The 66,900-nt window shown below is 38.2% G+C and overlaps 2 protein-coding genes, 1 long non-coding RNA gene and 1 pseudogene across 3 annotated transcripts; 2 read left to right on the plus strand and 2 right to left on the minus strand.

Moving 5' to 3' along the window:
• The first annotated feature begins 2,047 nt into the window (after positions 1 to 2,047).
• LOC136677819 (B-cell receptor CD22-like) lies at positions 2,048 to 6,283 on the plus strand. Its single transcript, XM_066655474.1, has 4 exons — positions 2,048 to 2,321; positions 3,535 to 3,774; positions 5,428 to 5,667; positions 6,246 to 6,283. Exons 1-4 carry the CDS (start codon positions 2,048 to 2,050, stop codon positions 6,281 to 6,283), a joined length of 792 nt encoding a protein of 263 aa, XP_066511571.1.
• Positions 6,284 to 7,088: 805 nt separating this feature from the next.
• On the plus strand, positions 7,089 to 9,071 carry LOC136686434 (uncharacterized). The gene is made up of 3 exons (XR_010800319.1): positions 7,089 to 7,198; positions 7,692 to 7,807; positions 7,927 to 9,071. It is a non-coding gene; the product is annotated as an uncharacterized lncRNA (long non-coding RNA).
• Positions 9,072 to 12,867: 3,796 nt separating this feature from the next.
• LOC136677824 (NACHT, LRR and PYD domains-containing protein 12-like) lies at positions 12,868 to 18,821 on the minus strand (annotated as a pseudogene).
• An 11,759-nt stretch (positions 18,822 to 30,580) lies between these two features.
• Positions 30,581 to 54,121, minus strand: LOC136677831 (trichohyalin-like). The gene is made up of 5 exons (XM_066655499.1): positions 53,388 to 54,121; positions 48,577 to 48,757; positions 42,762 to 42,890; positions 39,822 to 39,927; positions 30,581 to 35,076 (listed from the first exon to the last, which is right to left on the minus strand). The coding sequence occupies exons 1-5, from the start codon at positions 53,456 to 53,458 to the stop codon at positions 30,581 to 30,583; spliced, it is 4,983 nt and encodes a 1,660-aa protein (XP_066511596.1). The 5' UTR covers positions 53,459 to 54,121.
• Between the last annotated feature and the right edge of the window lie 12,779 nt (positions 54,122 to 66,900).

The following is a 66,900-nucleotide window of genomic DNA, read 5'->3' on the forward strand; positions in this document are numbered from 1 at the left end:
TAACTGTACATTGAAAATAGCAAACCATCTGTTTTCTTAGTAATGTGTCTTAACTAGAAATACTGTCATGAATATTTAGATGTATTGATAACTCTTTGACCAGCCTCTATTACTCTAAATTAAAAGTTTTTTCTTCATATGTTCATACAGTTAGCTCTGAAGACTTCGCTCAGAATGCCTCTGACTGCTGCTTTGCTGTTCTTGCTCTTCGTGGCAGGTGAGAACTGTTTATCCAAATTCATACTTAGTGAATTGACTTTAAAATATGCCCATTGAGGACAGAAAACAGAAATCTTATGTAATCTTTATTAAAGAGAACGCTCTGGAACAGCTGCACAAGCCTGAGGTCATAATGCTCAATGCTGAAAGTAGACTACAGAATAAAGCCCCTCCTTCCCCCTAGGTTTGGGCTTTTTGTGACATGATAAGCTCCATCCAGTAACGTTTGGGATGAGTGAGTGAGGTTTGTGATACAAAACTAAGCTTCCACAGTCAGTACCTCACCTCTCTAGTCATCTAATGGCTGAATGTCATCAAGGGAAAAGTCTTCAGAAGAGCAGATATTACTACAGCACAAAGACAAACCACATAATAATTCCCTTGATTACAAGAGATGTTGGAGGAGGAGATGCCCATGAACTTGACCAATTAATATATTTCTATGTGTTGTTACTGCTTCACTGCTGTATGTACTGGGCATACTAGTTTCAGAAACATAACTAGAGGTTTCCATTTATGGAAGCTTATTAGTCTTAAAATATAATGAAAAATATAAAGAAAACTGGCAAAAAAAAATCTTATTTTAACCAAAACATCACACTGTGGGTACTTTAACACTTTTTCATTCGAATTTGCCATCTTTGTACCATAATAGACTCAAAAAATGGCAGTGTTATTGATTGGAAATATATATATAACATTATCATTTTGAAACCATTATTGCGTAAAACCATACAATGTTCATCCAATTTGGGAAAAATAACTTTAATTTGATTGACAATGCACAATATGCCTCTGAATATGTATGCAACTGGAATTTGAGTACTTTTCCACCAATTCATCAGAATTTAAGTAGTAATATGGCAATATGAATGGGGAATTTATATTTAAATCCTTACAAACCTAAACCTAAACAAACCAGAGAGAACATATAGCAATTCCCTGGAGTCACAGACGTCCCCTTGAAAGTCTGTTTCTCGGTTAGTTCAATCACCAAAGCCTATTATATTTATTGAAAACAAAGAAAAAAATATATCAAAATAAATAATGTGACTAAGTACAAATTTAATGGAGAATAACTAAAAACCCATATATTTGATTTCAATAAATTAGTGTTGCCAAGAAAACCTCACAGATTAAATTGTCCAAAATAAGCTTCTTAAGGGCAAAAAAACATTACACTAGTGGATATGACTGATATTGATTTGGCAAACGAGTTAAAGTTGTTTTTCTAAGGGCTGCTAAATTTGAATTAAGGTCTGAATATGATTTCAAAGAGTACATTTTCTTTCTACAATAAATTGGAAGTGAATAACAGTCATAGTCTCATGGTCGATAACTTCAACAAATGGCATGATGACTTAAAGATTGTCTGAAGAAAAGCTTGCTTTTGTTTTGCAAATATCTCATGCATATAACATTACTGTTATAAATCTGAACAACGGTGAAAATCAAAATAATTAAAATTCAAATTTTAAAAATGTCAGTCAAATTTAACCTTGAATTCTGCTAAATGTGTCCATTTTGAAAGCTTCAGTCTTTAACACAGAAGCATGGATGGAAAATCAATTCTATTTAGGATTATTTTAGTGAGTTTTACGTTTTTTAGCTTCATTTCTGTTTATTTATTTTTTATTTTTTTGCTGAAATGAAATCTCTTGGAAATGTGCTGAAGCAGAGGCTTTATTCGGCTCCTTTACTGAGAGAAACTAATATAATTTACCCATTTCTGTATTGTGTGTGTGTTGCAGGAGGTGTTGCTCAGAGTGAGTGGAGTGTAGAGTACATCCATAAATCTATCTGTGCTCTAAAGGGATCCAAAGTGACGATGGATTGCGCTTACACATATCCAAGTGGTCACTCAGTCCAAACAGCTTTCTGGACCAAAGAGTGGCCTGTAAATGGTGAAGAGCCTCCTGATCTGTTAAATGACCCAGAGTACAGAGACAGGGCTGATGACCTTGGCAATAAACATGGTGATTGTGAATTCAGACTGAAAAATGTGACACAAAAGGACCAGAGTAAATACTACTTCAGATTTATAACAGATCAGACTGGAGGAATGTTTCAAGATCCAGATGGAGTTGATCTCTCTGTCACAGGTAAGATCCATCAGCAGAAATAAGACACTGTACTTCATTCACTGGTGAACAGGATTCCTCCAGCAGTTCTGTAAGAGACCTACATCAGTCCTTCACACAACACCTGAGAAAAACACTGCTTGGAGCACAATTATATACTTTAAATCCAGAAACATTAATTTCCTTCATGTAAGGACCTGCTACAGTGGAAACAGGAGTAAAGATCTGTGTCAAACCAGAGTTAGGTAAGATGTTAACTGTATTTGTTAGAGCTGAGTAGTAGTACACTGAGGTTCGTCGAATTAATTTTGTTCTTTTTTGATATGAGATCGTGCTGACATTTACAATTAATAGCCCTGGGTGTAGGCAGCATGGTGGTGCAGCAGGTAGTGTCCCAGTCACACAGCTCCAGGGACCTGGAAGTTGTGGGTTCGATTCTTGCTTTGGGTGACTATCTGTGAGGAGTTTGGTGTGTTCTTCCTGTGTCTGTGTGGGTTACCTCCGGGTGCTCTGGTTTCCTCGCACAGTCCAAAACACACGTTGGTAGGTGGATTGGCAACTCTAACGTGTCTGTAGGTGTGAGTGAATGGGTGTCACACTGTGAGGGACTGGTGCCCCCTCCAGGGTCTGTTCTTGCCTTGCGCCCAGTGATTCCGGGTAGACTCCGGACCGCTATAAGTGGAAAAGTGTAAACCTCTTACACTGTGACACAAACATCTATTTTGTCTTATGTAATTCAAATGTTTTTAACGTTGACAACTGTTTCCTTGTTTAGTGTTCAGAAGCTGTGTTCATTCCTTTGATCATAACAGAATGCAGATGACCTACATTTGGGGTTTAATGTTGGCCAAATATGTTGTCTATATGTCTGTAATAATATGGCCCTAAACATATCAGATTTTCATTGCAGTTCTAAAGTGTAAAACCCCATAACATTACAGTTGGTCATTTATTAAATAAAATGATCTAAAATTACACATAGCATTGTGGCAAAAGTATGTGAAACTCTGGGATTAGCAGATAATCTGAAAGCCAAATCAGAGTCGTGTTTTCAGTCAGTGCCCTCCCAGTTTGTAAAAAATGTGATGCATGCTACATTTTTCCAAGTTTCAAATTTTTGGAAATTTTAATTTCTTTATCTAAATTCTGCCTAACCGTTCGAGCATATGTTTATGGAATCCATTGTTCAAACTTGCACTCATTTTGAGTAATTGTGTAAATGTTTCATTTGCAGATCTCCGGTTGGAGGTTCCTGAGACAGTGACAGAGGGAGATAATGTCACTCTCACATGTAAAACCTCCTGTCGTCTGACTAACCGTCCAAGATTCACCTGGTACAAAAATGGACAACGTTTATCCTCCAGAACTGACCAGCTCCACCTGCAGTCGGCCAGCAGGGAGGATAAGGGCAGATATCACTGTGGTGTACAGGGTCAGAGGCTTCAATCTCCTAAAGTCATTCTGAATGTCAGATGTAAGTATAGACAATTTTCTATGTGTATATTCATAAAAACAAGGCAAACCTAGTTCTGTGGGAGCAATAGGATTTATTGCTTTACAGCTTTACAGGAATTTTATTGAGGGTGAGAGCTGGATAACCATTGTGCTAATTATCACCTCTGTCACCATTGTAAAAGCTAGTCGTGAGACAACCCTGCCATTATACTTATTTCCAGCCTTTACTAGGCCTTAACATACTCCACTGTACTAAAGCACAACTGAATATCTTAAAATTACGCTTTAACCAGCCTTAACCAATCCTGTCTGAAACCTGAAAGAACTCAATTGCTGTCCAGAATAATGTATGTAGCACAGAACCAAAAGCAAAAACAGCCAAAGAACACCAAATGGAGACCTTTTCTCTCTGTCTTTGCTGTCTGTATCTGATGTCAACTCATATTTCTATGCTCTATACAACAGGGAAAAACTGAAATCACTCCTCTGCATACACATTTGGAAAATGCTCGTTTAAATACTTCTTTCCCAACTTTCATCTCCTGGATTTCTTCTTGATAAACAGGGTCTTAAAAATGCTGCTCCAGCACCCTCTTGGAAATCTTAAAATGTAATAACTTATTTATTGTACACACAGGTACAGTGGCAGAGATGGATAACGCTTATGCAATTAAACCCATCCCCTGCCCATCATATTCCATAAGTTTTTGTAGTAAAAAAACACTAATGCTGCATTTGCATAACAAATATACATTGATCCACCATAATTTTACGACTACCTCCTTGTTTCTAGCAGGTAAGATGTGGGTGGTGGATCATTCTCAGCGCTGCGGTGACACTGACATGGTGGTGGTGTGATAGTGTGTGTTGTGCTGGGGCGAGTGGATCAGACACAGCAGTGCTGCTGAAGTTTTAAACCCCTCAGTGTCACTGCTGTTCTGAGAACCAACCAAAAACATTCAGTCACTTTGTGTCATTGATGAAGGACTAGAGGAGACACTGTGCAGCGACAGATGAGCTACTGTCTCTGACTTTACATCTACAAGGTGGACCAACGAGGGAGGAGTGTCTCACAGAGTGGACAGTGAGTGGACGCTGTTTAGAAACTCCAGCAGCACTGCTGTGTCTGATCCAGCTGCTTTGTGGTGGCCTTATGGGGTTCCTGACCAATGAGGAACAGGGTGAAAGGGGGCAGACAAAGTATGCAGAGTAGCAGATGGACTACAATTTGTAATTGTTTAACCACAAACTCTACCTGTAGGGTAAATGGACCATGAGTGTAGAAACAAGGAGGTGGTCATAATGTCATTGTTGATTGGTGAAATTGTGTATTAAATTGCTACAAACCAGAAATGAGATTTGACATTTAAACCTGATACATGGCAGTAGAGTGACAAAAATAAAATACTGCTCACACAGAACAGAACATCTGAACTGAACTGAGTTTTAAGGAGTTTGGGGAAACCGTGAATTCTCAAGCTGGTTGATGTGTGCATAATGACTTTAAAGTTAACCTTTCACTGTTAACATTTAGTTTCTCTTACATTTGATCTCTCAGTGTTTTGTGTAAGTAATGTGCACCAGTACTTCTACTAATATCCCAGCTAAACCACACCGTCACTTAAGGACTGCTCAGATATTCCTAAAATTCACATACATTGTGTTTGTTTAGATCCTCCAAAGAGTGTTTCAGTATCCATCAATGAAACAGTGGAGGACAGTTCAGTGACTCTGACCTGCAGCAGTGATGCTAATCCACCTGTGCACAACTACACCTGGTTTAAAGAAGGTGAAACCTCACCTGTAGGATCTGGACACAGTTACAGTGCTCTACAGAGTGGATCCTACTACTGTGTGGCTCAGAATGAGTACGGAGCTCAGACAGCAGCTGCAGTGTCTGTCCGTGTAAAAGGTATTGAATGATTTTTATAAAATTAAGCCGAACAACAATTTCAGGCTGAATTAAAAACCAGTTTGATTGTTTTCAACATTTCAGTGCACACAGACTGGAAGAAATATCTAATCATTGGTGGGGGCACTGCTGGTGTGACAGCTGGATGTTTAGTTTTTGTTGTTATATTTTTTCAAAGGTAAGTCTATGATTAACCATTAATCTAAAAATTGTTTTTTTTCAAATAAGAATTGACATAGATCCTTTTATTTTAAATTTTGGTAGACAATAAAAACAGAAAATGCTATGGTCACTTAAATGTGAACTTTTTCATCTTTCTTTAATTTTCTAGAGAGATGATTCAGTAATCTTATTTGTCCTTAAGTATTATCCAATAATACTTAAAAAAAAATGTTTTCTGTCTTTAAACCTGTATGTTGTCCTAATCTTGAAGTTCCTATATATACATGTTTTACTGTCTTACTGTAAACTGAATATAATCTCACTAAATCTGCTAATTTTGATGAAAACTGCTACATTTAGTGCTACTAAATAAAGAACAATTCAGAAGCTGTTTTTTTTTGTTTTTTTTTTTTTAGCCGTGGCCCTAAAATCTGTCACAGCTGTCACACCCTAACCCTAACTCTAACACCATCCCACTCTGACTAGTTTACAGAACTATATTTAGAGTAGGGGTGGGCGATATGGTCCTTAAATAATATCACAACATTTCAGGGTACTTTGGCGATAACAATATTATTGTTGATATGAATAAAACACAAAAATAAATTTATTAATTTCAAATACAGACTATTACAACAAAATAAATGTTATACCAATATATATTATTATATTCAATATAGCCCCCTCCAGGGTGTATTCCCACCTTGCGCCCAATGATTCCAGGTAGGCTCTGGACCCACCGTGACCCTGAATTGGATAAGTGGTTACAGATAATGAATGAATGAATGAATGAATGAATGAATATTCAATATATTTTTTATATATGTTTATAATATTAAAGCCTTCTTGCATTTTGAAAATAACATAATGGTTTTTGTACATCTGATTCTTTACTGTACTTCACTGTGGTTAAACGACTCATGTAAAGAATGTATGGCATTTTATGGGTAACCGCATGACATCATTACATAAACAAGTCAGAATATCACTATTATCACAATATTGATTTTTAAAAATCATTTTAAAATTATGATGATATTATTGCGAACGATACGATAAGACACAACCCTAAATGAGAGTTTAGAAAGCGCTTCTATTTTATTTAGCTAGTCATGCTTCTGAAGAAATGAAAAATCAGATTTTACATCAACTTCCTTATTGAGTTCCTTGTTGCATTCTAGTATAACGAAAGTAATTAATGAAGTGAAGGCTAAACTGGTCAAAATCAACCGGGGGTGCATTATGGGGGTATTATGTTGCCAGGATATTATGTTGCCAATTTCTTCTTCTTCTTCCCTCTCTTTTCAGGAAAAAGAGACAAGAAGATTCTAAAAAACCAGAAGAACAGACAGAACCACAACCAATGACGGTGCTTTAATTATTGATCCCTATCAATTATGATTTGTTCTAAGTTATGTAGCACAGTGAATGGATGCCCTTTGCATTCCTTGAAATTTGTACTTGTTTATAAATTAGTGTATATTGTTTTACATGCAGTTCTTTTCAAGCTTCTATTAATTTTAACATGTACTCTTAGTCTAACAAATAGTTTAATGCATTATACTTATTTTGATATTCCCTTTAGATGATAAAGGGTTTCAATAGGCCCTTGTTGTTGTGAGTGTGCACAACCCTTTACTGTAAAAAATATGTCTAAGGAGATGTTTTCTATCTCAGAAATGTATCTAAGCCTCTGGTTTAACATACACTCCAGTGAAAAAACAAAATCACCCAAACTAATAAACCTCAGGAGTACTAATGTTCAGCTCTGATGCACAGGGAAAATATTTAGTATGAAGTGATATTTCACACAGCCACAGTGGATATTATACTAAATTTGATTATGTAAAATATGTAAATAGAGGGTGGAGACCGTCTATGAAGAAGTAAAACTACCTCAGGCTGATGAAAAGAGAGAGACGGCTGCAGGGACTCTCTATGATGAAGAGTTAATCCTTCCCCCTGAAGCTGCTAACATGTAAGGATCCAAGCTTGAACAGTTTTAAAGAACTTATTTTGTCCAGTCTAACAGACTAGTAAAATGTAAATATGTGTTACAATAAAGTGGATAATCTTGGAGTTAAATTGTTGTTGCAGGTCTGCAGACTCCACGAATGATGAAGGCTCAAAATCGATCTAATCTAATGAAGGCCAACGCAGACACCTTCAAAAGGATGCTTCTTTTTCTAAATGCGCAATCTGAAATTTGAATCAGAACATCCCATGAATACCCCATGAATAAGCCATGAATTTTTTTGTTTGTTTGTTTTTTACATAACCACCAAAAATTGTTTAATCAAACATTTAAATCTTTTGCTTGTAATCAACAAGTCCATGTATTTTTTTTAGTATTTAAAAGAGAACATAAAATCTCAAAATCTAAAATAGCCGTGTTTTGAATGAACATCCACAGCCTCCGCTGCACCCTCTAATGGACACCAGATGCAACTGCAACGCAAGGTACATCATGACGCCCACCACAGAACCTGTAATGTACTCCACTGCAGTTGATACACTGCCATGATTTTGACTTATTTAACTCCTGATATGTCTTGAAGCAAATAAATGCATGTGGCACAGCTGTGGCCTAATGGTTAGAGAAGCAGCCTTGGGTTTAATCACCACGACCAGCAGGATAATTGGAGGTGAGGTCACTGAAGGAACATGGCTGTCCTCCTTCCTCAATCCACTTGATGAGGAGCCCTTGAACAAGAAACCTAACCTTAAACTTGCTCCATGGGCAGTAAGGATAGCTGCCCGCAGCTCTAGTGTGCAATTTTGTGAACATGTATAATAATATTAATACGTTTTTTTTTTATAAATGATAATATACACCATATAAACAACACCACTGACATATTCACTGGAAACAAGGTCAAATACATGATTTTCAGTGGTGATCTTTAAAGGGAATATTTATGACTGTGGGGAAATGCAGTTCTAAGCAGCATAGTTTTTTAATGTGGAGGGGGAAAAAAACAACTGTTTGAATTACCACAGAAACTCGTTTGTAACTTGAGATGTTTAGTTTTGTAGCATTGTCGCTAATGCAGTTAGCTGTCTTCCAAATTTGGAGACATTTCCTTAAGTGATCTGAAACAGCAAAATGAAGTCAATATTACCCTTGTATGGAGCAGGAGCTTTCTACATTGTTTAAAAAAAAAAAAAAAAAAAAAAAAAAAAAAAAAAAAAAAAAAAGAGCAGCACATCAGACAAGCCAGTTTATTTGTCTACTCATTTACTGACACTGGGAGCTTTTTAAAAACATAAGACCGGTTTTGAGGACACACAGCGACTAGAGAGCATCAGATAGTGAGGAAATATCTTCAGAATTTTTTAAAAAGTGTTTTTGATTACAATTGTGAACTATGCCTTTAATAATAACTGTGGCTTGCTGATTTTAGCAAACAAATTTTGTTTTCCCTAATATGCAGAGAGTACACAGCTTTACCTAGTGATAGTAACCCATAATATCCACAGCGTGAGGTATTTCTATATGTTTCAAAAATTACAGCAGAAGTATTTGCAAAAAAACTATCATAACATTTTTAACAGTGCATTTAGATTGTAGTATTAAATAAATAAGTAAATATATAACCAAAAAAATAACATTTTTCCTTTAAAATAATAATAAATATTTTCTGACCTGTTTCATAAAAAAAACTCAAAGTCTTGTTTTTTAATACTTTTTAATTTATGAGGTATGCAGAGAAAAGAAATGCAAAAAAGGAAATTTTACATAATCATTTATCTATAAATAAATAAAACATAACTTTCTATCTCTGTTGAGTTATGAGAAAGATTAAAACAGAAACAGAAAACTGAATTTTTATCTACTATTTATAAACAAGGGCAATGTACTACTGATAATACTGTAATACTTATATTAAGTTATTTGTTGGAAAATATCTGCTCATGTTTGTCCTTATAAATAATAACATGTAGATTTGTGGGTTTTTGTTTTTTATGTTTACTTTAATATCAAGGGGAAAATGGTTTGCATAGTTGTGTGACAAAAATTTTGGTTTGGAATTTTATATATAATTTTATTTTATATTCTTGGTTATTAGTCTTCTATTTTTTCTTATCTATTTTGATCACCTTTGTTTTTCCAGCACTGGATGTTTCTGTAACTGTCTTAAAAAAATATGGAGATAGAAGACAGGGTTAAAAGGCGCTAATGTGGATCAAAAATTTCCAATATTATGAGTTTGATCTCTCAAATCTCTCAATGTCCTTTTTTTTTTTACTTTTTATTGTCTTGTCCATGTGTAGTTTTCAAATGTGCTTGCTGGAAAAATGTTTTAGATATTAAAGCTTTTGGCTATTGATTAGTGCCAGTGTCCTTGGGTTGTGCACTGAATTTTTGACTGTCTGTGTGGAGAGTGTTATGTTCTCCCTGTGTCTGTATGGGTTTTCACCCACATTCCAAATAACACATGTTTTGTAGGTTTATGGCTTTGTGTGACTGGTTGAAACTGGCCACAGGTGTGTTTTTGTGTGAAAGCTATTTCCTGATTTCCCTGCTGAAAAATCCAGCACAATTCTCCACTATTGCCCATGTATAAGAAATAATGCAGATTATTATGTTTTGTAATGTAATTTCAGTTTAAAACCACCAAAACGGCGCATTGGCCACATCACCATTAATAATCATCAACAACTGAAAAAACGATACTCTGAGACTTCACCAAAACATCATGAGGTTTCAATCAACCATTTAGGTTTTTTTAAATACTACATGGGCCTGAAATAATACATTTGGTAAATGGAAAACATTCATAGCATTTTTGAAGACATGAAACTTCTACAAGAACCATTTTACCCTTCAGGAACTGTGTGGCTGTGTCTCATTTCCTAATCCCTACATAGTGCACTTTGACAGTCAAAATTTTTTCAAGGCTTTTTCACACAAAGAGTGCACTACATGAATTTGTGTACATTTAATAAATCCCCAAGTTTGTCTTTGTTATATTATCATTCACCATGTGGACCCAGGAGTCAATGTTTTAAGACTCAGGTTGTGCACTACATAGGGAGTAGGGAGCAATTTAAAATGGAGTGATGATTGCGTGACAAGATTAAGCATTTTTCAAATTAACAAATACTTAAAAGTAGTTTAACCTGAAAGTGCTTATTTTTATTTATGTTTCTAAAAATTTTGCCCTCATATATATACATTTATTTTTGGTGTGTGTATAATGTCATGAACATTATGGACACCTATTTCAAAGACTTGTTTACTGATTGTTTTTAAAATAAATAACTGCATCAATACAGGGAATATTGTTGCCTTTTTCTGCTGGTTTAATTTTCCAATGTCTGCTTATTGTTTAGTATAACATTGTTAAAACCAAAATAATAAACGTGCCAAAATAAATACTAAAATATATATAAACATAGGCCCCCAAATATAAAGAAAATATGAAGAATTTTTTAAACATAAAATATACCAATTTCAATTCCAATAAACTATATAAACAATGAAGACAGACAGAAAAGAAGGTTATAAATGTACTTTATTTCACAACTGATGAGAAAACTAGACCAAAACCCAAGAATATTTAACTGTAAGAATAAAATTCACATTCTGCTGTTCTTTTTCAATAAAAATCATTTTTTTCAGATTGTATTCAGATGTAGCTGATCAGCTAAAGCATGTTTGGTCTTCAAAGTTTGTAACTTTAAAACATAGATAACATTGCTAATGCCCACCAATACACATCAAAATGTTTCTCAACTTGATGAAAACACATCTGGGTCTTAATTAAATTAGATTTCCTGTAAACTACAATATTGAACAAAACATAAACATGTAGCTAAATACAGAAGCAATCATCATACACAGTAAGTGCTGTTCTGACTACCAATGTAATGCACGTACCACCTTACTGTAGCATTAATGACTGAGTCAAGATACATTTATAGATTTTAACAAAATAGCACAAAGCACTTTTCATATTTGAAACAAATGTCAAAACACTTCATCTTTTAACTTCATTAAAAAATACATATAAAACAGCATATATATTGCAACAACTCAATTTAATTGGGTCATAAATTAAATGCTTTAAAAAAATTTTTTTGTCACTGTTTAAAACCCTCAAATGTCTGTTGAGAATCTAACTGAATCTGATGCATGCTTTAAACTAAGATTGCTACAGTTTAGGAACAGTTCACCTGGACAATACTTCACATACAAACACAGAACTGAAGGGTGATTAACTCGAGGCTAATTCAGAATCAGATTAGATGCAGGTGCACATATTCCAGGGCAGACATAGTAATAATTCTAGTATTCAAGTAAAGAAGTCTGGTGACCAGAGATGAGCATCTCAGTGCCAGGGCATACAAAAGTGCCCAATGGTGAGGTGAGGGGTTTATATCCCTCTAACCCACACTTGACATTGAACATGGTAATGCTAGGCTCATGTGCAGCTTCTCCAGAGGGCCCCATTTAATTAGCTTTTATTTATATGGAGGATATACAAACTGAACTGCTGGCACTGTGTCAGGCTTGTGGGGTGCGGACTGACTGAGGCGGATACACTTGCTAAAACACTGACTTTATTGAAACGCAGAGATAGACAGACTCGAATGATTAGATAGAATATCAAGACAGAAAGATACCTAGACAGAGACTTGAACAGAGAACTGAACAAGGAGAACTAAACAGAGAAATAAACAGATACAAAAAACCTAGACTGAATTAAAATACAAACAGACCTGAGACAAGGGAAGCGATAGGAACAAAGCAAGGGAACGAGCGACAGACAAGACAGACAGACAGACTGGAGTACAAACTAAAGTGGAAACTCAGAGAGAAACATGACTAAGTAAATGAACAGAGGAAACAACATGACCTGGGAGTGAAACGAATGACCGACAAACAGGAACTCGACAAGGGAACTTAAATACATGACACAAACAAGACACACCTGGACAGATAACGAGGAGGACGGACAAGGAGGCAGAACAAAGGCGGGGACTAGGGAAACAACAAACAGAGTCATGTGCTGAGAGCGAGCACATGGCCGGAAAAACAGACATGACGAGACGAGGGCGTGACACACTGAATGCAGTGTCGCACAAACCATTGGACACCTGGTGAGGTTACTGGATCGATGTTTACAAAGCAGATCCCTCATGACTTATTACATATTACAGAGAGAGACAGAGGAGCCGGGAGTCTCCAGTCCAAACCCTGCATAGAGGGGTTCAGTGAACGTTGTACAGAAGGTGTGCACGTGAGTCCGTTTGTGTTTGTCAGAGATACTGTAGAAGGAAAGAGTGCCAGCCTTCCAATCCAGAAGAACCCCTACTCTTTTAGAGAGGGGGAAACTGACTGTTAGGGACTTGTTATTGTGCCAAACCAAGCAATTGTTCTCAGACAAGTTCAGACTCCAGGACTTTTTTGAATGTCCAAACATGCAGTTAATTCTGGGTCCCTTCCTACTGATCCCTTTGTACGTCACTGCAATAACTGCACTTCGAATCCACTCAGCTTCCCAGTAACTGCGTCCATACAGAGCTTCTGCACATAACACCTGCTTCATGTGACTAAATCTCTGTTTATTTTCATGATACAACTGACTCTCTTCTACTAGTGTTATCTTCTTGTTGCCATCAGTAAGAGCAAGTTGCATGTTTGCTGTGTTTAAGTCCAATGTCAGATTACAGGCGTCTACATGGAGGAAAAAAAAAATATTTTAAAGAGAAGCCATTTTCAAGTCTAAATCTACTCAAATTACAAGTTACATCAACTGTAATATTTCAGCATAACTTTGAACTTGACCTTTCCTGCAATTACACAACTATATATTTGAGAAATTCAGATATTATATGCACTCTATGAACTGCATATTTTATCTTATTCATGAGCACATGAACATACATTTCTTTAGTCCTGCTGCAATCCTCAGCTGTCCTCCTTTGTCCATTCTAGAGAAAAACATAAACATGTACAAAATTACACTCATGCAAAGTAACAGTCGAGTTTAGTTATGGACTAAAATCTTTACATTTTCACATTTAATATTCATATTGAAATTTCACACATAGATTAATCAGTTTTGATATTAAATCTAGTTTCTCGTTCGCTCTCAATGTCACATTCTCATTCACTATGAACTTACTCGAGGATCTGCAGTTTATAGGCTGGATTTTTCGTCTTTGAGTAAAGTAGCTTCACTGCTTTTCCTGGGTGGTTGTAGCACAAATCCAGCTCCTTCAAATGATGAGGGTTTAAATCCAGAGCTGAATCAAGTGAAGAACAACCTTTCTCTGTAATACAACAGCCTGATAATCTGAACAGAGGGAAGAATTAAAAAGAGACATAAAAATTAAGAAAGGATCATGTATTCAAATATAACAACTGTACTATAATAAAACTCATCTATCTATTCCTCAGGGATCCTGAATTCAAATGGACAAATACAGTGTAATTTGCATGTATTCAGTTGGATTTTGGTTTCTTGGTTTCACTAAGGAAAATGTCTGCTTTATTTTTTCATTTCTCAATTTAAACGAGATATTCACAACTTAATGATTAAATTATACTGAGGGTATGAGGTTTCTCACAATCAAAAAACTATTTTTTAAATGACTACACAAACAATAATAATTATATTTCTGCACTTGAGAACACTGATTATTAGGGTACAGAGGTTATATGACATTAACATGAAATAGGTCTAGGATTTAAAAATGCTTATTACCTCAGTTTCTCCAGACTGCAGACGGAGCTCCCAAGCCCTTTAGACAGAAACCCCACTCCTGAATCTTGGAGGTCATTGTTACTCATGTCTAACTCTCTCAGGGTGGAGTGTGATGTTTTTAGAACTGAAGCAATGCATTTACATGATTTTTCAGTGAGAACACAGTCAGAGACTCTGTAATAAAACATAGGACAAGACAATATTTCATTTTACAATATCATTTTTCCAAGCTCTTTCAGTGTCAGAGAAACAACACAAATGGAAAGGGGAAATTGTTTTTGGATTTGGGCTCTAATGGCATGTGTACAGGTTAATGAAGGCACTGAAAAGGAAAAGTTCAGAATGTAGTAAAAGCTTGAAAAGACCATGTGTTTAAAAGAGATTTCACTCATCCGTCTAAAATGGGCTTTTAGAGCTCTTTAGAATGTTTCACATTTTATTCAGTTAACAGTTTGTCATGTTACCAAAAGGAACATTGTGTTGGGTAAGACTATGATTTGGTCACTAAGGGACTTTTCTCTTATTTTTGTGATAATGTGCTGCTCCTTTTGTACAGCTACTTACTGCAACATTAGTGATAATTCTAACACTTACAGTAAAAAATAGCCAGTTGTGAAATTACAATGAGCACCTAGATCAGCCTGACCCAGTGACATAAGACACATTAACTGACATTTCACCTTGACTCTTACCTAAGGACTTCCAGTTTATGTGAACCCTTGAGTCCAGCAGAAATCTGCTTTATTCCTGAATCTAGCAGGTCATTGCAGCTCAGATCCAGCTGCCTCAGGAGTGAATTTGCTGATTGCAAAACTCTGGCAATATGTTCACAGGAATCTCCTGTGAGTTTACAGCATGAGAGTCTGGAAAAAAATAAAAGTTCAGAAAGAAAGAACCCATTAATGGTAATAAATATTGAGATTTATGTAAAGAACCCCAAACTGAAACCTATTTAAGCATCCATCAGCCATGTAAACTATAGGGCAATATGAATGATCTTCCATGTTGTAAACTCCCAGCTGCCCCAAGTCTAGAGAAATTAGTAGCACATTGCTCTTGTTATTTAGGCTGAACCTTAATTTGTTACCATGGAATTAAAAGTAAAAAAAAATTACAGCTTTGTTTGTCATGATTATGTTCAATGTTTGTCTTTGTGTTTTGCAAAATGTTCTTGCTAAAACACAAGGAAAAGAAAAATACCCAGCCAATTAAACAGTAATAAGCAAGTGGAAGTACAACATTTAAAGCTCAGTTGACCTCACAACACAGCTTTCCCACATGCTGATGGAATCTTTAATTGTTGAAACATCTGAGTTTTTTTTTTCAGAGTTTTTACTGAGAGACTGACCTCAACATTTCCAGTTTACAGCAGTTGCCACTTAGACCAGCAGAGAGCAGCTTCACCCCTTCATCTTGCAGGTCATTATAACTCAGGTCCAGCACTTTCAGGGATGAGTGTGGAGAACGTAGAGCTGATGCCATAATTTTACACGATAATTTTGTGAGCTTACACCCAGAAAGACTGGAAATTAGACAAAGAAAATAGCGGCAATTTTAATATATTCCAAAAAGACATCTGGACAATTGCACAGAGATTACACACAAATTGGCTTATAATATAAGACAGGGACTGATGCAGGACTTTATCTTTTGAGATTTTTTTTTCAATTACATTTTCCAGGTTTCTTCAGTTGGATCTTAGTTAACAGGACAAAATTTGGCTCAGAAAACATCAGATCTGCCAGAGTGTTAGCTTGTATACTGCTCATTCTGTAATCTGACATGCATCCTACCCTCCTCTCATTGCCCGGAGTAGCAATGACAGAGGCTCTGTTCTCACTATTACAGCTCAGTGGAGCATCACAATGATTTTAAAGCTGTAATTTTAAGGAAAAAATATGACCTAGCGTTTCTTTAAGATTAGCATACATTTTATATACTTTAAAAATGAATGGACGATGGTTTGAAAACTTGGTATACAATACACCTCCTGAAAGTATCATCCAATAGGTAGATTCCAAGCCAATATATTAGAGAAATAGATTCATTCTTTATTCTTCTTCTGAGCATCAGAGCACTGCCATCACCAACACTTACCTTAGGATCTCTAGTTTACACTGTGAACACTTGAGCCCATCGTACAGCGGTTTCATTCCTGAATCCTGCAGGTTGTTATTGCTCAGGTCCAGCTCTCTCAGAGGGGAGATTGCTGATTGCATAGCTGAAGCCACACTTTCACAGAACTGTCCAGAGAGGTTACAGTCTGACAGGCTACAAAATAAAAAGGAATAGCAACTGAGACATTTGCATTTGGAGTTTATCAGCCCACTCTGTCAGGGTCATGAAAGGACCAGAAATAAACTTCTTACAATAAACTGTTAATGATCTAGCTGCTTTTGTAACTTGTAACACATCTCAGAATCAGATTCGCTTTATGTTGCTAAGGGTTTTACACACAAGAGGAACACGTGTTTTTGCCTACACAGGTTTATGATATGTAACATCTCAGACCAAACCAGTCGAGAACACAAATTAATGACAATATTAAAAGAAAAATAATGATCATTCTGTGTACTTGATCTGAATCAACAGACAGAGAACTCACATAGCCTTTCTGCAGTTTCTCACAGCTGGGATCAGTCTCCTGCGTCCCTCTTCTGACGTGTTGTATTTCTTGAGATCCAACTCATCCATCACCTCCTCTGACACTTGAAAGATGTAAGCCATTGCTGAACAGTGTGCAAGAGAAAGGGTTTTCAACTTTTTCTTGGAATTGAGGAAAGCTTGGATTTCTTGTTGGAGAGTGTTATCTTTCATTTCAATCAAGCAGTGTGAGAGATTGATCCACCTCTCAGGATTGACATTCTTCTTTTGCCCCCGCTTGAGGTTTTGTATTATCTTGGGAATGCACTCTGAACTGCTCTGTCTGTGTGTCAGTACACCATTAAGGAGTCTTTGACTGGACTCCAGAGTAAGGCCATGAAGGAAACGAAGGAAATGGTCTAGGTGTCCATTCTTACTCTTCAAGGCTTCGTCCATGGCCTTCTTCAAGAACACATCAAAGGGAATTTCTGCAGACACAGCCTTGGTTTTTGGGAGAAACATCTTTATTTCCTCCTTTCTCTTGCATATGTAGCAATAAAATACATAAAGAGCAGCAAAGAACTCTTGAAAGCTCAGATGCACAAAGCAGTAGACCTTTTCTTTGTAGAATGCCGATTCCACTTTAAATATTTCAGTGCAAAACCCAGAGTACACAGAAGCCTCTTGGACACCAATGCCACACTCTTCCAGATCTATTTCATAAAACATGTAATTGCTCTTAAGGAGTTGTTTGAAGGCCAACTCTGCAAGTTTCAGGATCACCTCTCTGTTGTGCTTCAAAAGTTTCCTTGCATCTTCTTGCTCTACCTCGTCAAACTTCTGGCTCTTGGTGTTTGTCTGGATGAGCAGAAAGTGCGAATACATTTCAGTCAGATTTGTGGGGATTTCTTCTTTGCAATTTTGGGTAAACCAAGGCTGGAGAGCAGTGACTGAAATCCAACAAAAAACTGGTATTTGGCACATGATATGAAGGCTCCTTGATGTCTTAATGTGTGAAATGATTTTGTTTGCATGATCCTTGTTTTTGATTTTCTTTCTGAAATATTCTTCCTTCTGGAGGTCACTGAATCCCTGAATTTCTGTCACACAGTCAATGTACTTGGTGGGCACCTGACTGGCTGCTGCTGGTCTTGAAGTTATCCAGATAAGAGCATCAGGGATTAGCTCCTTTTTGATGAGGTTTATAATCAGAGAATCCACCGTGGTTCTAGCATTAGCGTTTCTGACAGGTGCAGTTTGTCTAAAATTTAGTGAAATTCTACTTTCCTCAAGGCTATCAAAAATGAACAAGATTTTCTTGTCAGTATAAAGGTCTGAGGGGCAGTCCTCAAGTTCAGGATGTAAGTGAACTAAAAGTTGGTGTAGACTCCACTCTTTATCTTTAATCAGGTTCAGCTCACGAAATGGAAATACAAAAAGAAACATGATGTGATTATTGGCCTTATCCTCAGCCCAGTCCAGGATGAATTTCTGCACAGAAACTGTTTTTCCAATGCCAGCTACACCCTTTGTAAGAACAGTTTTTATGTTTTCATTACCAAAGATGTCATTGCAGTTGATTCCTTTCTGAGTGTTCAGAGCCACTGGATCATTATTTAAACCTTTGCCCTCCCCTTCTGCCACTGTGAGATTAGTGTAGATGTCATTCAGTGAAATCTTCTCAGTTTTCATAGTGGTCTGCTCAACTATGAATTTATTTTTATGTTTTAGCCAGTGTTTATGATTTGCCAGCACAGCCTGGAGAGGTTTCACTGTTTACAGAAAATGAGGAGAGAAAGGTACATTTAATGAACATTATTTAAGCATAAAAATCTGCTAATTAATCTGGTCAGCAAAGCATGCTTGTCAATGTAGGACCACGATCTTCTAAGAATGATGTTGGATGTAGACCATATTAGAAAGTTAACATGAAAAGACAAACATAACATTCAAATTTGTTGACTAAATCTCACTTGGAACACATTTATCTGCTATACGAATTCCTGGGTTTTTGGTACAATGACATTTTGTAACAGACACGACTCCAACTTGAAAAAAAATTCTAAATATCTACAATTTTTCACTAGAACTACAGCACTATTGTGACATTCACATGTGCTTATCTCATAATTACTGTCCAAAAGCACATGAAATCATAATAGTATACAATATAATTGGTAAATAATACTTTACTAATGCTTTAATCATTTAAAAATGTTCAACAACACAAAACTAAGCTTTGCACTGTGAAACATGAATTTATGTGTCACAAATATGAGCCAAATGATGACGTTTCTAGTGAAGTCTGTGAGGGGCATGAAAAAAGGGCAATGAAAATATTAAAATATATTAGGATATTCCAAATTACAAAGCAATTGTTATTGTAATTCTGCTAATGCATGGCTCTTTTAAAAAAATTCCACATTTTGTAGTTTCTCATTTATTAAAAAAATAATAAATAAATAGAGAATGCAAATACAGAGTGAAGATCCAAAAGTAGAGTGGGTGGGGCTAAATTTAAGCTAGCCTGCTGTCAGTAATATTTAGAACATTTGTTTATTTCATCAAGCAAAAACTTTACTTAGAATGGCTCAGAAGATGCTTAGCACCAGACATCTGTTCTTAACAGTATGAACTGACACAAATCATGTCAAGCATGTCTTACGAATATTAATAATACTCCATCCCTCAACATGAAATAAGGTAATAAATGTGTTAGTACCACATATCAACTGACTACTACAGTCTAAAAATATACCTGCAGTAGGTAGAAATGTTAAAACAATAGCTTATATATGTATAGCAAACATGTATTTTACATTTCTGAATGTTAAACCATTGGATCATTTAAGGAGATGAAATTATAACTTGTTTAAATTAAGAAATACAGTGGGTACGGAAAGAATTTTTCACTCATTGTTTCATGGCAACCATTTGCTAAAATTAAAAAAAGTTAATTTTATTTCTCCTTAATGTACACTCACCACCCAATCTTGACAGAAATAACAGAAATGCAGAAATTTTTGCAAATTTAGTAAAAAAGAAAAGCTAAAATTTCACATGATCATAAATATTCAGACCCTTTGCTGTGACACTCAAATTCTGCTGTGACAGAATTTTGGCAAGGCATAGATCTGGCCAAGGTTACAAAAGAATTTCTAGAGCACTCAAGGTTCTTAAGGGCACAGTGACCTCCATAATCCTTAAATGGAGGAAGTTTGGACGACCAGAACTCTTCCTAGACCTGGCCATCCAGCCAAACTGAGCAATCATGGGAGAAGAGCCTTGGTAAGAGAGGTAAAGAAGAACCCAAAGATCACTGTGGCTCAGCTCCAGGGATGCAGTAGGGAGATGGGAGGAAGTTCCACAAAGTCAACTATCACTGCAGCTCTCCACCAGTCTGGGCTTTATGGCAGGGTGGCCAGACCTATGAAAGCTCACATAGAGTTTGCCAAAAAAAACACATGAAGGACTCCCAGACTGAGAAATAAGATTCTCTGGTCTGATGAGATGAAGACTGAACTTTTTGGTGTTAATTCTAAGCGGTATGGGTGAATAAAAACAGGCACTGCTCATCACCTGCCCAATACAATCCCAACAGTGAAACATGGCGATGGCAGCATCATGTTATGGGGCTGTTTTTCAGCAGCAGGGACAGGACAACTGGTTGCCATTGAAGGAACGGTGAATGCAGCCACGTAGAGAGAGATCCTGGATGAAAAACTCCTCCAGAGTGCTCTGGACCTCAGACTGGGCTGAAGGTTCACCTTCCAAGACAATGACACTGAGCACACATCTAAAATAACAAAGGAGTGGCTTTGGAACAACCCTGTGACCATTCTTGACCTGCCCAGCCAGAGCCCTGACCTAAACCCAATTGAGCATCTCTGGAGAGACCTGAAAATGGCTGTCCACCAATCTTCACCATCCAACCTGATGGATCGAATGGCAGAGGATCCCCAAGTCCAGGTGTGAAAAACTTGCTGCATCATTCCCAAGAAGACTCATGGCTGTACTAGCTCAAAAGGGTGCTTCGACTCAATACTGAGCAAAGGGTCTGAATATGTCTGATCATGTGAAATTTCAGTTTTTCTTTTTTAATAAATTTGCAAAAATTTCTACATTTCTGTGTTTTTCTGTGAAGATGGGGTGGTGAGTGTACATTAATGAGAAATACAATTAACTTTTTTTCATTTTAGCAAATGGCTGCAATGAAACAAAGAGTGAAACATTTAAATGGGTCTGAATACTTTCCGTACCCACTGTATACTGTGTTACTTAAACTGAATCATTCATATGAATAAAGCAGCAATTTAATTAATAACACAGCCCTCGTACCTTCGTGTGACTTTGTTAATCTTTTCCTGCTGGAAGTCGACGAAACTTCTGATATTTCCTCAGCAGCATTCACATCTGTGGCCTGTGGAACGGACAGTCTCCTCCTCTTTGAAATGTTCTCACTGAGATCTGGATTCATACATTTTCTTTTTATCTCTTTTTCTACTCTACTTGCAATTTGATTCTGATTTATTTTCTTCAAGATCCTGAAAACAATGTCGAGTGCCTTACTCTCCTCGTAGAAAGCAACGAGTTTTGTTGCCAGTTGGGGTTTGGATATTTTTTGCATTTCTGCCTTTCGAATACGACTGTATCCCTCTGGTGGGGACTCAGTGAGGCAAAACTTGAATCTCTCAAGTTTGTCATCGTCTAAATCATCAAGGACGTTAAGAATGTACGCCGATGTTGTCATGATGAAAGGCTGAAACAATAGAGGTTCACTGGTTAATGTTCAGTAAAGGTACACAAAACAAGAGGAATGTGGACACTGCTGCTTTAAAAAGCATAATTCGTGAAACGCAAGTAATATTATATCGCTCTGTATTCACAACGATTTTTCCCCAAAGTCATAACACGGACACACGCCTATACACCTTTACCTTTCGGTTTCAGAATCCGTCCGTATTCAAATTTGTTTTGGCGGTTACATTCCGTTTATCTATTTTCTGCTCGATAATCAACACCACGATCCTTCAAACCTAGTCTAAGCCACAAAAAAAAATCTATTTTACCTGTTTTTCTCTCCACTGTGTTTCGACGCCGTTTAAAACAAGCGGGTGAACTTTTCGCGCGCCTGTGTGTGTGTGTGTGTGTATGAGTGTGTGTGTGTATGAGTGACAGCGAGGGCATTGTGGGAAATGTAGTTCAGAAACAAATTCATCACTGTTTCAACCTTCACATGATACACACCGGTGGTGGGTCGGGGTACGATTCGTCAGGTAAATGTAGGTCTGTTGTTTCTAGGGTAAAATATATTAATAGTATCCAAACGAAAACTACGCAAGTAGAATGTAATTAGAGGCTCAAAAATGTCCCAGTAACTTCCTCATTTCTAACCGACTGAAATTAAACACAAAAATGACGTAAATGTAAATGTCTAACAAGTCAGCAGTAGATTACTCTACTCCTTATAGGACTATTCAAGTAGAAGTCAACTCAACTGGGCCCATGTGGTGCTGGCTGGGTTAAGATGGGCACAGGCTGTAGTTGGCCACCCATGGGCTGTTAGTGGGAAGCAGGTGGGCTGCGTGTAACCGATAAATGTGGACAGTGGCAGAATTGGTTTGTCTTATTTTAGAGAGATGTTGTGATTCCAGATGGTGTTCCCAGGTTGTGAATCATGAAACTGTGTGGTCTGCTGAATGTTTGTAGCTGGTCAATGAAGGATACCACTTCAGCTTTGTCTATATAAGAGTGCCTCTGTCAAAAGCTGATTCCTTTGTAGTTTCCTCTCTAGGGTCCGGAGGCTTATTCTGATACTGTGTAAATGGTTTAAAACACAAAGTTCATGATCTGTGTCTTGATGACGGTCATCAAGGACTACTTCAGACACAGATTCACAAATCATGAAATCCAGGTCTTCTCTGTTTCTCTACCTACTACAATTCTAGACACCATCTCAAAATATCAAAATATTATTCCAACATAAAACAATATCTCAATATTAATAGTATCTCAAAATACTGAGACAGTAAAATGTTGAGTTAGTAACTTAAAAATAATGAGATAGTATTTTTAAAATATTGAGATAGTATCTGAAAATAATTAAATAGCTATTTATTCATTTATTTATTCATTCATTCATTATCCATCCATCCATTATCTGTAACCCTTATCCAGTTCAGGGTCACAGTGGGTCTAGAGCCTACCTGGAATCATTGGGCACAAGGCGGGAATACACCCTGGAGGGGGTGCCAGTCCTTCACAGGGCAACACACACACACACACATTCAAATAGCTATTTACTTAATAATGAAATGAATATATAGTTGCACAGTCACGCAGAGCGTGACTTGAACCCATGACTTCCAGGTCTCTTGAGCTGTGTGATAGCGACACTACCTGCTGTGCCACAAGGCTGCCCCAGACATGTTAAGTAAATGTAAATATCTAAAAGTAACAGCCTAAATAGAAGATTATTTTAGCCTACACATTAATAAAGGAAAACTCAAGTAGAAACAAACCCAGTCAAAACACATTAATGAGCCCAGAGGGTGGATTGGGTGGCTATGGATATGCAGGTGAACTGTTACATCAGTAAAATGTGGGCAGCCTCTTAACTCTCCGTATGTGACTCGCACAGGGCCCTATAGAGGGTTGTTTTACTCTAGAGATGATGTGTTTTCAGGTGAGCTGCCCTTATTGACCCCACATTTACCCCTATTACTGACCCTGGAAGACATCAACTTGTGGGGCCAACATTTACCATGGGTGTATGGGCTAATTAAAATGTACATTGATACTGTACTCCAGAACACAATAGAGAGAGAGAGAGAGAGAGAGAGAGAGAGAGAGAGAGAGAGAGAGAGAGAGAGAGAGAGAGAGAGAGAGAGAGAGAGAGAGAGAGAGAGAGAGATAGTGTCTGATAATGCCCTCTGCTGGAGCCGAAAAGTATTGCGTCACAGATATGGCGTTATTTTAATGAATCAAGATTTCCTCATTTTCTTTTCATGTCATGAAGCAGTCATTATACTGACACATAAAGACCTAAATGTTACAGAGATTCTGTATTAAACTTATTTTAAACATGGCTGCCCCCATGTTGGGGACCACTCTATGGAGTATAAACCAGTTCATTCAGGGCCCACAAAGCAATTTGATTCTTCATATGAGATGCATTTCATGGCAAATTTGTAAAAATTAAAAAATCACTTGAATATGTGTAATATTACTTATTGCTTCTTAAATGATAAATACTGTTATCTTTTTTATTATTGTGTAATTCCACTGTTTTGAAAGTCATTGAGAGAGATTTGGTGTGAAATGCTTCGTTCTAGAAAAACATTCCCAGTCCAAATTATTCACTGTGTTGGTTTTGTCCTAAAGTTTTACACTTGATTTCCCAATCTATGAGCCTCAGGTCACATACAGACAGATCCAGAAATGTTTGAATAAGGACCGTTTTCATAACACAGCTTCTGTACCTCGCCACAGCAATGGATTTAAAACCAGCAAATCAAGGTTTCAAATAAATAAATAAATTTTGACTGATTGATTGATTTTTTTTTATCTCATTTTCTACTCTACTTCTGGTTTATTCTTCAAGATCTGGGCAACAACTTTCAGTGCATTTCTCTCCTTGTAGAAAGCAATGATTTCTGTTGCTAGTTCTAGTCTGCACTGCTGCCTTTGGTGGGATTGATTTGTTATTGTTCTCATTTTGTGTGTAGTTAGGTTTGTCACTGTTGCGTGTACATGAGCAACGTTTATGGTGTGTGTAACAGACTTATTGCAGACTAGTTTACTGAATGTGGGGATGCAGTGAATGTCCCAGATCATCATCATCATCATCATCATCATCTAAATCACCAAGGGCTTTAAGACTGAATGTTGAGTTTGTCATGTTGTAAGTCTGAAACAAAACAGAGGTTGATATTTTATTGAAATTAAATGATTTATGTCTTTGGAAGAAAAAATTACACAGATTAAAAGATACGTAAATTACTGACATGAGTGAAGCCAAACATTGTAAACATCCAGGGTTTAGCCCAAATGTCCAAAACCATGCTCCATTGTCATTATGTATTATCTGTTTATTTTGAGGGAAGTGAAAAAGGGAAGAAAAATGGAATTTGTTTTTCAAAATTTTATACTGTACAAAACAGAGCAAGAGAGTTAGGAGAGGCGAGGTGGAGGAAACTGGGAAGCCATCACTGATCTGTGTGCTTTGGCTGTTGAAAGCGGACATTTTTTATTCTTCAGCCAGAACAGTACAATACAACTGTAGTACTCAGCAGACACAGTAGATGGCAACCTCTCTATTAACCATTTAACAAATTACTGCTTCATAATTCCACACTCCCACTTAATTTTTTACAATGGTTGTAAGACACGAGGTAATGTTGAAATAATAAATTTAACTCAATCTGCACAAAAAACTAACTTATTATTCCTTTCCTGTTTATAGCTTTTGTTGTCTTGCTATATATATATATATATATATATATATATATATATATATATATATATATATATATATAAACGCACATTTTATAACAGAAGTAAATAGCAGGACATTCTATCGCAGATTTACATTGAAAAAGTCCAATCTCTCTCCTAAGATATGTAATGATAATGAATGTCTATGTGCTTGGTTCTTGAATGGTTCACTGGATTCTTTGCAATAGCTCCTTGATTGTCCTCCAGAATCACTGTAGGTGTTGTGACCATACCAAGATCACACAGTAATCTTCTCAGCCAGGCACCCTCTTGAGCTGTTTGACTGAGAGCAACATACTCAGCTTCTGCAGTTGAAAGTGCAACCGTTGCTTGTTTCTTGCTTAGCCAGCTCACTGCTCCTCCACTCGGTAGAAATATGTTGCCTGTTGTTGAACGCTGGTCATCCTGATCTCCAGCCCAGGCAGCATCAGATAAGCCAATCAGCTCTTTGTTTCATGCAGTCATACTTCAGAGCAAGGTTAACTGTGCCCTTTAAGTATCAAAAAATCCTTTTTACAGCAGTCAGTTGTGCAGTATTAGGGTTTGCATTGAACTTTGATACTGTACTCACTGCTTGTGCTATGTCTGGTCTTGGTGTCATCGCTGCATACAGTGTGAATTCTTTGTTCCAGCAATGAGGAGACTTCCAGCCCGTAGATTGCCTTTTTTAGTTTGCACACAAGGTGCTCCTGACCTCGTCTGATGTATCCCTCAGGTTGTTCCATGTAGACTTCTTCCTCCAAATGTCCATTTAAGAATGCAGTGACAACATCCATTTGATGTACATGTACATTTTTCTGGATGGCAAAGGATAATAGATGAAGGTTTCATCATAGGAAAAGGTTTCATCATAGTCAGCACCATACAGCTGTGAGTAACCCTTGGCAACAAGTCTGCACTTGTATCTCTCCACTTCCCCATCGCTTTGATGCTTGACTTTGAACACCCATCTTGACCCTACAGCCACTTTATCCTTTGGTAGTTTCACCAGATCCCAGGTCTCATTTTCTAGCAGTGACTCGTATTCCAAATCAGCCGCTTCTTACGATTCTTTTGCATTTGGACTCTTTAATGCTTCTTGCAGTGTGTTTGGTTCTGTGATGGAACACACATTGGCACAATGATCAATAGTCACCATATCTGGAAACTCGTCATATCCATATCTTTTTGGTGATTCTGCTTCCTCTTTTAACAGTCTCATCAAAAGTGACATCATCATCAGCTGTGTCCTTTTCTTCTGTGATGGTAGTCACCTCTCCCTCTTGACAGGAAGTGTCCACCTCACGTTTCCAGTCAAAGTCTCACTCACTAAAGATGACATCCTTTCAAATTAGAATTTTTGAAGAGAATTTCTCTTCTCTTCATCAAACAGGCGATAACCTTTTGCATTGTTTGCATATCCCACAGCTCCGGTTTCCTCCCACAGTCCAAAAACACATGTTGGTAGGTGGATTGGCGACTCAAAAGTGTCCGTAGGTGTGAGTGTGTGAATGAATGTGTGTGTGTCTGTGTTGCCCTGTCAAGGACTGGCGCCCCCTCCAGGGTGTATTCCTGCCTTGCGCCCAATGATTCCAGGTAGGCTCTGGACCCCCGCGACCCTAAATTGGATAAGCGGTTACAGATAATGGATGGATGGCATATCCCACAAACCTGAGCTTTACTGCTTTCTTATCTAGTTTTTGCCTTTCAGTATCTGGAACATGTGCATAAGCAACACAACCAAACACTCTCATGTGACTCACGTCAGGTTTGTTTTTCCATACCATCGTTGATAGGGTGTCTCTTGCTTCAGAACAGATGTGAGCATGTTTTGTATGTAGGCTGCTGTTGCTACTGCTTCAGCCCAGTACATCTTCGGTAGCTTAACATGCAACAACATGCTTGTAGCTGCTTCAACCAGTGTTCTGTTTTTTCTTTCTGCAACTCTGTTTTGTTGAGGTGTATGAGGTACAGACATCTCATGGTGAATACCTTGAGCCTTCAAATATTCTTGAAACTCACGTGAAATGTACTCCCCACCATTATCTGATCTTAGTCTTGCAACATTGTGTCCACACTCATTAGAGAATGTTTTCTCAAATTCCTTGAACTTGTTTAAGACTTTTTTGTTTCATGAAGTAAACCTTACAGCAGCGAGAGAAGTCATCAATGAAAGTTACAAAGTATTTTGCTCCACCTATTGACTCTGTTTGCATGGGTCCACAGATATCATTATGGATCAGTTGCAGTTTACGTTTGGAATGGATTTCTCCCACTGACTCGTCAGCTTGCCCTCCACACAGGCCTCGCAGAATGACAGCTCTTGTCTGCAGAGAATTTCACTCCATTCACCAGCCCTTCTAGTTCCTTTAACTTGGTAGAGTGACCCAAGCGCTGATGCCACAGATTAGCTGTTACTGATGCACTATAACAGACAGGTGAAGCTCCTTCAACATCCAATTGGTACAGCCCATCAGATCATTGTGTTCCCATTCCTTGAAGAGTTCCATCCTTGCCACGTATGTAGCAGCAAGTCTCTTTGAACTGCACTGTATTTCCTTTTCTTGTAGCAGCTCCCACTGAACTTTGGAACATACAACACATCATATATAGTGGCTCATTTAGCATTACTGACTTTGACGACCATGTTCAGTTTAACAATGCCAAAACCCTGAGCTTCAACAACTCTTCCATTACCCAGTTTTACAGTCTGTGGTTTTGAGAACTGCTGGTAGTCTTGAAGAATATCTTTATCACAAGTCATGTGTTTTGACGCTCCAGAATCGACCAACCACTCAACTTGTCTTGGTCCTTCAGTAAGATTTGAATTTTTAGCAACAATGGCATTTTCAGAGGAGTCTTCTTCATTTTCACAGATCACACTTTTGGCTTTGTGATTTTTGATTCTTTTATTCCAGCATGGACAGTTACGCTTTATATGTCTTTCTTTTCCACACTTGTAACATCTCCATGAGCTCTGTTTTTCAGCTCCCACTTGCTTTGAATCACCTTGCATTCCTCTGTGAACTCGTGTTGACATGCTCTTCATTTATTAATGCTTGCTGAACAACTTTCAGGGTTCAAAGGTCTGAGGTCTCTTTCAAGCATTGCTGCACTAAACTAAAGCTTTCTTAAATTGTTAATATAAACATAGAAATTATATCTCAGACAGGAATTTCTATTGCTTTGAGGTAACAGCTCTAACTTATTTGAACTTCTTGGCTTCTTGAATCTCTTTCAGTCCATTTCTGCAGCGCTGACATTCCAGGATCGATGTCCAATGGAAAACCTTTCTTCTAATCTCTTCTCTCTAATTCTTCTGCTTCATCTTCTTTTTCTACCCTTCTACCACAAAAATGCTTGAGCGCCAGCGGTTTCAAAACAGATGTGATGACCAACTCCCTCGCATTGTGTTAAAGGGCTCATTGATGCTGAGGTACTTAGGGAGGAGAATACATCCCCAGTTCAACTCTAATTGGAGGTTTCAAAGATCTTCCGGACCAGAACCTCCCTGAAGTGGTGGCTGATCGTTTACTACACTTTGACAAAAGAAATTCTTCCTGAATTTAATTGAATACACTTTATTTCTCTCCAAGGGGGCAAATCATGCTGGGCCCACAGACATTACAAAACTATAGACAACAGACACAAAGCAAATATTTAAATTACTAGAAAAAAAACAATCCAAACAAATAATGAAGATTCTCATACAGTAATCTAATGGCTTCAGGTACAAAGGCCATCGCACAGTCCGACACTGAGGACATCGGTACCTACGACCATGTGGCAACAGTTCAAAGGCAGGATTTAAGACATGCGATGGATCACTGATGATGAAACATCCTTATCTCAGAGTTGTGTGTCTATGCAGTGAAGCCAGTGATCTCGGTGGAAGACAAATGATTTTGGAACAAGTGGATATTAAATGCTGTAAATGATTTTTGTTTTTTAGACTCAAAACAGGATCCAACAAATTACAGAGAATGAAGCAACACTCTCAATAAAAGAGCAATAAAATTATAAACAGATGGTTTACAGAAAATGAGTTTCCTGAGAAGATATATAGACTGCTGGGTTTTCTTAAAAATAGCCTCTGTATTATCCTTAAATTTTAGATTGACCCCAGGTCACAAACTCTTGCAAAGCTGGACCATGATCTTTATCTGAACCAGAGAGCAAAGTACACAGAGCAGAATCATCAGCAAATTTTATAATGTGATGATTATTGTGACTACTCCTACAGTTGTCTGTATACACTAACGGACCTAGACAACACACACCCGTGAGGTGAACCAGTAGATGTGAATAAAATATTAGAGAGAGTTCCATTAACGCCAATTTAAAATAATTTACAAGTTTCTCATTTAGTAAACACAGCTTTAAAACACAGCTTTAACGTATTAAATGCAGAAGAGAAATCCACAAATGAGGAAGACTCAATATAATGCAGTATAAAAGACTGTATGTTTACACCATGTAACATCATTTAGACTAAGCATAACGTTATACACAATTCTTAACCTAATGGCATAGATGTAATATCTGGAATATAACAGACATCTGTCACTGAATGTGTATGTGTGTGTGTGTGTGTGTGTGTGTGTCGCCCTGTGAAGGACTGGTGTTCTTGCCTTGCACCCAATGTATCTGGTTAGGCTCTGGACCCACCACGACCCTGAACTGCATAAGGGTTACAGAATATGAATGAATGTATCTGAGCTTAAAGAAAACAAAATTTAATTTCTACTTTATACTTCAAGTTCTGTTCATCACTTAATTTAAGTGCCACCTCATTCGGCTTCCTTTCTGTTTCTTTACTGCATTTATGTTCCTCCACTTTTGTTCCTCCTCCTCATCAATGTTTCTGATTTCCTCTTTCATTTTGCTCATTAACTCTATCCTCTTGAGTTCCTCCTCTTTTCTGACCACTTCCTCCTTCTTATCAATGTTTCTGATTTCCTCCTCCTTCATTTTGCTCATAACTCACTCCTCTTGAGTTCCTCCTCTTTTCTGATCTCTTCCTCCTTCCTCTCAATGTTTCTGATTTCCTCCTCTTTCATTTTGCTCATTAACTCTATCCTTTTGAGTTCCTCCTCTTTTCTGATCTCTTCCTCCTTCCTCTCAATGTTTCTGATTTCCTCCTCTTTCCTTTTGCTCATTAACTCTATCCTTTTGAGTTCCTCCTCTTTTCTGATCTCTTCCTCCTTCCTCTCAATGTTTCTGATTTCCTCCTCTTTCATTTTGCTCATTAACTCTATCCTTTTGAGTTCCTCCTCTTTTCTGATCTCTTCCTCCTTCTTCTCAATGTTTCTGATTTCCTCCTCTTTCATTTTGCTCATTAACTCAATCCTCTTGAGTTCCTCCTCTTTTCTGATCTCTTCCTCCTTCCTCTCAATGTTTCTGATTTCCTCCTCTTTCATTTTGCTCATTAACTCTATCCTTTTGAGTTCCTCTTCTTTTCTGATCTCTTCCTCCTTCTTCTCAATGTTTCTGATTTCCTCCTCTTTCATTTCGCTCATTAACTCTATTCTCTTGAGTTCCTCCTCTTTTCTGATCTCTTCCTCCTTCCTCTCAATGTTTCTGATTTCCTCCTCTTTCATTTTGCTCATTAACTCTATCCTTTTGAGTTCCTCCTCTTTTCTGATCTCTTCCTCTTTCTCAATGTTTCTGATTTCCTCCTCTTTCATTTTGCTCATTAACTCTATTCTCTTGAATTCCTCCTCTTTTCTGATCTCTTCCTCCTTCCTCTCAATGTTTCTGATTTCCTCCTCTTTCATTTTGCTCATTAACTCTATCCTCTTGAGTTCCTCCTCTTTTCTGATCTCTTCCTCCTTCCTCTCAATGTTTCTGATTTCCTCCTCTTTCATTTTGCTCATTAACTCTATCCTTTTGAGTTCCTCTTCTTTTGTGATCTCTTCCTCCTTCCTCTCAATGTTTCTGATTTCCTCCTCTTTCATTTTGCTCATTAACTCTATTCTCTGGAGTTCCTCCTCTTTTCTGATCTCTTCCTCCTTCTTCTCAATGTTTCTGATTTCTTCCTCCTTCTTCTCAATGTTTCTGATTTCCTCCTCTTTCATTTTGCTCATTAACTCTATCCTTTTGAGTTCCTCCTCTTTTCTGATCTCTTCCTCTTTCTCAATGTTTCTGATTTCCTCCTCTTTCATTTTGCTCATTAACTCTATTCTCTTGAATTCCTCCTCTTTTCTGATCTCTTCCTCCTTCCTCTCAATGTTTCTGATTTCCTCCTCTTTCATTTTGCTCATTAACTCTATCCTCTTGAGTTCCTCCTCTTTTCTGATCTCTTCCTCCTTCCTCTCAATGTTTCTGATTTCCTCCTCTTTCATTTTGCTCATTAACTCTATCCTTTTGAGTTCCTCTTCTTTTGTGATCTCTTCCTCCTTCCTCTCAATGTTTCTGATTTCCTCCTCTTTCATTTTGCTCATTAACTCTATTCTCTTGAGTTCCTCCTCTTTTCTGATCTCTTCCTCCTTCCTCTCAATGTTTCTGATTTCCTCCTCTTTCATTTTGCTCATTAACTCTATCCTTTTGAGTTCCTCCTCTTTTCTGATCTCTTCCTCTTTCTCAATGTTTCTGATTTCCTCCTCTTTCATTTTGCTCAAGAACTCTATTCTCTTGAATTCCTCCTCTTTTCTGATCTCTTCCTCCTTCTTCTCAATGTTTCTGATTTCCTCCTCTTTCATTTTGCTCATTAACTCTATTCTCTGGAGTTCCTCCTCTTTTCTGATCTCTTCCTCCTTCTTCTCAATGTTTCTGATTTCTTCCTCCTTCTTCTCAATGTTTCTGATTTCCTCCTCTTTCATTTTGCTCATTAACTCTATTCTCTTGAGTTCCTCCTCTTTTCTGATCTCTTCCTCCTTCCTCTCAATGTTTCTGATTTCCTCCTCTTTCATTTTGCTCATTAACTCTATCCTTTTGAGTTCCTCCTCTTTTCTGATCTCTTCCTCCTTCTTCTCAATGTTTCTGATTTCCTCCTCTTTCATTTTGCTCATTAACTCTATTCTCTTGAGTTCCTCCTCTTTTCTGATCTCTTCCTCCTTCTCAATGTTTCTGATTTCCTCCTCTTTCATTTTGCTCATTAACTCTATTCTCTTGAATTCCTCCTCTTTTCTGATCTCTTCCTCCTTCTTCTCAATGTTTCTGATTTCCTCCTCTTTCATTTTGCTCATTAACTCTATTCTCTTGAGTTCCTCCTCTTTTCTGATCTCTTCCTCCTTCCTCTCAATGTTTCTGATTTCCTCCTCTTTCATTTCACTCATTAACTCTATTCTCTTGAGTTCCTCCTCTTTTCTGATCTCTTCCTCCTTCTCAATGTTTCTGATTTCCTCCTCTTTCATTTTGCTCATTAACTCTATTCTCTTGAATTCCTCCTCTTTTCTGATCTCTTCCTCCTTCTTCTCAATGTTTCTGATTTCCTCCTCTTTCATTTTGCTCATTAACTCTATTCTCTTGAGTTCCTCCTCTTTTCTGATCTCTTCCTCCTTCTCAATGTTTCTGATTTCCTCCTCTTTCATTTTGCTCATTAACTCTATTCTCTTGAATTCCTCCTCTTTTCTGATCTCTTCCTCCTTCTTCTCAATGTTTCTGATTTCCTCCTCTTTCATTTTGCTCATTAACTCTATTCTCTTGAGTTCCTCCTCTTTTCTGATCTCTTCCTCCTTCCTCTCAATGTTTCTGATTTCCTCCTCTTTCATTTTGCTCATTAACTCTATTCTCTTGAGTTCCTCCTCTTTTCTGATTTCTTCCTCCTTCCTCTCAATGTTTCTGATTTCCTCCTCTTTCATTTTGCTCATTAACTCAATCCTCTTGAGTTCCTCCTCTTTTCTGATCTCTTCCTCCTTCCTCTCAATGTTTCTGATTTCATCCTCTTTCATTTTGCTCATTAACTCTATCCTCTTGAGTTCCTCCTCTTTTCTGATCTCTTCCTCCTTCCTCTCAATGTTTCTGATTTCCTCCTCTTTCATTTTGCTCATTAACTCTATCCTTTTGAGTTCCTCCTCTTTTCTGATCTCTTCCTCCTTCTTCTCAATGTTTCTGATTTCCTCCTCTTTCATTTCACTCATTAACTCTATTCTCTTGAGTTCCTCCTCTTTTCTGATCTCTTCCTCCTTCTCAATGTTTCTGATTTCCTCCTCTTTCATTTTGCTCATTAACTCTATTCTCTTGAATTCCTCCTCTTTTCTGATCTCTTCCTCCTTCTTCTCAATGTTTCTGATTTCCTCCTCTTTCATTTTGCTCATTAACTCTATTCTCTTGAGTTCCTCCTCTTTTCTGATCTCTTCCTCCTTCTTCTCAGTGTTTCTGATTTCCTCCTCTTTCATTTTGCTCATTAACTCTATCCTTTTGAGTTCCTCCTCTTTTCTGATCTCTTCCTCCTTCTTCTCAATGTTTCTGATTTCCTCCTCTTTCATTTTGCTCATTAACTCTATCCTCTTGAGTTCCTCCTCTTTTCTGATCTCTTCCTCCTTCCTCTCAATGTTTCTAATTTCCTCTTTCATTTTGCTCATTAACTCTATCCTCTTGAGTTCCTCCACTTTTCTGATCTCTTCCTCCTTCTTCTCAATGTTTCTGATTTCCTCCTCTTTCATTTTGCTGATTAACTCTATTCTCTTGAGTTCTTCCTCTTCTCTGATCTCTTCCTCTTTCTTCTCAATGTTTATGATTTCCTCCTCTTTCATTTTCCTCATTAAATCTCTCCTCTTGAGTTCCTCCTCTTCTCTGATCTGTCTTTCTATCTCAGCTCTTACTGAACTTTCGTTTGTTTTGATGTGTTTATTCTCTAAGGTTTTCTTCCTCTCCTCTTCTTCTCGTGTGTTTCTCTGAACCCTCTGATGTACCTCTTGTGTGTAAATGTAGTCCAAAGGCTGGAATAAAATTTCATTTATCTTTTCGAACAATGTGGTAACTTGAACACAATCGTTTTTCTGATTGTTGTTGAAGACGTGATATCTACCTCCATAGGTGTCGACAACGCCCTGGAGCTTATCACTGTTACTGATATATTTCTCAATGGTTTTCCTCCCCAGCAGATCTCCACCAGTGAAGAGTATCATGGTGCGCTGCTGAGCGTCTTCTCCAAACTTTTCCTGAATCCATTTGACAGCATTCATTTCTTCCTGTGTGAATGCTCTCAGTCTGATCACCAGCAGGAACACATGAGGACGAAGAGCAGGATCGAGGATACATTCAGGTGCACTGTGAGTTGTTTGGCCTGATGTGAACCATGTGTCCATTACCCCAGGAGTATCGATTACAGTGATGTTCTGTCCAAAAACCAATTTGTTCCTCCTCTCACAGTGTGCTGTCACTGAAGATGGAGACGCCTCCGCTCTGAAAATGTTCTCACCCAGGATTGTGTTTCCAGACGTACTCTTCCCAGCTCCAGTTTTACCCACCAGCATCACTCTCAGCTCATGGGGATGTATAGAGCATGATGGTCCTTCTGTCGATGGTCCTACAAAACAGAATCAGATTCAGACATTTACATTACCTCTGAATTCACAAATCTGATCAGGATTTACAGCTTGATATTTGATCAGTGGCTGATGTTTCTTGTTGGTGTTTTGCAGGTTTAATAAATTAATTCCATTATAAACCACTGCAATGTTGCTGTAAACTTGATAGAATGAACATTGGTGCTGGCTTTTTTTTCGTTATTGGTGAATAATTTCATTTTTAACATTTGTCTGGAAAATGATATTAATGTAAAACATATTTTTCATTTTGACAAACTGTTGTTGCAAGTCATAACATTTAAGAGTGAGGTACTGCAGAGTCTTAAACACTTAAAAACAAATTTTATGTAACTGAATGTTTTAGGCTGTTTCCTGTCTGTATGCCATGATTTTGCCTAATCTAGTTCCATGAGGATCCGCACGCTCGTCAGCTCTGCTGATATTTTAAAGGAGGCCATGGTCTACAGATCAGGCCAAAGTGAGGAAAGCAGAGAAAAGGAAAGTTATATTCAAATACACAGACTTGATGTTGGAGAGCAGTAGAAAAACCTCAGTGATGAGAAGCAGCAGCAGGGTGTGATCAGGATGAAGTTTAACAGCACATTTAAACTCTGAGGATAGTGTTAAGTTTCACACAGTAACAGGTTAAAGTCAAGCTGAAAATAAAATTTAAGATTTTTATCTTGATGTTTCATATCTGTCGATACAGAGTAGAATTCATAGTTTATATTATTTCAAATACAACATTCTTGCTTCTTCATCGTCTTTACTCAAAGTGTTGTCAACAAGAGCCTGTGGGTGTGGAAACTTTACACTAACCATGGAACACTAACAGTATCACATCATATTTTCTGGCATCAACTCTTACTCTGACCAATCAGTGAGAACACTGAACTAGCTCATTATCAGTACAGTGAATAACTCTGTTCGATTTGTTACTGTGTTTTTCAAACCTGATAAATACAGTAATGAAGTTTTATATGGGTTTTGGGAAACCTGGATAGTTACGGAACAGAAAAATTTTAAAATCCAGTACCGAATTTGCCTTGAAAAAACTCTAAAGTCCTACTTAAAAGTGATGGTATCACAAAGGTGCAAAGGAGTGGTATCTCAGTTAGCTTTTGCCTGGGCAGTATTGTAAACTATCATTCATAATCTGAGCTACTGAACATTGCAAGTTGTAGGCTATGCATGGTTAATGGTGCCTTCAAAACAGGGTTTCTCACTGTTGACTGGAACTTAACTGATCTGCTCTCCAGCTTGTACTGGTTACTCTGTCCTGCAAGGAGAGAAGACTATTCCAGGGCATATGAAGCCTCTGATGTTAAGTTCCCTCTCAAATATTGGTTAGAGAGTGTTTCTGTGTCTGAAACGGCTTTGGATATTTTGTCCTATCTTGAAAAATAAGTGAAAATGAGTTTAAAGAGTGGAGCATTGAGATGGTTAAGGTAATGACTAAAGATCCATTGCTAACAATCAAAATGAGCTTTATCTTTTCTGTAGCAAAACAAGTATCTCCTAATGATGCACTAGTGATACTGTGGCAGTGCAGAGTGGGAGAGGGCCAAGAGAGTTCCCAGCATGCCTTGCAGCCACCCGTTTTGGTTGGTTTGGGATGATTTCTGGTTAATTTCAGGGTTTATGTGTTGTGTTTGTGTCTTTTGTGGGTCGGGGACTTTTTATGTGTAGTGGCTTGATATGTGGCAGTTTGTTTTGGTCATCAGAGCTCACCCTTGTAGTTGGAGCAGTGGTGGATTTTGGTCTTTCAAGGAGGGGAAGCTCAATTTCGGCCTACATCATAAAATGTGTCGGTTTATTTATACGTAAATTCTACCCTCCGTTCCTTTTCAAGAAAATGATCTGTGACCCTGTCGTACCAACAAGGCGTCTTTCCAGGGACTTGACTAGTGTCCTCTCAATGGCCAGCAGAGCTAGGCTGCTTAAACGGCCTTGGCCCATGTGAAGTGTGTCCGCCTGTGAGTGCTTTGTGATGGTGGAGGGGCTCAGCAGCACCCGCTGGACAGAAACTGCGATAGAAGTCAGAAAGAGTGATAGAAGTCAGTCTCCAAACACAAGCAGCTACAAAAACCCACCAGAAATAGAAGCTCGATTTGTCACTAGTCGTTTTTAACAAAGAAAATGCTGCTAAGTGTCTGGTTCAACACAGAACAGAATGAAAATGTAATGCTCCCATGGATCTTTACACCAAAGGGTCGCTGATTCGCTCATTTCGCTGTCAATCAAAAAGGGATTCAGCCTCAGACAGATCATCCAATCATCATGCAGAAGCTGAGCGTCCGGGCCAGCCGAGGCCAGCCCACTGCCCCATAGACCCCCAGAGACGCTGAGCGTCCGATGGGCGGGACAAAGCCCAGCATTTATCCAATGACTCGTCTCGTTTCGCTGCACTTCGCCGCTTCGATATTGAACTCTGTGGACGCTCAGTGTCCACACTGTTTAAATCACTGTGAACTGATTCTGAACAAATGTTGAGCGCTTTGTAGTGAATATTTATTCAATGACATGTACACACAACAGCATATATTTGATCACTTGTTTTTTGACATTTTAGGGGAAGCTGAGCTTCCCTTGCAGTCTTAGAGCAATCGCCTCTGAGTTGGAGGGCTTGAGATACTGGGCTTGTGGCGAGGGTTATGCTGGGTCCGTCAAATATCAAGCATAAATTTGCTGTTGGTTCTGATAATGGTGGCCCTTTATGGGTCTAATAAAAGTTGCCTAAAAGCAATAATGGCTCAGTCTCCTTATTATCTATCTCCGAGAACAGCTTCTGTGTGACAGTATGCATCGTACACAGAGAGGTCAAATACAGCAATTTATTAAGCCACAGGTCATAAAATAATACTCAACTTTGACAAAGCTAATGAAGATTATTTTCTCTAAAAAAGTGAGGTGTGAAGAGAGTAGATTTTGGCTTTGTTGCAGAGGATGTTTTGAAGTAAATATCACAAAATGGGGGAATTAATGAACTGAGGGAGCTGCAGTTTTATAACAGAAAGTAAAAACTTTGACTGCCATTTTAAGAAAGCTCCTTGGGAAAGCACCAATCAAGTACACACTTTGTGCATGTATGCCTTATACCTGTGTCTCGTGGCCTCTAATGTGAAGTAAAAAGGTAACATGTAGAAGATGGTAAAGATTCTAGTTGATAACAAAAATTGAATCCAGTTAAATGTGATGTTCTACAGCAGTTTGATTAGTTCATTGACATGATAGCAACCCTTCTAATTTCTGACACTTTCAATTCAGTGACAGAGTGAATACTCGGTTTCATTGCCATATGGCTGAGAGCTCCAGATACTCAGAAATACAGTCCATATGACGTGGCCTGTTGCTTCTTTCACATGTAAGGGGAGGATTTTCTGTCAGAGCTTGAGGTTGAGAATGTACATTCATTTACACCTGGTCACTTCCTGCGACTAGACTCTGGATTGCATCATGAGGTTTTAGCCACATGAATTTACACTTGGTAGTCAAATGTGTCTTCAGTTAGTCTGACTGTAACTGTTATGTGCTAACCTCTCCCTCTCTCTCTCTCTCTCTCTCTCTCTATGTGTGTGTGTGTGTGTGTTTTACACTGAAATCACTGTGCCTAGGAGGCAGATATTTTGATGCTGACTAACTAGTGCAGTGTTGGTTTCTTATGAGGAAAAAAAATGTAACCCAAGCCTTTCATACAGGAAGTCAAGTTTTGAAAACAAACACATATGTAGTAATGGTGTCTTTCACACCACGTTTTACTACTAAATGTGGAGGTTAAAGAAGAATGTAACCTCTATAAGTGAGGGGCAACACACAGAAGCAGTGCCCCAAACTCCTGCTGCAGTGTCCTGCTGCCAAAACACTGCTGTAAGAGAGAGAGAGAGAGAGAGAGAGAAAGAGAGAGAGAGAGAGAACCTGAAATGTGACCTCAGATATACTACAGGGTTTGGGTTTTACTTGGCGTAGATTTGGTTGTCGAATGTGTCTTGGGGAGAAGAATGCTTTTACACTGATACAAAATGTGGTTCAAATGCTTCTCTGACCTCCTCCTGAAGAGGTTTGAGTGATCCCATTTGTATCTGTTTTAAATGTCTCTTGGGTGAATTTAAACTTGTATTTTTATGTGACTTGGCCTTATCCAGATACAATCCTGATACTACCTTTGTTAGCACAGCACATTGTTTTTGACCATATTCACTCTGTTCTCAAAATACACACCAGCAAAGGAACTGAAAAGACCTGTTTTGTCTCTACATCAGGACAACTTTACATGGCTCATCTGGAAGAAGAATATTATTTTAGTTGTATTTTAGAAAATTAAAAAGTGCTTTTAATGACAAAAAGAAATTTAAAGGAAATAATGTCTAGAGATAGATGTGACTGCCTTGATAAAATCAGAAGATGAATTTGCTGAGAAGGCTGAGACAGAAGGACAGGTTACATTGCCAAATCAAACAGCATGAGAAGGACAGCAGTAGAAAGAGAGTGAACTGAGGAGCAGGAGAGGGAGTCTAAATAAAAGCAGGACAATACAAGTGCACTACAATTGATGTCACTATTGGCAACTTTTTGATATTTTACCTTCTGTAGCCCTTTGTAGCTTTATGTTGATAATACACACTTTCCTCTCTGTCATTTACTGTCAGTAATCTAAAAATAACTGATGTCTTACAGTTTGAGGGGTCAAGTGTCAAGACTCCAGAGAATTTGATAACTTATTGTTTAGTGTCAGACCTGTGTTTACCTCTGAATGCTGAAGAGATGATAAACGGCACATCCACTTTCACAGCCACTGCCACAAACACTGCCAGCAAAGACAACATCCCAAAGAAAACTATGTTGTTTTTCTGCTAGAAACAGGAAAAAGAGATTTTAAAGAAACAAAAAGAAACAACCAAGAGCAATCTATCAGAAGAAATTGTGCTAGAATTATAAAAAAATTAATTACACAAATATAATAATTCATAAAATGATGAAATACATTTATTAAGTTTATATTTTTATTATTTAATAAATAAATTAAATTATTAAATTTATACAAGTTCATGTATAATTAAAATAATTTATTCCATGTACATATTTTAATAATGACTAAAGGAGTTATAAATTTGTTTAACCAAAGGCTTTAATTCAGAAGTGAATTCAATTAAATTGTCACGCTCTAGTCCTGTCATGTCTGTTTTCCCGGCCATGTGCTCGCTCTCAGCACATGGCTCTTTGTTGTTGCTCTAGTCCCGCCTTTGTTCCGCCTTCTCGTCTGTGTCTCATTTGTTACCCTGCCCCCTCGTTATCTGTCTCAGGTGCGTCTCGTCTGTGTTTTGTATTTAAGTCCCCTTCCTTCACTTCCTCTTGTCGGTCATTCGTTCTTTGTACTGTGTCAAGTCGGTCATGTTATCTAGTCTGTCTGTTTCTGCAGTTTCTCCGTTATTGTTTTCCACGTTGTCGTTTCATTTTCTCTGTCGTTGTTTCATTCTTTAGTCTGTCTGTCCCGTTTGCCCTGTTTAGCTCCCTGTGTCTAGTTTAGCCTGCTTGGCTCCCCGTTTGTTGTCTTTCTGTTAAAGTCTATTTGTTTTGTTATATTTCTTTAATAAAAGTACAGTGTTTTAGCGAGTGCGTCCGCCTCCGTCAGTCTGCCCCGTGGTTCCTGACATAAATATTTTACTGTTGTAATGTAATTAATTTATTTCATATTTAATTCTGATTTTGTCGTTTTAGGTCACTGTGAATTCTCTCAAAGTTGTTTGATTCTTCTGTTCTCTGTCTATGTATCACTGGTCTATAACCAGGGGATTGTTTCTGGAACAATTGAGGGTGATAACTAAAGGTGGGAGAGCGTGAACAAAGGAGTGACCTATAACATCTCTGTAAACTTTTCCATCTCTAATTTCAAGTAAATCTGACTTTGTCTCTTCACATGCATGGCTCTGTCTAATTTATTCTCAACAACCTCTACAAACACCTCAATCCAACACTACACTGTTAAAAAGATACATGTTTGAACATATTTCTTTTTAAATGCCCCAGTGTTCTTTTTACAAACTTTTGTCATTTATAGAATGAAGCACAGAGCATTTAGTAAATTTGTAAAAGCTTTTTTGAGATGTTCGTTCTAGCTACAGTGGCTAAACGATGACTGGTCAGTCAGTATTTAAAGCAGAGCTAAGCAGCAACTTTTATTTCTTTCCTTTTATTGTTCAAACCCGACTTGTTTTTCTATGATAGAGTATCTGAGCTTTTAAATATACACAAGTCAGCAGCACTACGAAGCCAAAACTGGATGTTTTTCTGCTTTTGATACTTTTTAAAGTAGTGTGATTGCTCTAGGAACCAGGACTGTTCCAACAACCAGGACAGTTTCATCAGGCTACAGTAGAAGAAACTTGTGAAATGCCTCATCATTTTGTTCAACACATGTGCTGTCAGAATTGTTATGGACTTTTACAGAGAATGTCAGCTTTGGAAAGGGATTTTCGGAACCTGCTATCAGAGTTTAAGGACTGGCATTTCAGAGCTGTGCGAGGAGCAAAAGTTAGTGGGAGAACGGGCAGCAGACAGTGGAGGGACACAGATACAGACCAGAGGATTGTGTGGATGGCAACACTGCCGTGAGTACAGCTAGAGATGGGCAATGGGTACAGATTGAAGCTAGACCCAAACGTCGTGCTTTGTATAGATCTGTAGTCTTGTCTTCTACTTGTCACAACTTTCTGCAGCTGAACAAAGATAAAACTGAGATTATACTAATTGGGAACAGCAATGAGAGGCAAAGATTGGTGGTGTATCTGGACTGAAGAGCTCTCAAATCTAAAGAACTGGCTTGCAACCTTGGTGTATTATTAGGCTCAGATCTCAGTTTTACTCTCATATTAAAGCAGTTACAAGATCAGCATTTTACCATCTTAAGAACATCAGTAAGTTTAGAGATTTTCTGACTAAACCAGACCTGGAGAAACGTATTCATGCTTTTATTTCTAGCAGGATTGATTACTGTAATGGTCTCTTAGCTGGACTTCCAAAAAAGACCATTAAACAGCTTCAGCTGATTCAAAATGCAGCTGCCAGAGTTCTCACTTGGAGCAAAAGAATAGATCACATCACCCCCCCATCCTCAAAGAAGCAGCATTTAGCTCCGGCACCGCTCTTAAATGGAACCAGCCGACTGGGAATATTAGAAGAATCTTGACATTAGAATTTTAAATCAGGTCTTAAAACATTCCTGTTTGAGCAGCTACAGCTCCGTCTAAAATACTCTGCACATTTTTTTCAGTAATGGCACTTTAGTTATTTTCTTTTATTGTATCATTTTAAATTAAAAAAATGTTTAATCATTTTTAATCACTTTACTCTTTTCATGTAATTGTTTTATTGGACTTTTATTATTTTTATTGTGGCTTTTAATTAAACTTTTTTTTTTCTGTAAAGCACTTTAAATTGCTTTTATATAAAAGGTGCTCTATAAATAAACTTGCCTTGCCTTAACAAAGTGTAATACTGATTTTAAGTGCTTTGTTGTTATGATCTGCTTCTATCCATCCATCCATCCATTATCTGTAACCGCTTATCCAATTCAGGGTCGCGGTGGGTCCAGAGCCTACCTGGAATCATTGGGCGCAAGGCGGGAATACACCCTGGAGGGGGCACCAGTCCTTCACAGGGCAACACAGACACACACATTCACACCTACTTTCAGCTGTACTTTCAGACAATGCATTGCTTCTTCCATCTTCATCCTCTTCTTTTCTTCCTCTTGTACGATTTCTCTGACCCTGGATTCTGCTTTCCTCTTCTCATTCTCAGCCTCCTGCTTCATCTCCTGGAGAAACACATTCATGAGTTGTGTCTACATATACACTCTTCAACACTGAAACTGTAACAACAAGATGGGAAGGTCATAGAATTATTGAAACCACAGGACTGACAGACATGTTAGTGATAAGCAAATGATAAAAAAAGGAAAGACAAAACATCTTGAGTTATTAGTTTTGGGTATGAGTGCCAAGCACAGAAACACACACACACACTACACGCCTTGGCACGTTATCAATGAGGTTATTAATGGTTGTTTGAGGAATGTTCTTGCACACTGAATGTATTTGGGCACGAAAATAATCAAGATACCCTGCTGGCATCTCTCTTTGCCATTGCCAACAGATGATGTCCCAAATGTGCTTAATAGGACACAAGTCTGGAGACGCTGCAGGCCGTGGTAGCATGTTTAGGCCATGCAGGCCGTATAGACTGTCATTCTACACAACTTGGTCTAGGTTTTGACGTTTCATGTGGCTAAAACACTGTGTATGTAGATTTTATGCCTCTCCGCATGCCACAGACTGGAGAAAGGTACTTGAATATTTGATCATTTGCAGACCTTAGTGACATCTGCTGCTTTCTAGATTTGCATAACTTTGGGAGTTGTCCTTTTTGATGCTCCTGTTTCAATGTCGAGAGAGTGAGAGACATGGACAAATTTGTTAGTACCCTTTTCATCTCACTGAAAATATGCTTTATTCATATTCATATTTATTCTGGACTGAGAATATTATGTTTATGTAGAAGGATTTTTTATTTGGCCTACGCCAAGACATTCTTAGAACCTCAAAATTTCAATATTTCTCCTCGCACAGGAATTAATTACTCTTATTCTTTTTTTCTCTACACCTGTTCCAACAAACAAAGTACTGAATGAAATGGTGAGGATGATCCAATTCTTTATCTATTTTACAAAGCCTTCTACTGTGGGACATTTAAGGACTTACTCTTCCTCTCTCTTATGTTTTCTATTTGATGAATATAATGTGTGAATACAAATCTTTTTTTCCCCAGCTTTATCACTGGATCTAAATAAACCTATTTAAGTTATGGTGTCTCCATCTGCATATAGTCAAAGTGACCAGCTAGAACATTTACTTCAGTTATCTGTTTAATAATCTGTTTAATAAGATTTGTTAGAATCTTTTTTTTTTTTCATTTGTTTTCTTTATTTCTCAACCAAAGTTCCATGTTAGAACAAATCAAGGGCTTGTAAACTTGTTAGACCACGTCTGGGATTAGTCCATAGATTAGAGATTATAGAACAATAGATGTTTGGCATTCACCCAGGAAGAATATGTACAGTGTCGCTAAACCTGCTGCTTTAAGCCTTAACGACTACAGCCAGATCAAGACGAAAACCACCGGTGTCTCCAAGGCCTGTGGATTGAGTATTCTGAGTGTTGATGTATATTTTACAAATGATATAATTTAATGCCCACAAATGAATAATTTGGTTCATTATATTAAGGGTTATAAATGCGAGTTGTATTCAACTATGAGTCTAAGCTTGTTTGGGGTGTATTGTTGAGATTCTTTGCTACTTTGAGGTGTGTGCAATTGGAAAATAAATAAGCGATTGTTGTGTTGCAATCAAATGCAGTGACAGTTCAGAAAGCACGGGACCAAGAAACCCTCAGAAAACTGAATCAAACACAACTGGTAGACAACAAGAAGAAAGAAAAGAAACCGGTTGTAGTTATACAAAGTCAGCCTTCAACTCAACCGGTACCACAATCTCAGCTGAATCAGACACAACCTCAAGTGAGGCAGTCCACGTCGGAAGTGCCAGTTACATTCTGGCCACAGCCAGTTTTTGGTCAGATGCAGACTTGGAGAGGAAGAGGTCGAGGAAATTTAGGTAGAGGAAGACCAGGAAGATTTAACCTGAACTTTCAGCAGTCCCCTGAAGTGTGCTATAATTGTGGACAGTTTGGTCACTTTGCATGTGAGTGCTTCAGACCTGTTGGGTCCTTTGATTCTGGATGAGCAAGATCACATAGCAAGAGCTGAAATTAAGAAAATTACAAAGAATTTGAAGGATTTAAGCATCATATTCATGTAAACAAATTGAGTATGTCATTAACAAGTGCACAATTTGCCTGGAAATTAATATTCAGAGGGGTCCTATGCATAATGTAGTTGTGGAATTTGAAAAAATAATAAAAACAGGTAGAAGGTAAATACTAATTGTTGTGGAAAATATTTTATTATTTAAGGCTGTCTAACTAAGTAGGAGCTCAATCTGTTGCAAAGTTTTTGTGTAGAGAAGTCATATGCAGGTGTAGACTTCCAGACCAAATATCCTCAGATAATCGGAAAGAGTTTGTGGATAAATCAGTAAAATTAATTTTGCAAAAACTGTGAATTAAACAGCGTTTGGGTGCATTATACCACCCAAAAAGCCAAGGGATTTGTGAAAAAATGAATGGTGTTTTGAAAAATCACACAGGTTTAAATTGGATAGCAGCACTTCAATTAGCATTAATGGTGTGTCGCTCAAGTGAGCTACGTGATTTGCATATGAATATCCACGTTATATCCACAATATCCATGTTTGAGACAAGCAAAGAAAAGAGGAGGTGCAGGAGAAGCTGGATGAGCAAAGGAGGAGTACATTGCAACCTGGAGACAAGGTGTTTGTGAAGGTGTTTAGAAGAAAATGGTATAACGAACACTTGGAAGGTCCTTTTGAAGTAGTTCGCAGTACTGGAACTGTGGTCCAGGTTAGAGGGTCTCCAACGTGGTATCATTTATCTCATTGTATTAAAGTGCCAAGAGATGAAATGCTTCTCTCAGAGGGAGAAGATGCTGCAGGTTCAGAATAGCCAAGAGAAAGTGTGGAAGAACATACAGAAAATAACAGGCATGAGACAAACGAGAGTCAAACTCCTGAAGAGGAGATTGTCCCAGGTTTGGATGATGTTGATGACATTTCTGACAATGCCAGAAATGACACAGCAGCTAAGAAACAGCAGGTCCCACACGAGTGGACAGCTAACCATCAAAAATTGCAGAGAGCAGAAATCCCACTTCAGTACAATTCAGACTTGGATCAAGAACGTAGTCCAAGACCAGAAAAAGGTTAGACCTAAACAGAATGAGGTCTAGAAGAACTTTTGGGGAATTCCACTTTTCCAGTCCTGAATATTACTGAAAGAGTAAACATTTCACAACTAACTACACTGGTGCCACAGATAATTACAAGAATGTCATCACCATTGAAAACTGAATTTAATGTTGAACTAGGTAAAACAGTTCACCTTCCCTGTAAATGTGGAAGATTTAATACGGGGAGTAATACTCCTCCTAATTAGAAAAATAGTCGAGGTGAAAAAGTGGTGTTAACAGGACCTGAAGTTGATCAATTACCTCTTGACCAGAGAAAATATATTTTATTTAATGCCTTTAGATGATTCAAAACTAGAGATGATTGTTCAATTCTTTTGCGTAATGTTACATGCGAGGACCAAGGAGAATATACTTGTACTTATTTAGAACCAGAGCTTAAATATATACCAATTCAAAATATGTGGAGAGAAGGTTATATAACTCGTACAGTGACAATTATGATAAAGAACTTGAGTCCTATTAAAGTTTACACAGTTACTAAAGGAGTTAAGGATCAAAATACTGTAACAGCCACTCTGAAAATTAATAAAACACATAAAAACCTAATCACATTAGCTCCAGAAATAACTAAGGGAAATAATACAATGAATCAAATTACTGCTTTACCTATGTCATCAAAGGAGTTGAATGCTTGGTTACTACAAAGATTTGGTCCAATGGGAACAATGTTAGCTCAAGTTTTTAGAGCAGCTCTTTTATCCTTGTCTATAAAGATTTGTTTTTGTACACTGTTGTTAACCTGTGCTAAGGCTATGATACTAAAATGGGTTGGAGTTGTGATGCCTGGAGATCAAGTGCAGATGCCATTATTAAGTGGAACTGACTCAGATGAACATGACAATGAAGTACTGGAAAATAACCTTATTCTTTTACTATTTAATTATATCATTATTTTATTCATTCATTCATTCATTCATTCATTCATTATCTGTAACCGCTTATCCAATTCAGGGTCGCGATGGGTCCAGAGCCTACCTGGAATCATTATTTTATTAATTTGTTAAATTGTTCATTAATAATTTAGTACAATGAATTGAAGAGTAAAATAATAATAATAATAATCATTTGTATTAATGTATTACAGATTTTCTCAGTTGCTTTGGTGCATTTTTCTGATCAGGATTAATATTATCATAACTGTTAGTTCAACCTCCACAAGATGATAAGCCACTACTCCAAAGTCCCTCAAAGCTGAATCCTATGATTCAATTGGCAAGCATATATGAACCAAGCAGGACATAGTGTGTACCATTTTGTTAATACAGTGACACAGAAATAAAAGGTCAGCATCGTGGAAGAGGGGTGAGGATGTGTGGAGGAAGGGGAAGGGGACAAATCAGGGGAAGAGGAAGAAAAGGCCAAGTACATAGGCAGATTCCTGATGAAATTAGGGCTACAGAAAACAGCGTCCTCACCCATATCCCACATCATGGTCCATGGTCCAACAAACAACATTTTCTGACATTTTTAGACACTCTTCACAGGGACATAATCCCTGAGAATGAGAGGGGTCTAAATGGAGACCATCTGAACAACTTTGTTGGGATAATGTGTGTTTTCACCACTCAGATTTGGTCAGACAGTGGTTTGCAGCACCTGAAAGGCTGCTGGTGGAATATCTCCCTCCCTACTTCCCATTCCTTAATGCAATAGAGGAGTTTTTCTCTGCCTGGAGGTGGAAGTTATATGACCAGCATTCACAGACCCAAATGGCCCTGTTAGTGGCCATGGATGCAGCATGTGATGACATCACAGCAGGATCCTGCAGAGGGTGGATTCACCACTCGAGTAGATACTTTCCTTGCTGCATTACCAGGGATGATACTCGCTGTGATGTTGATGCAAATATGTGGCCAGACAGACAGGAACGTCTGGATGTGCGAGAATGATTTACAGTACTTTGTATGTTCCTATTCAGTTCCAATATGTACTGCAATATTGTTTACAGTTATGCACAACTCTATCCAAAGGGAGTTTCTTATTTTTGTCGTAAATATGTTTGTACTTTGCTTTTGCACAGTACTGTGAACAAATTAGAATTTCAAAGAACATATGGAGTACAAATGTGAAACATACATATTGCGTCTTGTACACATTTACCTCACTAAATACGATAACTGTGTAACTTACCTGTAGACTTCAAATGGGTGTGTGCTAATAGTGTATAGTGCTGTCTTGAGAATTTTCAGGTAGTGTCACCATAATCTGAGTTTTTTGCACTGGAAAACACTTACAGAGTGAACTGTCATGATGAAAACATGACAAAGCCATTTGACTATCTTGTTCATAAACAATGGTGTCAGGAGTTTTTATTTTTATGACACAGGCACTTTCATTGATATGAATACTTGCTTTTGAGGAATGAATTATTCATTTTGAGCAAGTGACACGCTTTTGCAGGTTATCAACTAGGTTTTGCAGTTTGTACTAATTGTTTTGAGAAATTCACTTACTGTTGTGCAACTGTTAATAGTGATGTGAGAAATGCACCAAAGCAACTGAGAAAAACTGTAATACATTTTATGATAAACAGATCAGAATTCAGAGGCAGTACTCACTTGATCTGCTTTGTTGTTATAATCTATCTCTTCTTGTAATCTGTTGACCTTGCCAGCCATTTCTTCTTCCATCTTCTTCCTCTTCTGTTCCTCATCGTCTCTAATTTTTTTGGTCTCCTCATGGACCTTCTTATGAAACTCGTTTGCTAAATTATTCTTTCTTTCTTTGTCCTTTTTGCTCCTGAATGTCACAAAGCAAAGGCAAACGTCAATATTTCATTTCAAGATATATTAGTTGAATTATATGAAAGTATTTGAAAATAGGCATATATTCAAAAAACAAATAATCAAACAGTGAATAAGATCTCGTTTCTGTCGCTGGAGGTCAATGGATCAGCATGAATAAACTAATGAACCTCCAGGTTTAAATGTGGCTTTGGGTTTTCTGAGATTTAGAGCAGGTAACAGTGAATGAAAGAAGGTCTAAACATAACCTATATTACACAACTAAACCAAACAGTGAGATATTTTCTGCCCTCAGAAAATAATAGTAAATACATAACAACATGGAGCTAAATCACTGATGTAAATATTTGAATATGAATTTTTAATATTTGAATTATATTTATTTTAAATTTGTAGATTTGAATGAGATCTATCTGTAATCATATAATGGAAGTATATTTATCTATTTATTTATTTGAAACTTGAGTGGTGAAATATCCAAATTTCTACTTTGGAGTGAAGTTCTACAAAAGTAAATCTGCAAAAAAAAAAGGATAAAATAAAAAATATATTTAAAAAATGTTTGGTTAACTTTTTACTCTTTGTAGTTACTTGACACATATTTTCATTTGCATTTTGACAGTGTTTATGTTCATTGTTTTTGTTTATTTGGATTTTTCCAGTAAGTTGTTTTGCTTCTAGAAGCTCTCTGCTTCTGTTTTGTACTTTTGCTACTGGTTTTTGGAATACATTTCATGGGTGGGTGGGTTCTGAAGAGGTTGTTTACCTTGAATCTGAAATTGGTCAATGATTCTGGACTGACAGGTTCTTTGAAAAAACATCTGTGACCGAACCACACCCACCACTCCAGCTTTCGAGCATTTTCAAACACAGTTTTTTGAGCAAATATGATTCCAGCATTGCATTCCAAAAAGTGTGACTGGTAAAGATGTGTAATGCTACAAAAATTTGGTTACGTACCAATATTTCAATGACATTCATTCATTCATAGCCTGAAACACTTATTCAGTTCAGGGGGGCGGTGCATCCGGAGCCTACCAGAAATCATTGGACACAAGGTAGGAACACACCCTGGAGAGGTGCCAGTCCTTCACAGGGCAACACACACACACTTTTGAGTAGCCAATCCACCTACCAATGTGTGTGTGTGTTTTTTTTTTTGTTGTTTTTGTTTTTGTTTTTTGACTGTTGGAAAAAACCAGAGCACCCGGAAGAAACCCATGCGGACACAGGAGGACACTCTTTCAGTGACATGATTGGATTTAATTCAAAGAGGCAGAGGTTTTTAGAATTAAAGATGGGAAAGGGTAGACAATTCTGTGAAATTCTTTGTGGTCAAACAATGAACACAGTTCATCACTGCATTCACAAATGCAAGATAAAACTCACAAATACAAAAAAGAAACCAGATATAAACAGCATTACCAGATACATGTCCACATTCTCTAGGCCTGAGCTCATTTAAGATGGACTGAGGTGAAGTGTCCTGTAGTCTGACAAATGTCTGGCTGCTAAACTTGTCCAAATGTATCACCCATTGATATCATTTGACACATTGCTAAATGAAAAACTGTATAATAGAGTCCTGAGCTGTCGAGCAGCTGAAATCCTGCACTCTCAGAAAAAAGGTACAGTGTAGGTATATTATTGGTCACTAAAAGTACACACAGCATAAATGTACCTTTAAAAGTTACAGCAGTGGTGTTAAAGTCCAGTTGTGTTCCGTAAAAGGTAAACATAAGCTTTTATTACAGATGTTAAATAAAAAACAAACAAAAAAATAAACATAAGAGTCCTGGAAATAAAACGGGGCGTCACAACTTTAAAATCTACAGTACAGTTATGTTTCCTAACTAAAAGTACTGAATATGTGCCCTTGAGGGTAACACCACAGTGACAGGTTTTTTCTGAGAGTGTATAACAAGCAAGAATTTATTTTTAAAACCACAGTGAATGGTCTCCTCATTTTTAAAAATCTTACAGACTGCTTTTAAAACAAGAGGTGATGCAACACAGTGGTAAAAACTGCTGCTGTCATCAAATTAATCTATAAGACCACATGGTGACATATGTATCACAAACCCTTTATAAGGTCTGGAATGTTCCCTAAACACTTTTATTATTCACTTTTTTACTGAACATCCTGGATGCAGTCAAATGAGTGTTTATTTGTGTACACATGACCTAATTTACAGGATGATGATGTGCTTGGTCAGTGCTAAGAGGCCATAGGAATATTTATATGAAAAACATATGTTTGTTTTTAAAAAATGTTGGAACCATTTTAATAATTGGTCCCATTTCAAGAACAAAATGTTAGAATTCAATGCAGAGTAGTTACATGAATATGCTTTAATTTCTAATAAGAAATTTGACTTTTTGAGACTTTTGCACACATTTAGCCTGGTAATTATCAGTGATCTCTCTTCACTCTAAGTCACTTTTTTCATTCCCTTTCCCAAGAATCAGAATCCAGATAACGTTTTTGTGCCTCAAAGTCTGGATAAGGGAGCCATAAACTTCCCTCCTGGTCCCGTTTGTCTCCAGAGAATTTTAGGTGATGACAGGAACACAGACAATGATCATCCATTTATTCCCTATTTCCTCTGCATTTGAAAAACTAAAGAATCAAAAATTCCTTAATTTCCTTAAAAGTTCATCATATTGTAAACAATGTTGTAAAATTTAATTCCATTTGGACAATCAAAAATAGAATTATATTTAGTTTTTAAAAATAATTTTATTCATGAATCACTAACATCTTCACATCGCAGCTGTCTAGATATTGTGTATCCTTTTAAGAATTCTGTAAAACCTTGTTTTGTTTGAATAACATTACACTGTGTTAACATGTAATCTTATGTTGCATCCTAATTAAATGTAGACAAACGTAATCAAGTTAATCTAGGCTATCCTTAAACAATATGCTCATGTGAGAGATTCATATGTAATAAGATTGTGTAAGCAATTTTATTAGAGTCTTTACAAGTTTATGCAGGCAGTTCATAGTCAGTTTAGTGCTATGAAATGCAGTGCTGTGTGTGAAGAGAAAAGATATGAGCATGAAGGAGAAGAAAATAAATAAAAGGTGGGTGGTAAAGGAGTGAAAAGCAGAAATGGAATGAAGGAGAAATGGAGATTCACCCAACGATGAATCCAGTCAGGAAGTTCAGCAATAGAAATTCCAACAAAAAATTTATTTTTATTTCTATTAGCAAAATTAGAAAGCTATAGTATAATCCAGCAAAGCTAGTGGCCATGCTCAGTGCATGAAAGAGACCTCAGACCTCTGAAAACTGAAAGTGGTGAAACAAGAGCTTCAGGACCCAGCCTGTTGCCTAGGGAGACGTGCCTGTGTCTCGCCCAAGGAAGCAGATCCTGCAAAGGAGAAGGCCACAAGGCACAGCCTCACAATTATCACCTTCTGAGGCTGTGCCTCTAAGCCAAGGCCCAGGAGAGACGTGCATGGATGTTGCTCAACTATGGAAACAGATCAGCGATGGAGAAGACCCCCTTTTCCCTCAGGATTGTGTCCCAGATCAAAATCCAGGCAACAAAGAGGAATGATGAATGACCGATGCAGCGCTGCCATGAGGCCGCTTCTGCAAGAAGCTCCAGAAAACCCTAGTGTCCTCTGCTCGCATTGACTCCACTCTTCTTAATAAGATCATGGTTCAATTCTTTCATAGCTTATGAGGTTGGTGTTGAGTGTATTGCTGGGATAAACTATAATCTTTTTATAATTAAGGGTAGTTATCATAGAAAAGTTCCCTCATGTATTAATCTCCCTCCTACCTCATATAACGCTGTAGCCTTTATTATTACATGAATGTATAATCAATATTCATTATTATATATTGCGTTCTCCCCGTGTCCGCATGGGTTTCCTCCGGGTGCTCCTGTTTCCTCCCACAGTCCAAAAAACACACGTTGCAGGTGGATTGGCGACTTGAAAGTGTCCGTAGGTGTGTGTGTGTCTGTGTTGCCCTGTGAAGGACTGGCGTCCCCTCCAGGGTGTATGTCCGCCTTGCGCCCGATGTTTCCAGGTAGGCTCTGGACCCCCGCGACCCTAAATTGAATAAGCGGTTACAGATAATGGATGGATTATTATATATTACATTTAATAAACCAGTTGTGTGACAAAAGGCCTTGGTTATTTCTTTATGTGTGCACCTTTCTTGTATGGAATTCTTACTTTCTCATCAGATTTAATTTCGTTACTATATTATATGTAATTTCAATACTATATTATATGTAATGCCGCCCAACACGATGGCCTCCTTGTCCAAGCTGAACTTTGACAGGTAAAAACGCTACATATTATTTAATGGCTCCCAAATGTGAGGCTCAACCAAATTAATTAAATAATAATTAATTATAACTGACTCTCTTACAACAAGTTACAAAATGGTTGTTGTGATATTTATGTTACATTGGGATTTTAGCCCTAAAATAGTTACAGACTGTGGCAAGAAATGTGAAAAATGTGTTCCACGTTGTTTCTTTCGTCTGTTTTATTTTTCTCACAATTTGGCTTTATGGTGAACTGAGTCTGGTCTCCTATGGGTTAATAATGTGTAAATATTTTTTATTTATTACATATTCAATTTATTAGATATTCTTACCTCAGATGGTTTTCATAGGACGGAGCTGAATCTCTGTAGGACTCATATTCAGATTCTGTCCATCCATCCATCCATTATCTGTAACCGCTTATCCAATTTAGGGTCGCGGGGGGTCCAGAGCCTACCTGGAATCATTGGGCGCAAGGCGGGAATACACCCTGGAGGGGACGCCAGTCCTTCACAGGGCAACACAGACACACACACATTCACACCTACGGACACTTTCGAGTCGCCAATCCACCTGCAACGTGTGTTTTTGGACTGTGGGAGGAAACCGGAGCACCCGGAGGAAACCCACGCGGCCACGGGGAGAACACACCAACTCCTCACAGACAGTCACCCGGAGCGGGAATCGAACCCACAACCTCCAGGCCCCTGGAGCTGTGTGACTGCGACACTACCTGCTGCGCCAGATTCTGTCCAGATATCACTGAAATATAAACATCACTATGAGGAAAACTGAAGAATAATCATCCTAATAAGAATGAATAAAAAACCTCAGTGTTACCTGTCATCACATCTAACCGATTTCTGTCAAAATGGCACAATTCACAAGGCGGACTGACGGAGGCGGACGCACTTGCTAAAACACAGATACTTTAACAAAACAAAGAAACTTTAACAGAAAGATAACACAAGGAGTGAACAGACACAGACACAGGGAGGTAAGCAGACTAACTTAAATACAAAGAACTAGACAGACAGACTTAAGACCTTGACAGGGATACTTAACAGAGAGCTGAAGATAAACCTAAACACAGAGCTAAATATGAAACTAAACACAGAGGGATATAGAAAACACAACAGACAGACTTAATAACATGACACAGGAGATGACTGAGACAGACAAACCAGACTGGGAAACACGACACGGCAACACAGGAAAAAAGACCAACATGACTTAGGGAGTGAAACGAAACAACACGACATGACTATGAACGAGAAAGAAGCCACACGACAGGACTAAGAAAGAGAAAGACACAAAACGACACGACTTGGACTTGAAACTTAGCAAAACAAAACAACATGACTTTGTAAACAAAACGAATGACCGATACCAGGAAGTGACAAATGGGAACTTAAATACTACATACAAACGAGACACACCTGAAACAGATAACGAGTGTTAAGGACAAGGAGGCGGAACAAAGGCGGGACATGGGAGGAGACAAGGACAACAACAGAAAGAGCCTTTGCAGAGAGAGCACATGGCGGGGAAAACAGGCATGACAGGACGAGGGCGTGACACAAAACATTTCAGAGTAATGTTAGTAAGATAATTTCTTATTTTACATTTACTTTCAATTATCGAAGTGCCCAGAAGACCACAGACTTGAACTCCATTTTATTGTGTTTTTATTATTTAATAATAAATGTGCTTAAGTCCATGTTATTTATATTATCCCAAGTAACAAAACTGAACCTGTGAACAAAAGTTTCTTCCTGAATATCACAGTGAGCCTGTACTGCGCTGCTTGTAGATTAGTTAAACAGCAACAAAAGAAGATGACCTGAATGATGAGCCATGATAAGAAAGTTCATCTTTCAGAACTGAGCTCACCTGAGTGGTTTTAAGCGGGCTGTGTGATCTGTTGTCAAGATTGTCAGAGGAGGGATGGAGATTTTTAATGAACAAAACAAGAAGCAAACAAAGACAACACAAGGCACATCAGAATGCAAGAAACACCAAATAACAGCATACTGAAAACAAAATATAAACATAGATTTATACAATAATGAAGAGAAACTATACAAACAACTAGATACTAGGAAGAATGCAAACTATAAGGAGAAGTAGAGAGAGAGAGAGAGAGAGAGAAAGTGCTAAAATAACACAAATAGGGCTAGACAGAGAAAGACTGAATGCTAAATACAGAGCTATTGCTAATACACACACTGTCAGAAAAACTGTCACTGTCTTGGTACTTTTTGCTGTCGCTGTGCTGGTAGCCTCAAGGGTACATATTCAGTGCCTTTAGTTAGGGAGTGTAATTGGACGTTATTCTATTATAGGTGTAGATTTTAAAATTGTGTTATCTTCATAAGCCCCATTTCATCTCCAGGGCTTTTTACACAGTTCTATTAAAAATATTACAGTTATTCACATCATCTTCTACATGACTAAGGAAACATGACTGCAGGAAGATCACACGACAAGGGGAACGCCACCCAAACAAAACAGTACACAGCATAGAACCAAGCACATGTTTGATCTGTATTCAGAGTCACTGGTTTGTTTGTTGGGGAACAGACACACAACCCAGTTTATTACATCAGCACTCCTCCGGAGGAACCATCCAGAATTTCCAAAAGATGTTTCATTACGTACGGTGTATTACTTTAATTAAAAGCTAGATTTTTACTTTAACAGTTGTGTAACGCTGCATTAAATTAGCTTCCAGGTCTGCGGTATCCTCCCAGTTTAGGATAAATATTTCCTCAACATGATCTTTGTGGACAGTGGTTTGTTTCACAACAAACTGCAGCAAATAACATTCTCTAAAGCACAGGGAGTAATCATGTTTCCTCAGGGTTTCAGAGAGGGATTTGATCTTAATACACACACACCTCAGTAACAAATTACTCTGAAGACGAAATAATGGCATTATTTTAATTGAATGTGACAGAAATGTATCAGTTACTTTGTATATTACAAATATTTTTCACCTGTTTTCAGAAAAGTTCATCGTGTCTTCCTTGGATTGTGTGGTTCGTACAGACATGACACATGATTCAGTCTCTGATGAAATTCCACTGTCCCACTGCAGGAAAGAAGACATAGAAACACTAAAGAACAAAGATAATAAGAAACTGTTCTATATTCAGACAGTTGTTTGCTAAAGATCTGAATCAGAAAGAGGAACAACTGAATCAGAGTCATTGGAAAAAAAGGAAGTGATCATCTCTTTTTATACTGAGACACTGAAATCTACATTTTGTAGTTTGCTTTATTTCTTAAAATAAAAAGTCAATTGTTCTGCGGAGGTGTTCACTATACGGTTTTTACACCTGCTCAGAGTTACTAAAGAGTCCAGAACACTGACAAATATAATGTGATTAAAGGTAAGGTATTATTAATATTGTATTATTATAACTACAACTATTATTGTAGTTTTATTAACTTAAAAACCCCTTTAAATATATTTTGATAACATTATCTCTACAAAGAGTGTGGAATTAAATTATTGGACATTCATGTTAGTTTCTCCATCAGTTTCTCTGAGATCCTGAACTGTGCAGTCTGTAGATTAAATAAACAACAACAGAAGATGTGTAGGGTAGAGATATAATGAGCAAAAAAGGTGTTCCAGAACTCACCTGATTGTCTTCATGTGGTCTGTGTGATTCAGAGTCTCTGATTTGTCTGATGAGGTACAAACACATCATTCAGGTAATTAGATCAGAACGGGTCAACAAGGAAGGGGCAGTTATTTCTAAAACATGCTCTATTACACATCACAGATTTTAATTACCTCTGTTCTGTGGGTCTCAGGGTATTTCATTTGATCTAAGCACCAATTTACCTCCAAAAAACTAAAGATGAAGCATTTTATCTGATACATTGTAAATTACATTCTCCTCTCACCTTTTTGTAGAAAAGTGGGGAGGGTCCTCTTTAGATAAACTGGTTTGCACCGACATGGCATCACTCTCTATGCAAGTACTGCTGACGCACTGCATACAAAAAAGTAGGAACAGAGCAGCTAAAAACAACAATAACCGCTACAAAAAAACAACAATACTACTAATAATAAAACACCAAAAAAAAGTCTCTGATCAAATTAACAATGGGACTCACAACAAAAATGGTGAAAGAATAGAAACGAGAAGAATGGAACTGATCAAAAATGGCTAAAAACCAATGTTTCTGCTCCTCTCAGCTCTCTTCTGGGTGCCTTCTTCAAGCGGTTGTTCTAAATAAAACTGTTTAGAGAGGGGGCTGCTACAGGGTTTGATCTTTGTGGTATTTTGACCAAACTCTTTAAACTCATGCTACAGCATCTCAATGGGATTAAAGTCAAGACTTTGAGCAGAATTCTGGAACCAGCTGTTTTTTTTTCTGGAACCTGCTGCTGTGCTCTTGGAGGGATTTCAGCAGGTTAATTAATTAAAATCTATTTCTAGCTTTATTTTTAATATACAACACTACAATGAAATGTAATCTCTGCATCTTACACACACAGACATAAACATGCTAGTGACTAGTAGCAGCCATGCTCTGAAACTGATTCATCATCTATGTATTTTTAATGAATCAGATACATCTGAGATACAATGAGACAGAAACATCTGTCAATTCTGAGCTTGTTTTAGGTAACTTTGATGAATAAGCGTCAATCTTCACATTGCAAAACCTACAGGTAAAGTCACAAAATACGATTGTACACAAAAACTATTGATCATCTACAATAATTAGGAAGTCTGTAAATATATATATTCTTTGAGTTCTCTGGGTTCAGTCAGAGTCGAGTTGTGAAGCAAACACACTGACTCTAGTCTCCACCTCAGGTGTTCAATCTTGAGTGTGTTCAGGTTCAGATGTGATCTGCAGTTTACTTTACATCTGTGTGATTGTCTGTGTGTTACCTGTTCGATGTATTGCTGGCTGAAAGCTCTGCTGGTATCGAGTGTTTTGTCTGCATTCTCTGCACACTCCTGCAGAGGCTCAGCTAGGTTTTAAATACAGACAATTACACACACACAGAGAAAGAGAAAAAAAGCATGTCTGTAAATCACTCCTTCACTCCTCCCCCTCCTCCTCCTGCTGGTCATGGGGATCACATCAATTCTGCTTCTCTAACCATTAGTCAAAGCTGCCCCTTTAGAGACTTTGCCCCGTCAGAGACTGTTGTGGGAAGATAAAAATGATAAATTGAAAATTCTAGAATTGAGAAAAAAATGTATAAAACATTGTGCTCCGGGTTTTTCACTGCTGCTGCAGTTATTGCCTCTTCTAGTTTGGGAAGAATGCACACTAGATGTTAAAACAATACTGTGAGGTTTTAGCAGCATTCAAAATCAATAGCTCTACTCCAGTTCATCTCACATGTACTACATGGAGGTCTGTCACTTCAGCGAACACAACCCAATGCTACTGTGTTTTTACCCCTTAATCGAAAGCTTGAAATTGTGCACAGTGGTCTTAAGTTCATCTGCAGCTGCTCCAGAATGTCCCATGTTATTCCATGTTATGTGCGCGATAAAAAACCTGAAAGTAATTGAATTCACCGAGTATAAGGGGCTTCTACTATTCTTTGCATGATGCTGACACCTTTTCCACTGTGGTTTTCTTGTTTTGTTAAAACAATAAAAAAAAGGATAAAAAGGATAAAAAACCTGAAAGTAATTGAATTTAAGCATAAGGGGCTTCTACTATTCTTTGTATATTTTGGTTGTGTCCTGGCAGGTAGAGGGCTGTAAAAATGAAAGCAGCATGAAGCTGACACCTTTTCCGCTGTGGTTTTCTTGTTTTGTTAATAACATTGTTGTGACTGGTTAGGAATTGGACTTGAACCTCCAGAATTTTGAAATTAACATATTTTTTTTAATGGTAAGAAATGACACACCCCACCCAATATTTGCTGAAATTCAACAACACGGTGATATTTAGGCAAGGCAAGGCAAGGCAAGTTGATTTATAGAGCACCTTTCATACAGAAGCAATTCAAAGTGCTTTGTTTAGAGAACATACATTAGATACTGCCCAATGTCATGTGCCCTAAGTTCCAGAGTGATGATAAAGACTGACCAGGAGTGGGCAAGAGTGAGCTCATATCTGTCTGTTTTCTTCCATTAAATCCTGAGTCCAGTTTCTGTGAGAGAGAGAGAGAGAGAGAGAGAGAGATTAGCTATAACATTCAAATAGCATTAATCCACAATTCATGTTAGTTGTGTAAATGTTAAATCAAGTTTTCCCAGTCTGATTTCGGTCATTTACATTTCCTTCTACATTTACTCCTGCAGAGGCTCAGCTACAGAGATACAATTTCAATTCAGTGTAGTCTTCAGTTTTGTAGTTTGTTATGAACACAATCTATTTGTTATCATACACTGTCCTGAACTGCCTGACATTTATTCACATTTACGTCACTGCAGCAAGTTAAACAGGGCTTTTAACTTCATTCATTAATTTATTAATTTATTGTCTGTAACCCTTATCCAGTTCAGGGTCGCAGTGGGTCCGGAGTCTACCCGGAATCACTGATCACAAGGCAGGAATACACCCTGGAGGTGGAGGCAGTCCTTCACAGGGCTACACACACCAGACACTGCTTATACAATATCGCAAACAGGAAATATACAGTATCAGCGATGACCTCCAGGAGACGCTGCAGAACCTCCGCTTGCTTCGGAGGCCTAGCCCTGAAGCCTCAACGTTTCCTGATGCCGGCGGCCAGGGAAGGAGACGACGCAAGCGGTGTGAGAGGAGACAGAAGCGCGGCAAGCGAGGGGGGAATCCATGCTAGGCTAAGAGCTAACCCGAGCCGGCAGGCTATCCCTTCTCTCTTTCTCTCCAATGTCTGCTCGTTGGAAAATAAACTGGACTATATCAAACTTCAACGAACTACACAGCAAGAGTACAGAGACTCTTTTTGTTTTTACGGAGACATGGCTCAGCAACAGTATTCCCGACGCCGCCATTCAGCTAGATGGGCTAGCCGCATTTCGAGCCGACAGAGACCCAGCGCTATGCGGTAAGACTCGCAGTGGTGAATTATGTGTCTATATCAACACTGAATGGTGTAAGAACTCTGTGCTGGTCTCTGCTTATTGTTCACCGTTAGTGGAGTTTGTGGCTGTGAGATGTAGACCTTTTTATTTACCTCGAGAATTCATCGTTATTTACTTAATCGCAATCTATATTCCTCCTGATGCAAACACAAAACAAGCGCTGTGGGAACTATACGAGGCCATAAGTGACTTCCAAAACACACACCCAGATGGACTGTTTATTGTTGCTGGAGATTTTAATCATGCTAATCTCAAGAAAGTGTTTCCACCAGTATGTGAACTTTGCTACGAGAGGAGCGAACACGCTGGATCTTGTTTACACAAACGTTCCAGACGCGTACAGGGCAGAGCCCCGCCCCCACCTCGAACACTCTGATCACATGTCTGTTATGCTAATTCCTGCATACAGACCCATCATCAGGCGATCGAAACCTGTTCTGAAAGAGGTGAAAATCTGGCCATCAGAAGCAATCTCTACTCTCTAGGACTGAGTTCACTGACTGGGACATGTTCAGAGAGGCTGCAACTTACAGCAACACAATCAACCTGGAGGAGTATGCATCATCAGTGACCAGCTACATAGAGAAGTGCATCGATGATGTGACCATCTCCAAGACCATCACCATCCGCTCCAACCAGAAGCCGTGGATGAATGCAGAGGTGCATGCGCTGCTGAAGGCTAGAGATGTTGCTTTCAAATCAGGCGATAAGGCGGCCCTGAGAACAGCGAGGGCCAAACTCTCCAGAGCTATCAGAGAGGCAAAGCGTGCACACGGCCAGATCATTCACAGCCACTTCCAGAGCAGTAGAGACACTCGGCGCATGTGGCAGGGCATCCAGAGCATCACCAGCTACAAGACTACACCACCTGCTTGTGACGGAGATGCTTCCCTACCAGACATGCTGAACCATTTCTACGCACGGTTTGAGGCACAGAACAACGTAACAGCGAGAAAGTCCACCCCTTCTCCCAGCGACCAGGTGCTGTCTTTTACTGTGAGGAAAACTCTATGCAGAGTTGACCCGCGGAAAGCTGCTGGACCAGACAACATTCCTGGCAGAGTGCTCAGAGAATGTGCAGACCAGCTTGCTGATGTCATCACTGATATCTTCAACATCTCTCGCCGTTGTTCCAACATGCTTCAAGAACACCACAATCATCCTGGTGCCTAAGAATTCTTCTGTGTCCTGCATCAATGACTATTGTCCCATTGCACTCACACCTGTCATCACAAAGTGTTTCGAGAGGCTCGTCATGAGGCACATCAAAACCCTACTTCCCCCCACACTGGACCCTCTACAGCTCGCGTATCGTCCTAACCGTTCAACGGACGATGCCATATCCACCACGCTCCACCTGGCACTCACCCACCTGGACAAGAAAGACACGTACGCCCGAATGCTGTTCATAGACATCAGCTCAGCATTCAACACCATCATTCCTCAGCACCTGATCGGAAAGCTGAATATACTGGGCTTTAACACTTCTCTCTGCAACTGGGTCCTGGTGCAGCGGCTACCTGACTGGTGTGAAGTCAACAACCTGTCTCTGAACGTGGACAAAACCAAAGAGATGGTTGTAGACTTCAGAAAAACAAGGGGTGAGCACTCGCCGCTGAACATCGACAACTCTGCTGTGGAGATTGTCAAGAATACCAAATTCCTTGGGGTTCACCTAGCGGATGATCTCACCTGGTCCACTAACACCAGTAACATCAAAAAGAAAGCCCAGCCTCTACTTTCTGCGAAGGCTGAAGAAGGCTCATCTCCCCCCTCCAATTCTCACCACTTTCTACAGAGGTGTCATCGAGAGCATCATGACCAGCTGCATCACTGTCTGGTTTGGGAACTGCACTGTGGCAGATCGCAAGTACCTCCAGCGGATAGTGAGTACAGCTGAGAAGATTATCGGTGTGTCTCTTCCCTCCCATCACAGACATCTACACCACTCGCTGCACCCGCAAAGCACTCAGCATTGTGGGAGATCACACACACCCTTCACACACACTCCTCAACCTACTGCCGTCTGGAAAAAGGTATCGAAGCATTCGAGCCCTCACATCCAGACTCTGTAACAGCTTCTTCCCACATGCTATCAGACTCCTGAACACCTAGAGACAGAGACTGGACTGATGAAGCACACACACACACACACACACACACACACACACACACTTCTTCATGCAAACACTGGTCTGTTGGACTGAAAATGAGTGTACTGTTTACACATATCCTGTTTACATCATGGTTACATCCAATTACCGTTAACAGCACAAATACACTTTAAATTGCAGTGTCTCTCTCCCTCAGCCCCTCCGTACTTATGGTTTTGCATTGCCTTGTATTTCATTGTATTGTGTTGTACTGTATGGACATTGTTTTGTATTTTCTTAGCCATGTCTTTTGCACTTTAATGTGTATGTTTTATTTTGCACTAGCTTTGTAGTAGTTGCAATTTAATGTTGTGTATTGTTTTATGTTCTATGTCTTTTGCACTTTAATGTGTGTGCACTGTTTTATGTTTGCACTAGCTTTGCACTAGTCGCACTTTAATGTTGTGTATTGTCTTATGTAGCACCTTGGTCCTGGAGGAACGCTATTTTGTTTCACTGTGTACTGTAAACACTGTATACTGCTGAAATGAAAATAAACATCTTGAACTTGAACTCTTGAACTTGTGCCCCCCTTCAAATGAATTTCAAACACTAACAGCGTGCACCACACCATTGCTTTCCTTTCATTTCAGCGATATAAAACAGACACTATGCAGAATTTTAACTGTACAGAAATGACACTCGAGCCAGAGAAAACTGTCTGATCATGACAGGTACTCAATACATTATATTCCAACTTTGATGTTAAAGACTGGTAAGAGGGCAGTAACAGTCAGATATTTTTAGCTCCATACTCCAAATTCATAAAGAGTTAAAACACATGAAAATCATACCCTGTGTTTTTCAGGCTTCCATTCATTTTGCTGAGTACAGTGTGATCTAAGCATGGCATTTAAAAATAGAACAAACTCAGGGTTTAACATTGTTCTAGTTTCTAATTCCCACATAAATATTGATATAAGATTCTTAGGAGCATTTTAGTTATAAACTCAAATAGTATTCAACACACCGTTTACAACATTAAAAAATTTAAGTTTATACGTTTAATTTGATATTATACCAACACCATGTTCTCACTCATATTGGCTGTGTCTAAAACAGTGCCCTATTCACTATACAGTGCACTATTTTGCAGTTGCACTAGAGTGGTGTCTGAAAACATTTCCAACAATGTGATTTTCAGTGGACTCAAACAGTCCCACATCCCATTGCACTGCAATTGGTACTTTATATGTGTGATAGCAGATAGAGGACACCCAAAATGTACTGCAGTGTTTGTTTTAAAGATTCATGCATTTACCGAAAACATAGAATCTACCGTCACATGAACAAACCTTCATTAGTGAACAAAATGGTTCACTAACCTCCTGAATTCAGTTCCCTGTAATAGTGCATTATACAGTGGGTAATGTAGGGCTATAGTGAGTGAGGGGCTATTTCAAACATAAATAATGTCACATTCAGCTGGTGGTTTTTATGTCATAATCATCACCAGAATCCAACCAAAAGAGATCAGATCAATATTGTGTTCCATTGGGTGGGAACAGTCTGGTTTATTTTGTGAATAAGCATCAGGAAAGTGTGTGTGTGTGTGTGTGTGTGTGTGTGTGTGTGTGTGTGTAATAAAGTTTTAGAATCCAGAGGTGTTCATTTGGTTGTTTTTGTGCATTGAAAATCATGCACGAGACCCCAAAATGGCCGCAGTTTCCTTTAAACACTAACAAACGTTCTACCATATACGTACAGAGGCGGATACAGACACCTCTGGGTAGATAGCATCCCTGGGTGTATAGTTCTGTCTTAAAGAAAGGCTCACCGTCTAGAGTTTTACGAGGGAAAACACTGACCAAATTAAAAGGTTAAGTGGACTTTTTTGTCGAGTTGTATTGAACCTCCAGAGAGACGAGGGCGCCGAATGAAACACGCAGTTCACACAAAAAAGCTATATCTCCCTCGGAGTTAAATGAGTGCGGTACTCACCCGCGTCTTTACAGATTTTACAGTTGCCTTCAGCTCCGTTGTCGTTCGAACGCTGCACCGTTACTTTTTTATTACTTTTACTTTCCCTTATGAGAGAGAGAGAGAGAGAGAGAGAGAGAGAGAGACCACGTGATTCTCATATAAAATATAATTTCCCTCTGCTACTGAACATGTTCTGCAATTACCTTCTGTTACACTGAAATGAATTCCAGGAACACTCTACTGACTGCAGCTTTCCCTCTCTCTCTCTGTCTCTCTCTCTCTCCCTCTCTCTCTCTCTCTCTCTCTAGTTTAATGTATATACCAGTATACGTGTGTTGTGCAAGTGTTTGAGTGGTGTGCGCATATAGATTTTTCAGTGTATATTGCTCTAGACTGCCTCCCTTGGGAACGTACACAAACTCACAGAGAGAGAGACTTTTGACTTTTTTTTTATAATATTTTTATTAGAATGAACAGGCAGACAAATTTAGTTTTACATTTTTGTTATTACCCAACAAACCAACACAATCACATGTGTGGTTATGTATATATATATATATATATATATATATATATATATATATATATATATATATACACAAACATAAATACATTAAAAAGCGGGGGGGTGGCACTCTGTGCACAGTAATGGTTAGCCATCCCACTTGTTAAAATGTTGTTGGGGTTTATCACGCTTAGTCTAAGGTGACTGTTTGCATATTTTGACACAATGCTTAAATCTATCCTCAGAGTTTAAATGTGCTGTTAAACTTCATCCTGATCACACACTGCTGCTGTTTCTCATCACTGAAGTTTTTCTACTGCTCTCCAACATCGAGGATGTGTCTGATTACATGAAAATAACTCTCCTTTTCTCTGCTTTCCTCACTTTGGCCTGATCTGTAGACCATGGCCTCCTTTAAAATATCAGCAGAGCTGATGAGCGTGCGGATCCTCATGGAACTAGATTAGGCAAAATCATGGCATACAGACAGGAAACAGCCTAAATCATTCAGTTACATAAAATTAGTTTAATTAGTCTGATTCTGAACACAGTAGAAATGGCCAAATGTAAAATACAATTAATGGTATTATATCAACTATTACATACACACAAAGTGCTGCCCCTCCAAGTATTAAGCTCAATTAATGCTTCTGTGTTGTATGCCATAGGCAGCGCGGCCTGATGTGCACCTCTCCTAAACAGACCACAGCAACTGTGATTGGTCTACAGACACAGGAACGTGGTTCAACTTGCTCAGAAGAAGTTCAGAAATATTTACTCCTCTACACTACACTCTCTAATTAGTGCGCTTCTCTAGAAATCTAGATAGGATTTGGGTTTTTTTCTTCTCCTGGGGCTCCCCCTAGTGGTATTAACTTTTACACCATGTACTCAAATTGGGTACTGCAGTTCCAGGGACCTGGAGGTTGTGGGTTCGAGTCCCGCTCTGGGGGACTGTCTGTGAGGAGTTTGGTGTGTTCTCCTCGTGTCTGCGTGGGTTTCCTCCGGATGCTCCGGTTCCCTCGCACAGTTCAAAAACACATGTTGGTAGGTGGATTGGTGACTCAAAAGTGTTCATAGGTGTGAGTGTGTGTCACCCTGTGAAGGACTGGCGCCCCCTCCAGGGTGTGTTCCTGCCATGTACCCAGTGATTCTGAGTAGGCCCCAGACCACCCACGATCCTAAACTGGATAAGGGTTACAGATAATGAATGTGCTGAAATTGGTGGTGGTGGAGCAGGGGGTCAGTGAAGTATCACAATAAATTTAATGCTGTAATTTTAAGGTAGAAATATTATATAGGGTTGCTTTAAGCTCACTATTTTATCTGCATAGTTGCAGAGAATAGTTTGAGCTAATACTGAGACACATTTATTAAACAGGCTACGGTTTTGTTTTGTACTTTTTGGCTAAAACTCATTTTTGTCTTTTGGACAAATCTAGAAACAAACCTACAGCTCAAAATTTCAATCCTATATACCTTTATCTGTTCTAACCCACTGAAACATGGATGTGTTGGTTGTGAAACATGGTATTGGCCTTTAATGTTTAGTGTTATAACAAGATATTGACCACAGTATATTCGGAGTAAACTGTAACATTCATTCTGTATAATAAGAGGGTCACGTTACACTATTAAAAATAAAGGTGCTAAAACAGGTTCTTTGAGCAATGCCATAGAAGAACCATTTTTGGTTCCATGAAGAACCAAGTTTGTTTAAGAGCTGTGTGAGTGTGAGGAAGCTTATAAAAGTTTAAAGAATCCATCACTCGACTTTATGGTTCTTTACTCATTAAAGTTATTAGCAAAAAAATGTTTCTTAATATTAACTTATATTTTAGCTCATTTATTTTAAAGAGAGGAATATTGATCTTCTCCTCACTGCTGTGATACACACAACATAATTTCTTTGTCTGTTTAATGAATCGTTTAATTAAAGCAACAATTAAAAATTAAATTCACAGAGACTTTTATTCTGAAAAACACACTAAAACAAATGTTACCAACAACTGTTCATTCATTATCTGTAACCGGTTATCGAGTTCAGGGTTACAGTACCAAAAACTATGCGAGATTAAATAATGATTATCAGCCTGATATAAAATGATTATATGCTGAAAATGTTGACACTGTGCTAGATTATATTTTTAATAATCTAATTTATAAAGAATAAAATACGAACCCAATGAAGGAAAAAATA

This window comes from Hoplias malabaricus, chromosome 2 (genome assembly GCF_029633855.1).
Source record: "Hoplias malabaricus isolate fHopMal1 chromosome 2, fHopMal1.hap1, whole genome shotgun sequence".
NCBI classification, from domain to species: domain Eukaryota; kingdom Metazoa; phylum Chordata; class Actinopteri; order Characiformes; family Erythrinidae; genus Hoplias; species Hoplias malabaricus.

What these genes read in the sequence shown, in the direction of transcription:
- LOC136677831 (XM_066655499.1), bottom strand. Translation starts at nt 53,458, where the DNA reads ATGGATGGATGGACAGAATCTGAATATGAGTCCTACAGAGATTCAGCT. An exon ending in TCCTATGAAAACCATCTGAG is followed by an intron (nt 48,758 to 53,387) that starts GTAAGAATATCT and finishes TGTGACATTCAG; the next exon opens with GAGCAAAAAGGACAAAGAAA. An exon ending in GTCTGAAAGTACAGCTGAAA is followed by an intron (nt 39,928 to 42,761) that starts GTAGGTGTGAAT and finishes TCCTGTTTCTAG; the next exon opens with CAGAAAAACAACATAGTTTT.
- LOC136677819 (XM_066655474.1), top strand. Translation starts at nt 2,048, where the DNA reads ATGGATTGCGCTTACACATATCCAAGTGGTCACTCAGTCCAAACAGCT. An exon ending in AGTCATTCTGAATGTCAGAT is followed by an intron (nt 3,775 to 5,427) that starts GTAAGTATAGAC and finishes GTGTTTGTTTAG; the next exon opens with ATCCTCCAAAGAGTGTTTCA. An exon ending in AGTGTCTGTCCGTGTAAAAG is followed by an intron (nt 5,668 to 6,245) that starts GTATTGAATGAT and finishes TTTTTTTTTTAG; the next exon opens with CCGTGGCCCTAAAATCTGTC.